Raw genomic sequence first — 72089 nt, 5'->3', positions numbered from 1 at the left:
GGCAATAATCTCATACCCCTCGATCTTTCAGAGATTAGTTTTCTCCCCAAAGGTTTAGTTAGAGGATCGGCCAAATTCACTTCTGACTTCACATAATCTATGGAAATAATTCCATATCTCAGCAGCTGCTTTATTACATTATGTCTCAATCGAATATGTCCACTCTTCCCATTAAAGGATTTATTTTTAGTGCTGGCTATTTTAGCTTGCAATCACCATGCATCGACACAGAAGGTGTCGGTTTTATTCCTAGTGGAATACTTGCCAAAAGGTTCTTTAACAACTCAGCCTCTGTCACGACCAGGATTTCCCACCCTCGGGAGTCGTGATGGCGCCTACTAATGTGATCTAGGCAAGCCAATCCTTTAACTACTTACTTCATTGTCCAATTATTTGTTTTTAGCAAATATAAGGCGATAGCGTATAAACAACGGAACTTTAAATTAAAGGGGAAGACATCAATAAAATATCTGAAATCTATGTCTATTACAATTACTCAAGACTTAATCACCCAAAACCTAGTGTCACGGTGTCACAGACGGTGTAAGATTTACTACATACAAATTTTGAAGAAAAGATCAATACACTATTTCAAAAGCGAAAAGATGAAACAGAAAACAAAAGATAGAGGAGACGTCGGGGCCTGCGGACGCCTGCAGGTCTACCTTGGATCTTCACGTGGACTGAAGGTAGCCTCCAACTACGGCCCAATAGCTGCTCTGGGATCTACACATAGTGCAGAGTGTAGTATCAGCACAACCAACCCCATGTGCTGGTAAGTGTCTAGCCTAACTTCGGCAAAGTAGTGACGAGGCTAGGACCAGACTACCAAATAAACCTGTGCAGTTATATAATATACAACGAAAAGTAAAGCAGGAATAAACAAGTAAAGATGGGAGGGGAAAACATGCTTCGGGGAAATAATAGGTAAAATTAGAATATCAAGAGAATTATAAAGGAATCAAAATCCAACCACTAACAAGAGTACGGAAAACAAAGGCATATTTCACTTTCTTTTCACATCTTGTTGCATGTGTGCCACCCACTCCCATTTCATGTATCTCGTGGCAGGCGTGCCACCTGCTCCCATTTCATTTATCTCGTGGAAGGCGTGCCACCCGCTCCCATTTCATTTATCTCCTGGCATGCGTGCCACCCACTCCCATTTCATTTATCTCGTGGCAGGCGTGCCACCCGCTCCCATTTCACTTATCTCGTGGTAGACGTACCACCTCTCCCATTTCATTTATCTTGTGGTAGGCGTACCACCCGCTCTCATTTCATTATATCTTGTGGTAGGCATGCCACCCGCTCCCATTTCATTATATCTTGTGGTAGGCGTACCACCCGCTCCTAGTTACAAGCCAATAATAATCACAAGGAATTCCGGCAAGGGAACAATAATATCAAACAAACATCCCGGCAAGGGAGCAATGATATCTCAACAATATCCCGGCAAGGGAACAATAATATCAAACAAACATCCCGGCAAGGGAACAATGATGATAATAACATGCAAGGCACAATAAACCACAACAGAGTCATAACAACTTATAACATAAGACTCACAGGCATGCTTGACACCGACGTATAGATACTCGTCACCATGCCAATACATCGTACTCCACAACTAACACATAGCAAATAGACACAACTCCTAATCCCTCAAGCTAAGGTTAGACCAAACACTTACCTCGATTCCACGAACACAACTCAAGTTTCAATTATAGCTTTACCCCTTGATTCCACCGCCAATTCGCTCGTATCTAGTCACTAATTACTTAATTACATCAATAAATGCTAAATGAATCAATTTGAATGCATGGAAATGAATTTCTCAAAGTTTTGACCAAAAAGTCAAAAATTACCCCCGGACCCACATGGTCGAAATCCGAGGTTCGAACCAAAACTCGATTACCCATTCCCCCACGAACCCAAATATATAATTTGTTTTGAATTTCGGACCTCAAATCGAGGTGCAAATCCCCAATTTTTGAAAAGCCTAGGTTCTACCCAAAACACCCAATTTTCCCCATGAAAATCATTGATTTTAAGTTGAAATCATGTTAAAAGATGTTAGTGATTGAAGAAAACTAGTTAAAAATGACTTACAATTGATTTGGAGAAGAAGAAGCCTTTGAAAAATCGCCCTAGTGTGTTTATGTTTTGAGAGGATATGAAAAATGGGTTTTAAATCGTCTAAGTATAAAAGTTGCAAGTCTCTGGTATGGGAATTGCGAACAGGGGTTCGCAATTGCGAACCCCGACCTCTGCTAAGCTGGGAAATGCGAAACAGGGCTTGCATTTGCGAACCCTTCAGAAATGCTAGACTTTCGCATTTGCGAAAACAATGTCGCATTTGCGACTTCGTATTTGCGGCGAAGGCATTGCATTTGCAGAAAGAACACTCGCATTTGCGAGACAAGGCAGGCCTGGGCTGGTTTTGCATTTGCGATCCAGCCTTCACATTTGCGAGCTCGCATTTGTGAGCCAGACTTTGCAAATGCGAAGCCAGCAGGCCTGGACACACCAGCAAAAATCTGCAACTTTCTAAGTTCAAAAATGCACACCGTGGCCTATCCAAAACTCACCCGAGCCCTCGGGGCTCCAAACCAAATGTACACACTACCTCAAAAACATCTCACGGACTTATTCGTGTACTTATATTACCAAAATAACATCAAAAAACGTCGAATTAAACCTCAATAGCAATGAAATTTCCTCAAAACTTCTTTAAATAACAAATTTTGCATTTAAGGTCCGAATCACGTCAAACAGATTCCATTTCTTACCAAACTTCACAGAATTATCTTAAATCACATATAAGACCTGTACCGGCTGCCGGAACTAAAATACTGGCCCGATACCAACATGTTCTAATCAAAATTCATTTCTAAACCCTTTAAACAATTTCAGAAAATAATTTTCTTTAAAAATTCATTTCTCGGGCTTGGGACCTCGGAATTTGATTCCGGCCATACGCCCAAGTCCTATATTTTCCTATGGACCGTCCGAGACCGTCCAATCACGGGTCCGGGTCCATTTGCCCAAAACATTGACCGAAGTCAAATTAATTCATTTGATAGTTAAAATTTATCATTTTCACTGATTTTCACATATAGGCTTTCCGGCTACGCGCCCGGACTGCGCACACAAATCGAGATGATGCTAAAAGAGGTTTTTAAAGCCTCGGAATGTAGAATTCCTTTTAAAAACAAGTGATGACCTCTTGGGTCATCACATTCTCCACCTCTAAAACAACCGTTCGTCCTCGAACGGACAGAAGAAGGAAGTACCTGAGTCGGGGAAATGATGGGGATAACAGATCCGCATATTAGACTCGGACTCCCAGGTTGATGCCTCAAGAGGCTGACCTTTCCACTGAACACGAACAGAAGGAAAACTCTTCGATCTCAACTGACGAACCTGCCGGTCTAGAATAGCTACCGGCTTCTCCTCATAAGACAAGTCCTTGTCCCATTGGACAATGCTGAAATATAACACGGGGATGGATCACCGTGATACTTCCGAAGCATGGACACATAAAACACTGGATGCACGGCTGATAAGCTCGGCGGTAATGCAAGTCTATAAGCCACCTCTCCCACTCGATCGAGAATCTCAAACGGGCCAATGAACCTAGGGCTAAGCTTGCCCTTCTTCCCAAATCTCATCACGCCTTCCATAGGCGACACTCGAAGCAATACCCGCTCACTAACCATGAATGCCAAATCACGAACCTTGCGGTCGGCTTAACTTTTTTCCCTGGTCTGAGCTGTACGAAGCTTATCCTAAATAATCCTAACCTTGTCTAAAACATCCTAAACCAGATCCGTACCCAACAACCGATCCTCTCCCGGCTCAAACCATCTAACCGGAGACCGACACTGCCTACCATATAAAGCCTCATAAGGAGCCATCTGGATACTCGACTGGTAGTTGTTGTTGTAGGCAAACTCTGATAAAGGCAAAAACTGATCCCGCGAGCCTCCAAAGTCAATGACACAAGCTCAGAGCATATCTTCCAAAATGTGAATGGTCCGCTCGGACTGCCCGTCCGTCTGAGGATGAAATATTGTTCTCAACTCAACCCGTGTGCCCAACTCTCGCTGAACTGCTCTCCAGAAGTGTGAGGTAAACTGCGTACCTTGGTCCGAAATGATATACACGGGCACACCATGAAGGCGAACAATCTCCCGGATATAGATCTCAGCTAACCTCTCAGAAGAATAGGAGACTGCCACAAATGTGCTGACTTGGTCAGCCTATCAACAATAACCCACACTACATCGAACTTCCTCTGAGTCCGTGGGAGTCCAACAACAAAGTCCATAGTGATATGCTCCCACTTCCACTCAGGAATCTCAATCCGCTGAAATAAACCATCGGGCCTCTAATGCTCGTACTTAACCTACTAACAATTCAAACACCGAGCCATATGTGCCACGATATCCTTCTTCATTCTTCTCCACCAATAATGTTGCCGCAAATCCTAATACATCTTCGCGGTGCTCGGATGAATAGAGTACCAGGAGCTATGGGCCTCCTCTAAAATCAACTCTCGAAGCCCATCCACATTAGGCACACAAACTCGACCCTGCAATCTCAAAACTCCATCATCACCTAAGGTAACCTGTTTGGCACCTCCGTGCCGCACCGTGTCTCTAAGGACACAAAAATGAGGATCATCATACTGCCGATCACGGATACATTCCAATAAAGAAGAATGAGCGACCGTGCAAGCTAACACACGTCTGGGCTCAGAAACATCCAACCTCACGAATTGATTGGCCAAAGCCTGAACATCCAAAGCAAGCAGTCTCTCACCAACCGGAATATAAGCAAGACTTCCCATACTAGCTGACTTCCTACTCAAAGCACAACCACCACATTGGCCTTTCCTGGATGATATAAGATGGTGATATCATAGTCTTTCAACAGATCCAACCACCTTCTCTGCCTCAAATTCAACTCTTTTTGCTTGAACAAATACTGCAGACTCTTATGATCCGTGAACACCTCACATGCCACGCCATATAGATAATGCCTCCAAATCTTCAACGCGTGAACAATGGCTGCCAACACCAAATCATGAACCAGATAGTTCTTTTTATTAATCTTCAACTACCGCAAAACATAGGCAATGACCTTGCCATCCTACACAAACACTGCACCAAGTCCAATACGAGATGCATCACAATAAACTATATAGGGCCCTAAACCATTGGGCAAAACCAACACCAGTGTCGTAGTTAGAGCTGTCTTGAGCTTCTGAAAACTCGCCTCACACTCGTCCGACCATCTAAACTGGGCACCCTTCTGGGTCAACCTGGTCATCGGGGCTGCGATGGATGAAAACCCCTCCACGAACCGACGATAGTAGCCTGCCAACCCTAAGAAACTCCGAATCTCTGTAGCTAATACTGGTCTAGGCCAGTTCTTGACTGCCTCAATCTTCTTCGGATCAACCTGAATACCCTCTGTTGATACAACATGACCCAGGAATGCAACTGAACCCAACCAGAACTCACACTTCGAGAACTTAGCATATAACTGACTATCCCTCAAGGTCTGAAGAACCACTCTAAGATGTTCTCGTGCTCCTCCCGACTGCAGGAATAGATTAAAATGTCATCAATGAAGACTATCACAAACGAATCCAAATAAGGCCTGAACACCCGGTTCATCAAATCCATAAAAGCTACTGGGCATTTGTCAACCCGAATGACATCACCAAGAACTTATAATGCCTGTATCGAGTGCGAAAAGTGGTCTTAGGGACATCGGATGCTCTAATCCTCAACTGATGGTAGCCAGATCTCAAGTCAATCTTCGAATATACCTTGGCACCCTGAAGCTGATCAAACAAATCATCAATCCTCGGTAATGGATACTTATTTTTAATTGTGACCTTGTTCAACTACCGGTAATCAATACACATTCTCATCGACCCGTCCTTCTTCTTAACAAACAACATCGACGCACCCCAAGGCGAAACTCGGCCTAATGAAACCCTTCTCAAGCAAGTCTTGCAACTGCTCCTTTAACTCTTTCAACTTAGGCGGGGCCATACGATACGACGGGATAGAAATGGGCTGAGTGCTAGGAGCCAAATCAATGCAAAAGTCAATATCCTTGTCGGGTGGCATACCCAACAGGTCTGAAGGGAAAACCTCAAGAAACTCACAAAGAACGGGCATAGAATCAATAGAAGGAACCTCAGCACTAGAATCACAAACATATGCCAAATAGGCCAAACACCCCTTCTCGACCATACGCTGAGCCTTCACATAAGAGATAACACTACGGGTAGAATGACCAGGAGTCCCTATACACTCTAAATGCGGTAAACTCGGTAAGACTAAGATCACAGTCTTGGCATGACAGTCCAAGATAGCGTGGTAAGGTGATAACCAGTCCATCCCTAATATGACATCAAAATCGACCATATCCAAAAGAAGCAAATCTACACGAGTCTCAAGTCCTCCAATCACAATTATACATGAATGATGGACTCAATTTACCACAATAGAATTACCCACCAATGTAGACACATAAATAGTATCACTTAAAGAATCACTAGGCATGACCAGATATGGTGCAAAATAAGAGGACACATACGAGTACGTAGACCCTGGATCAAATAATACCGAAGCATCCTATCATAAACCAGAACAGTACCTGTAATAACTGCATCAGAAACCTCAACCTCAAGCATGGCTGGAAGAGCATAACATCGGGGCTGCGCCCCACCACCCTGAACTACATCTCTAGGACGACCTACTGCTGGCTGACCTCCACTTCTAGCGGCTTGAGCCACCTCTAATACCTCTACCTCTATCTCTAGCACTTCTACCCCCACTTCTAGCTGGCTGGGCGGTTTGTGGAACACCTGGTGCCTGAACCATGGCACGGGAACCCTGATGCTGAGAGCTACTTGGTGCTCGAGGGCAATACCTAGCAATGTGCCTTGTGTTGCGACAAGTAAAACAAGCCATTGGTTGTTGGGACTGACGACCCTGAAAACTCTGAAGCGGTGGTGCACTGTTAGGAGCTGGTGGTGCACTATAGGACTGCTGATCAGAATACTACATCTGAGAACAACGGCCACCTGAAGCACCGTGAGAAACCTGAAGTGCTGACTGAAAAAGCCTAGGAGGATGGCCTCTACCATATGAATCCCTACCTCCAGACGAAGTACCACTAAATCTGCCTGAATGATGGGGCCTCTTGTTTGACCCATGACCACCTCCCTACGATAGAACCATCTCCACTCTCCTGGCCACATTGGCTGCCTCCTGAAAAGATATCTCACTCCCAGTCTCCCTAGCCATCTGAAGACGAATCAGCTGAATAAGTCCATCAATGAACCTCCTCACCCTCTCTCTCTCTCTCTCTCTCGGTGGGAAGTGTGACAAGAGCATGACGAGCCACGTCGATGAATCTGATCTCATACTGGGTAACAGTCATAGAACCCTGCTGGAGATGCTCAAACTGCCTCCGATAGGCCTCTCTCTAAATGATGGGGAGGAACTTCTCCAGAAATAGCTGAGTAAACTGCTCCCAAGTCAAAGCTGTTGATCCGGCTGGTCTAGCCAAGCAATAATCTCTCCACCAAGTCTTGGCGGATCCAGACAAGCGAAAAGTAGCAAAATCAATCCCATTGGTCTCAACTATCCCCATGTTCAACCTCGTGACAGCTTTCTAGATAATCCTGGGGATCCTCAGAAGATGTGCCGCTGAAAGTAGTAGTGAAGAGCTTGGTGAGCCTGTCCAATCTCCACAAAGCATTGGTAGAGATAGTTGCTCCATCACCAGTCTGAGCTACCACACCGGGCTGAACCGCTCCAACTGGCTGAGCTGCTGGAGTCTGAAACTGGGGAGCCATCTGCTCCGGAGTGCGACTAGCAGGAGTCTGGGCTCCTCCTCCAGCCTGAGAGACGGCTGGTGCTACAAGAAGCAAGCCTGCCCGGAGGACACTCTTCATAAGTCCCACTAGACGGACCAGAGCATCCTGGAGTATCGGGGTAGCAATAAACCCCTCTATGACTTGAGCTAGGCCTACCGGAACTGCTAGTGCCGGAACCTCATCATCAAAATCAACCTGAGGCTCCACCGCTGGTGTTGTTGCTCTGGGCTGAGCTTTGCCCCTACCTCGGCCTCTAGCACGGCCTAGGCCTCACCCTCTGCCCCTCGTGGGAGCTATTACTGGGGGCTCGAGCTGCTGATCGGTGGATGAGGAAATGCGTGTTCTTTAAATCTGCAAAAGAACAAAGTAGAAATTCAATTAGCATTGAGAAACCAAATCGCACGATAAGAAAGAACAAGTGTGAAGTTTTCCTAACTCTGTAGCCTCTGAGGGATAAATACGGACGTCTCCGTACCGATCCCTCAGACTCTACTAAGCTTGTCTGTGAATTGTGAGACCCATGTAACCTAGAGCTCTGATACCAACTTGTCACGACCCGGATTTCCCACCCTCGGGAGTCGTGATGACGCCTACTAATGTGAACTAGGCAAGCCAATCCTTTAACTACTTACTTCATTGTCCAATTATTTCTTTTTAACAAATATAAGGCGATAACGTATAAATAGCGAAACTTTAAATTAAAGAGGAAGACATTAATAAAATATCTAAAATCTATGTCTATTACAATTACTCAAGCTTTAATCAACCAAAACCTGGTGTCACAGTGTCACAGGTGGTCTAAGATTTAGTACATACAAAGTCTGAAGAAAAGATCAATACACTATTTCTGAAGCGAAAAGATGAAACAGAAAACAAAATATAGAGGAGACGCTGGGGCCTGCAGACGCCTGCAGGTCTACCTTGGATCCCCACGTGGACTGAAGGTAGCCTCCAACTACGGCCCAATAGCTGCTCCAGGATCTGCACATAGTGCAGAGTTTAGTATCAGCATAACCGACCCCATGTGATGATAAGTGTCTAGCCTTACCTCGGTGAAGTAGTGACGAGGCTAGGACCAGACTACCAAATAAACCTGTGCAATTATATAATATATAGTAGAAAGTAAATCAGGAATAAACAAGTAAAAACGGGAGGGGGAAAACATGCTTCGGGGAAATAACAGGTAAAAACAGAATATCAAGAGAATTATAAAGGAATCAAAATCCAACCTCTAACAAGAGTAAGGAAAACAAAGACAAATTTCACTTTCTTTTCACATCTTGTTGCAGGCGTGCAACCCGATCCCATTTCCTGTATCTCGTGGCAGGCGTGCCACCCGCTCCCTTTTCACGTATCTCATGGAAGGCGTGTCACCCACTCCCATTTCATTTATCACGTGGCAGGCGTGCTACCAGCTCCCATTTCGCTTATCTCGTGGTAGACGTACCACCAGCTCCCATTTCATTTATCTTGTGGTAGGCGTACCACCCGGTCCCATTTCATTTATCTTGTGGTAGGCGTACCACCCGCTCCCATTTCATTATATCTTGTGGAAGGCGTACCACCCGCTCCCAGTTACAAGCCAATAATAATCACAAGGAATCCCAGCAAGGGAACAATAATGTCAAACAAATATCCCAGCAAGGGAACAATGATATCTCAATAATAACCCGACAAGGGAACAATAACATCAAACAAACATCCCAGCAAGGGAACAATAATATCAAACAAACATCTCGGCAAGGGAACAATGATGATAATAACATGTGAAGCATAATAAACCACAATGAAGTCATAACAACTTATAACACAAGATGCACGAGCATGCTTGACACTGACGTATAGATACTCGTCACCATGCCTATATGTCGTACTCCACAATTAACACGTAGTAAATAGACACAACTCCTAATCCCTCAAGTTAAGGTTAGACCAAACACTTACCTCGATGCCACGAACACAACTCAAGTTTCAATTATATCTATATCCCTTGATTCCACTGCCAATTCGCTCGAATCTAGTCACCAATTACTTAATTACATCAATAAATGCTAAATGAATCAATTTGAATGCATGAAAATGAATTTTCCAAAGTTTTGCCCAAAAAGTCAAAAATCACCCCCGGGCCCACATAAAATCCGAGGTTCGAACCAAAACCCGATTACCCATTCCCCCACGAACCGAAATATATAATTTGTTTTGAAATCGGACCTCAAATCGAGGTTCAAATCCCCAATTTTTGAAAAACCTAGGGTCTACCCAAAACACCCAATTTCCCCCATGAAAATCATTGATTTTAAGTTGAAATCATGTTAAAAGATGTTAATGATTGAAGAAAACCAGTTAAAAATGACTTACAATTGATTTGGAGAAGATGAAGCCTTTGAAAAATTGCCCTAGTGTGTTTATGTTTTGAGAGGATATGAAAAATGGGTTTAAAATCGTCTAAATATAAAAGTTGCAGGTCTCAGGTATGGGAATTGCGAACAGGGGTTCGCAATTGCGAACTCCAACCTCTGCTAAGCTGGGAAATGCGAAACAAGGCTCGCATTTGCGAACCCTTCAGAAATGCTGGACTTTCGCATTTGCGAAAACAATGTCGCATTTGCGACTTCGCATTTGCGATACATATGTCGCATTTGCGAGACAAGGCAGGCCTGGACTGGTTTCGCATTTGCGATCCAGCCTTCATATTTGCGAGCTCACATTTGCGAGCCAGGCTTCACAAATGCGAAGCCTGTAGGCCTGGACACACTAGCTAAAATCTGCAACTTTCTAAGTTCAAAAATGCACTCTGTGGCCTATCCAAAACTCACCCGAGCCCTCGGGGCTCCAAACCAAATATACACACCACCTCAAAAATATCCCACACACTTATTCGTGTACTCATATCACCAAAATAACATCATAAAACGTCGAATTAAACCTCAATATCAATGAAATTTTCTCAAAACTTCTTTTAACACCAAATTTTGCATTTAAGGTCCGAATCACGTCAAACGGATTTGTTTCTTACCAAACTTCACAGAATTTCCTAAATCACATATAAGACCTGTACCGTGCACTGGAACCAAAATACGGGCCCGATACCAACATGTTCTAATCAAAATTCATTTCTAAATCCTTTAAACAATTTCAGAAAACAATTTTCTTTAAAAATTCATTTCTCGGGCTTGGGACCTCGGAATTCAATTACGGGTATACGCCCAAGTCCCATATTTTTCTACGGACCCTTCGAGACCGTCCAATTACGGGTCTGAGTGCGTTTACCCAAAACGTTGACCGAAGTCAAATTAATTCATTTTATAGTCAAAATTTATCATTTTTCATAGATTTTCACATACTCCCTCCGTTTCAATTTATGTGAACCCATTTGACTGGGCACGGAGTTTAAGAAAAGAGAGAAGACTTTTGAACTTGTGGTGTAAAATGAGGCACATATATTTTGTGTGGCTATAAATCATTGCATAAAGGTAAATTGTTTCCAAATAAGGAAATGGGTCATTCTTTTTGGCACGGACCAAAAAAGAAATAGGTTCACATAAATTGAAACGGAGGGAATATATATTTTCCGGCTATGCGCCCGAACTGCGCACACAAATCGAGGTAATGCTAAAGAGAGGGGCTTAAAGCCTTAGAATGCAGAATTCCTTTTAAAAACAAGTGATGACCTCTTGGGTCATCACAGCCTCATTGCCAACCAATTCTAATGCCACAAACTCAGCTTCTATGGTAGATCTAGCTATTATTGTTTGTTTAGCTGATTTTCATGCCACAGTACCCCCACCAAGGGTGAATACAAAATCACTAGTGGATTTTATCTCATCGGAATCAGAGATCTAGTTAGCATCACTGTATCCTTCTAATACAATAGGAAATTCACTATATTTAATACCATTGTTCATGGTACCTCTCAAATATTTCATTACTCTTACTAATGCATTCTAATGATCATGACTCAGGTTTTGAGTATATCTACTCAATCTACACACATCATATACAATATCAGGTCTAGTGAAATTCATCAAATGCATTAGACTACCAATAACTTGAGCATATTTATTTTGATCTATAGCATCTTTCTTATTCTTTTTTAATTGACTACTAGCATCATAAGGAGTGCTCACCGGTACCACATCAAAATTATCAAGTTTTTTAAGAATTCTTTCAACGTAATGTTCTTGAGTCAACATCAAACTATTGCCATCTCTTATAATTTTCATACCTAAAATAACACTAGTTTCTCCCATGTATTTCATCTCAAAATTAGAAGACAAGAAAATTTTGGTTTTATGTACCAAATCAAGACTAGAACTAAAAATAAGCATGTCATCCACATAAAGGCAAATAATAACACATGTACCATCTACATATATTGTATAAACACATTTATCTACTTCAATTGATAAAAAATCATCATTAATCAATACTTGATCAAATTTTTCATGCTACTATTTAGGTGATTGCTTTAGACCATACAAAGATTTTAGCAATTTAAATACTTTGTTTTCTTGGCCAGACACTATACAACCCTCAGGTTTCTCCATGCAAATTTTCTCTTCCAAATCACCATTTAAAAATGCAGTTTTAATATTCATTTGGTAAATAATTTTTTTTTAAATAGAAGCCAAGACAAGTAAAACACGAATTGAGGAAATTCTAGTTACAGGAGCATAAGTATCAAAATAATCAACATTTTGCTTTTGGGTAAAACCTTTTGCAACAAGTCTAGCTTTGTCTTTATCAATGGAACCATCTGGATTGAGTTTCTTCTTAAAAATCCATTTACAACCAATGGGTTTATCTCCCGAAGGTAAATCAACTAAAATCCAAGTTTTATTTTGTAAAATTAAATTTAATTCTACATCAATAGCTTCTTTCCAAAATGAGGCATCAGACGAATAAATAGCTTCAGAATATGATAAAAGATTATTATCCACAAGATAAGTATAAAAATCATTACCAAAAGATTTTTATTTCCTTGGTCTTTTGCTTCTTCTTAAGTCCTCACTTTCAAAATTATTTTGAATAATTGGAACATGTGAAATATTATTACTTGGAATAATAGGAGCATCGGAAATATTCTCAAATTTTAAAGGGAAAATATTTTCAAAAAAATCAGCATTTTTTTGTTTCAACACTAGTATTGTTCAAACACATCACTTTTGACTACTAAAAATTTGTATGCTGCACTATTTTCAGCATACCCAATAAATATACAATCAGATGTTTTAGATCCTATTTTTCTTTTTTTTTTAGGATCGGGTAACATAACTTTAGCAAGACACACCCACACTTTCAAATATTTCAAGTTAGGGGATAGCCTTTCCACATCTCATAAGGTGTTTTACCTGTTTTATTATAAGGAATCCTATTTTGTAAATGACAAGCAGATAAAATGGCTTCACCCCAAAGATTATCCGGGGCACCAGAACTAACAAGCATGTTATTCATTATTTCCTTTAAGGTCCTATTTTTCCTTTCTGCTACACTATTTGATTGTGGAGAATATGGCGGAGTTATCTCATATATTATACCTTATTTCTCACAATAATTATTCAACAAAATAAATTCACCACTTCTATCGGATCTAACTCTTTTGATTTTCTTATCTAATTGATTTTCTACTTCAAATTTATAAATTAAAAACTTATCAAAAGCTTCATCTTTTATTTCTCAATAAATAAACTTTTGTATATCTAGAAAAATCGTCTATAAAAGTTACATAATATTTTTTCCCTCCTCTAGTCATAGTTTGTTTCAAGTCTCCTAAATCAGTATGTATTAAACTTAACAATTCAGATTCTCTAAATACAAAAGCACATGATTTCTTTGTTTGTTTAGCTTCGGCACAAACTTCATACTTATCAATATTTGAATAACTAATATTTGAAATGAGACATTCGAAATGCATTTCTTAATATAAGATAAACTAATATGTCCTAATCTAGCATGCCATAAATTGAAAGAATCAATCAAGTAAGCAGAAGAACTAACATTTTCATTCATAATGTTGAGTACAGACAAGCCATGGTTACAATAACCCTTGCCAACAAAATTATTATTCTTGGTCAACATGAACTTATCAGATTCAAAAGAAACCTTCACCCCCACTTTTTCTAATAATCTCACAAAGACCAAATTGGCTCGAATACTAGGATCGTGCAACACATCATTCAATACCAAAGTTTTGCCAGATGTGAGTTTGAGAAGAACTTTGCCTTTTCCAAGAACTTGAGCAGTTCTTGAGTTACCAAGATAGACAACTTCTTCTCCCCCCTCAACTTGAGTGTAAGACACAAAGTCTTTTTTGTTAGCACATACGTGCCTAGTGACACCAGAATCTAACACCCAATCTTTCACATTGGCCACAAGGTTCGCTTAGGAAACAACCGTAATAATTATATCATCCACTTTGGCTTCAGTCATATTTACTTTAGCCTTAGTGGATTGTCATTCCCAACCCTTTTTCGGCATTGAGCAACACAATGGCCATGTTTTCCACACACAAAGTAGTTGCCTTTTTTCTTGAAGGTTTGATTGTTGGTTTTGGGCTTATAACCATTTCTTTTGTCATACATTTTACTTGATTTTCTCTGACATTTGTTGTCCTCTACAAGGTTGCTTCTAGTAGCAATTTTTTTTCCTTTGTCAACAATAGCTTGCTTGCGGTTAAAATTATCTCCAACAAAAACCACAATTTTTGAAACATCGGGAAAAGATTTGGCACATGTAATTAGCGATGGAACAACAAAAGAAACAATAGGCGCAGCGGTGTAGTAGCAACAACAATAATATTAGCAGTGTTATTCTCCATAATAACAACGTGTAAATATCCTTAAGATTGTTGAAATTTTTTTGATGAATATGAAGAATATGAATTTAGCTTGAGGCGTGTCAAAGATACTGTCCTTAAGGATATTTCGCCCATATCATAATAAATATTATTAGGCGTATCACTAGGATTCAACAAGCTCTTTGTGAGAAAGCACGGGAGAAAATATTATTGATATTATTCTCATATGTTAAACATGATACAATGAACCTTATATATACACATAACATGTCCTACTCCTAATACATATGGGATTAGGGTTATTTACTACTATTTAGTATTTACATAACTATTCTAACACTCCCCCTCAAGCTGGTGCATATAAATCATATGTACCGAGCTTGTTACATATGTAGTTAATACGAGGACCAGTGAGGGACTTGGTGAAAATATCTGCAAGCTGATCATTGGACTTCACAAACTTTGTAGCAATATCTCCCGGGAGTATCTTCTCTCTGACAAAGTGACAGTCAATCTCAATGTGTTTAGTTCTCTCATGGAACACTGGATTTGACGCAATATGAAGAGCAGCTTGATTATCGCACACAAGTCCCATCTGACTAATCTCACCAAATTTCAACTCCTTGAGCAACTGTTTGATCCAAATTAGCTCACATGTCGCCATAGCCATTGCTTGATATTCTGCTTCTGCACTAGATCGAGCAACTATATTCTGTTTCTTACTCTTCCAAAATACCAAATTTCCTCTTACTAAGACACAATATCCAGAAGTAGAACGTCTATCAGAAGGTGATCCTGCCCACTCAGCATCTGAGTATCCAACGATCTGCTCATAGCCTCAATCCTCAAACAATAAACCTTTGCCTGGGGCTGATTTTATATACCCAAGAATGCGAACAACTACATCCCAATGACTATCACACGGAGAATCCATAAACCGACTCACAACACTCACAGGAAAGAAAATGCCAGGTCTTGTCCCTGTAAGGTAATTTAGTTTACCAACCAACCGCCTATATCTTGTAGGATCGCTAAGAGGCTCTCCCTGTCCTGGCAGAAGTTTAGAATTCGGATCCATCGGAGTGTCAACTGGTCTACAACTTGTCATTCCTGTCTCCTCAAGAATATCTAAGGCATACTTCCGTTGTGAGATCACAATACCTGAGCTAGACTGAGCGACCTCAATACCCAGAAAATACTTTAGTTTGCCCAGATCCTTAGTCTAAAAGTGTTGAAAGAGATGTTGCTTCAATTTAGTAATACTATCCTGGTCATTGCAGGTAATAACAATGTCATCAACATAGACCACCAGATAAATACAAAGACTCAAAGCAGAATGCAGATAGAATACAGAGTGATCAACTTCACTCCGAGTCATGCCAAATTCCTGGATAACTGTGTTGAACTTACCAAACTAGGCTTAAGGAGACTGCTTTAGACCATAAAGTGATCGGCGCAAGCGACATACAAGGCCACGAGACTCCCCCTGAGCAACAAACCCAGGTGGTTGCTCTATATAAACTTCATCCTCAAGGTCACCGTGTAAAAAAGCATTCTTAATGTTCAGCTAATAGAGGGGCCAATGGCGAACAACAACCATGGATAGAAAAAGGTGGACTGATGCTATCTTAGCCACGGGAGAGAAGATATCACTGTAATCGAGCCCAAATATCTGAGTATTTCCCTTGGCAACAAGACGAGCCTTAAGACGATCAACCTTACCATCCGAACCAACCTTGATTGCATACATCCAACGACAACCAACAGTAGATTTACCTGAAGGAAGGGGATGAGCTCCCAAGTACCATTCGTATGTAAAGCAGACATCTCGTCAATCATAGCCTGTCGCCATCCTGGAAGAGACAATGCTTCAACTGTAGACTTAGGGATGGAAACATAGGATAAAGAAGATAGAAAAACATAATAGGGTGATGACAAACGATGATAACTTAAACCGACACAATGGGGATTAGGATTAAGGGTGGTCTGTATACCTTTCCGAAGTGCAATCGGTGTACTAGGAAGAGACAAGTCCGCAGTAGGAGCAGGGTCAGGTGCAGGACGTGAATCAGCTGGGCCTGATGCTGGGTGCGGATGACGATGATATGTCAAGAGTGGTGTTCCTGTGGCGGGGAGTCTAGGAGTAGCCACACTAGACTCCCCAACGGTTGGAATGGGTAAGACTTCTGTGGCGGAAGGTGAAGGAGAAGCTATAGTAGACTCCTTAAAGGTCGGTATAGGTAAGACCTCAGATATATCAAGGTGGTCAGAATGGTCAGAAGAGGTAAAGAAAGGTTTAAACTCAAAATATGTGATGTCAGAGGGCATAAAGTACCTACGAAGATCAGGTGAGTAACAACGATATCCCTTCTAAACACGAGAATAACCAAGGAAGACACACTTGAGAGCACGAAGAGCTAACTTATCTTTCCTAGGGGCTAAGTTATGAATGAAACAAGTGCTCCCAAAAATACGAGGGGGGAACAAAGTATAAGGGTGACTGGGGAAACAATACTACATACGGAATCTGATTCTGGATGGGAGATGAAGGAATCCAGTTAACCAAATAACAAGCTGTGAGAACTGCATCGCCCCAAAAACGCAATGGAACATGAGATTCAATGAGAAGTGTGCGAGCAGTCTCAATGATGTGCCTATTCTTTCTCTCTGCAACCACATTTTGCTGAGGGGTATAAGGATAAGAGGTCTGATGAATAATTCCTTGAGAAGTCATAAACTACTGAAATTGAGAGGATAAGTATTCTAAGGCATTATCATTGCGAAAAGAGCGAATGGAAACACCAAATTGATTTTTAATTCCAGCACAAAAATTCTGGAATATAGAAAACAACTTAGAACTATCTTTCATTAAGAAAATCCAAGTACATCTTGAATGATCATCAATGAAACTGTCACGACCCGGAATTCCCATCCTCGGGAGTCGTGATGACGCCTACTCATAGAAGCTAGGCAAGCAACAAACTTAGAAATCTTTAACTCTTCTGTTTTAATCCTTTTTTTTACAACTTATGTTAACAAGTGATAAACATCTAAATGACAGCGGAATATGAGATTTAAGCGGAAGTCTTAAATAAATATAAAACCAAAATGTTTCGAAAGTCAACACATGCCTCTACCCTGAAACTGGTGTCACAATATCCACGGAATACTAAGAGTACTACATACAACAGTTTGAAGGAAAAATAACACTATTTGTCTTGGATACATGAGATAACAGAACATAATAAAAGGTAAAGGAGACGCCGGGCCTGCGGACGCCTGCGGACGCCTGCAAGGCTACCTCGGTGTCTCAGTGGACTGAACGCTGGCTCCCCTAATGCTGGTGATCAAGTGCCGCTCTGGTATCTGCACAGAGTGCAGAGTGTAGTATCAGCACAACTGACCCCATGTGCTGGTAAGTGCCTAGCCTAACCCCGGTGAGATAGTGACGAGGCTAGGACCAGACTCCAGATAAACATGTGCAGTTATATAATATATGGCGAAAAATAAACAGGAATAAACAATTTAAAATGGGAGGGGGTACATGCTTCGGGGAAGCATATCAAGACCAACAGAAACTTAATAAAATATGAAAGGACAACTCAATATCTACAACAATACAATAACTATAATATTGCGACACGCAACCCGATCCCTTATCGTTTAACATTGTTGCGGCGTGCAGCCTAATCCACATATATATAACTGTTCCGGCGTGCAACCCGATCCGATATAATATCTGTTGCGGCGTGCAACACCATCCAATATAATATTTGTTGCGGCGTGCAACTCGATCCAATGTAATATCTGTTGCGGCGTGCAACCCGATCCGATATAATATCTGTTGCAGCGTGCAACCCGTTCCAACTATACAGTCAACAATAATCATAATTAACCGTCCTGGCAAGGGATCAACAATAGACTACACTATCCCTACAAGGGAACTCAGCAGTACAAGTATATACGTCCCGGAAAGGGAGAATCAGTTATAACCAATCTTAAATAAACTCCTACTCGTCTCAATTACCACCATTTCTCAATCATAAGTAGATTCCACGATAAACAAACTAAGTCTTTGCTCAATATCAAGGATTTACTCACTATTTCAACCATAGTAACATTCAAGAATACAACAAGTATCAATTTAAGACTCACGGTCATGCTTGACACCAATGTATAGATACTCGTCACCATGCCTATACGTCGTACTCAACAAGAAGCAAATAGCAAATAGGACTCAACTCCTAATCCCTCAAGCTAAGGTTAGACCGAACACTTACCTCGATGTCACGAATGCAATTCAAGACTTAACTATCGCTTTAACTCTTGATTCCACCACCAACTCGCTCGTATCTAGCCACAAGTTACTTAATTATATTAATAAATGCTAAATGAATCAATTTGAATGCATAAAAATGGAGTTTCCAAAGTTTTACCCAAAAGTCAAAATTCCCCCCGGGTCCACATGGTCAAAACCCGAGGTTCAAACCAAAATCCGTTCCCCCACGAACTCAAATATATAATTTATTTTGAAATCGGACCTCAAATCGAGGTCCAAATCCCCAATTTGAAAAACCTAGGTTCTACCCAAAACACCCAATTTCCCCCAAGAAAATCATTAATTTGAAGTTAAAATCATATTAAAAGATGTTAATGATTGAATAAAATTAGTTAAAAATGACTTAAATTTGATTTGGAGAAGAAAGGTTGTTTGAAAAATCGCCTCTTATGTTTTTGGGGTTTTGAAAAATGGAAAATGACTGAAGTCCGCACAAGGTCGACCGCGGACTGCACTGGTGGGTTCAGAGACCTGCAACTTCTGTTTTTAAGCCTAAAACATCCCGAAACCTACCCGAAACTCACTCGAGCCCTCGGAACTCCAAACCAAGTGTGCATACTAACTCAAAACATCATATGGACCTACTCGTGCGATCATATCATCAAAATAACATGTAAAATCATGAATTAAACCTCAAAACTTAACATTTTCATCAAGAACTCTCAAAGTCCATAACTCCTCAACCGGAAGTCCAATTCACGTCAAATAAACTCCGTTTTCACCAAATTTCATAAAAACATCTTAAATCATATATAAGACATATACCGAGTGTCAGAACCAAAATACGGGCCCGATACCATCATGTTCTAAGTAAATTTCATTTCAATTTTCCTTAAACAGTTTCAGAAAATAATTTCTTTTAAAAAATTCATTTCTCGGGCTTGGGACTGCGGAATTCGATTCCGGGCATACGCCTAACTCCCATATATTCCTACGGACCCTTCGGGACCGTCAAATCACGGGTCCGGACCCGTTTACCCAAAACGTTGACCGAAGTTAAATTAACTAATTTCATAACCAAATTTTATCATTTTTACAGAATTTCATATTTAAGCTTTCCGGCTATGTGCCTGGATTGTGCACGCAAATCGAGGTGACTCTAAATGAGGTTTTCAAGGCCTTAGAACACAGAATTTAATTTAAGGGTCATCACAGAAACTAACAAAATAATAAAATCCCAAGGTGAAATTGACTCTACTAGGACCCCATATATCAGAATGAAGTAAAGAAAAAACAGACTCTTCATGACTCTTAATACTACGAGGAAAGGAGGCTCGGGTATGTTTCCCGAGCTGACATGACTCACACTCTAATGTAGATAAACTAGACAAATTAGGCACCATATTCTAAAGCTTGGATAAGCTTGGATGTCCTAAACGTCTATGAATTAGGTCTGGAGGATCCGTAACTAGATATGCCTTGGAGGAAGTGAGTGAGTTAAGGTAGTAAAGGCCTTCTGATTTAAGTCCTGTTCCAATCGTCTGTCCCGTACTGCGGTCCTGCATAATAAAAGAATCATCAATAAAATATATACCACAATGGAGGGCACGAGTCAAATGACTCACATATGCAAGATTAAAAGGACAACCAGGGACATAAATAACGGAATCTAGAGTGACAGAGGGTAGGGGATTCGCTTGTCCAACTCCTTTTGCTTTAGTTTGAGACCCATTGACTAAAGTAATAGTGGGAAGAGACTGTGAATACGCAATATTTGACAAAAGTGATTTATTACCAGAGATATGATCAGAAGTGGCTGAGTCCACAACCCATTGTCCAAGAGTACTAGACTGGAAAACACAAGCAAAAGAATTACTAGCAACGGAAGTATCAGTCTGAGCAACAGAGGCTACTTGTGGAGATGTCTACTTACTTGCTCAATATTGAAGGAACTCATTATACTCCCCTTCAGATAAAGATAATCCGTGGTTACCTGTAGTCTCGGTCTGAGCAACATAAGCATTTTTGGGTGGGCGACCATGTAAAGAATAACATACGTCACGAGTGTGTCCAAGTTTATGACAATAAGAGCACTTAGGTCTGAATCTTCTAAAACGACCTCCTCCTCATTTATTCTCCATAGCTTGAGATGCCTGATTGTCCACTGACTGAGATACGAGGACAGATGAGTCAAGTGTCTGTGATGAGCTCACTGGGTGACTTGGTGCTGCAGCAAGGCGAAGTAATCGAGAGAATAATTCATCAACTGTGGGGACAGTCGGACTAGCCAAAATCTGTTCACGTACTGAATCAAGGTCATTAGGGAGTCCAACGAGTGTAAGAACTAGAAAAATCTTCTGTCGTTGCTCTTGTTCCTTCTCAATACTAGCAGAAACTGACATCAATGTCTCAAATTCTTCCATGACTGCCTGTACTTGTCCCAAGTAAGTATAATATCCAATTCCTGTTTCTTCAGGCTTGTCATTCGTGATAATACATCATAGAAACAAGATATGTCATTAGTGTATAAATTACGAACCTTTTCCCAAACTAAATAACATGTCTGGAATGGACGGAACAAGGGCATCAACTTGGAATCAATAGGTCACCACAGGATACTACATAACTGAACATCGACCTTCTCCCACAGTGTTTTGGCATTTTCACCTTCGCTAGCCTTTTTTGTTAAATGATCTTGAACTCCTTGACCTTTACACCACAACTCGACAGACGAAGCCCAAGCTAAGTAGTTTGAACCTCCCGTTAAAGGTTCTGAGGTAATCATAATACCGGAACTACCAGAACCCGGGTTTTTAGACCCGAAAGCATCGACTCCCAAAGACATCATTGGATTATCACCAAATAACGGAAAGAATCAACTGACAACTCGCTGAAACAGATAAAGGAAACATTGTTTTTGCCGGAAAACTACTGTAGCTGCCGAAAAAAATCAGTGTAGTCGCCGGAAAAATTCAAAGTGATCGGAATCAAACGAAAACAGTATGGGTGGGGTCGAAATTGGCACACGACCCAACTGTTCTAAAGAAAGTTTTTCAAAAAATGGCCGGAGGGTGCTGCACGCGCCGGCGCGTAAGCTCACGCGTGTGAGCTTCTGGTGGCGCGTGGGCGCATGTAGGGCTGCTGTACCGGAGATTTTTCTGGGGTTTGGTCGCCGGACAGTAGCGACTCTTGTGGTAGTGTTGGATTTTGCACAACACCGACAGAGACAACGCAGACGCAAACAACCTTGAAAAAGTCGCCGGAAAAAGGCTTCCGGTGACTGATTTCTCTTTCCGGAATCGGTGGAATTTATGCACAACGATAAATCTCTCACAATTGCTCTGATACCATGTGAGAAAGCATGGAAGAAAATATTATTGATATTATTCTCATATGTTAAACATGATACAATGAGCCCCATATATACACATAACATGTCCTACTCCTAATACATATGTGATTAGGGTTATTTACTACTATTTAGTATTTACATAACTATTCTAACACTCTTCTAGTATAACTAGGAGCAGAAACAACAAAGATTGTGTAAAAGCAAACCCAGCACAAAAGAAAAGGAGAAGTTTTTCACACACACTCAAATGAACACAAGAAGATATATTTATATATATTCCAAAAGTAATATGGTTCTGATGAAAGTTAAAGCCATTAAGGCTTAAGGCCAAAACGTTAAAGCCATAAATGTACAGATTTCAAAACGTAAAATCATTGAAAGCTATCAAATGCCAAAACGTTAAAATTATAATCGTAATTAACTTCAGTCATCAGTTTTAATGTTTTCAAATTTGTAATTGAAAAATATTCCATCAGTTACATTTGTATTAAGACCCATTAATATTATATTAAAATAATGAACCTAGACATAATTTTAAATATTCTTTTTGAGATATTAAATTTTTTTTCTTAACACATGATTATAATATTCAAAAAGATTGATCGGATCGTCACACCACCCTAATAATTATACATGCATGTAATTGCACATTCCTATGATTTGGACAATTTTCCTTTGTTCGAAATTTCTTTTTAGTTGTATCATTATTCTTCTTCGTCATATGGGGCAAAAGCGTGTTATTGGCGCACGTGGGAGGTAGAAACTCCCTGATAACACCACTTATATGACTACGGATCACGGGACATTTAGGCAGAAGCGGATTTATAATTTGAAGTTTGTGTTTTTTGGATTTTAGAAATCATAGCTTAATGAATTCTAGATAAATTATTTATTTATATTCGGTGAATTTCTTAACATGATTACTAGATTTTGGCCGAAATTAATTGATTATGTTGAACCCATTACTAGTACTCTAACTCAGTCTCTACATTCAGACGACTTAATTGACCATGGATTAGTGTAATGAAAAACTATGAGACATAGTAGCAAGTAGGTAAGGATTAAAAAAATATGGTAAAGACACACTATTATGAAAGAATTATAAAGACGAGGTTATAAACTTATAGTGGGGTCGATGAAGCAGACAAAGTCCCTTTTCTTAATAGTAATCGTAGAAAGAGGTGGAAATTTAGCAATAAAGTATCAATCCTTTGAAAGAAGAATCGCCAAATTTATTCATTTCTCTGTCTCCAACTACACGACCCAATCTTCTCTTTATCTCTAACTTCCAGGCCATTTTCTATTTTATATGATAAGTAATATATTAGTAGACTGTAAATAGTTAAGGAAACAGAGAAGTATTACCAGAAAACCACAGAGAGGAAGAGGAAGGAGAAGCAGAAGAAAGACTCCTCTCTGGAATTTAGATGCAATTCATCGGCTTAATTTTCCCATTTCTAAAATGGATCATCATTTTCTTGGTTAATTTTGGTTTATTCATCGATGCCGATCCTCGGATTTCAGAAGCAGGGTTCGTTTATGGCACGAACATGACATCGCCCTCCATAATCATTCCTCAGTACACTGAAGAAATGCATGTTATAACACAACTTGTGAAAAGACATGGATGGGGCAGCTACGCTGTTAATTCAACAATCAACAACTTATCCATATACGCTCTAGCAAACTGTTACGACGATCTTCCACACAACGACTGTGTTAAGTGCTACATCATAAGTTGTTCCAGACTCCCTCGTTGCCTTCCTTCTGTCTCTGGTCGTGTATATCTCGATGGATGTTTTCTTCGATACGATTACTACAACTTCTTCAATGAAACAACTGATGCTGTTGAAGATAGAGTGAACTGTAGCAGCTCCCTTGGAAAGGCTCAAGAATTAAAGGCCGCAGCTGAAGATTTGATCGAAAATGTGACGAAAGCAGCTGTTGACAATGGTGGATATGCAGTGGCAAATTTGAATGGAGTCTATGGAACAAAGAGGGATGCTAGAGCTTTGATTGCTGGTTGTTATTTGAGATATTCCACCCAAGATTTCCTCAATCATCCGTCTCAGGGTACTAGCGGTAGAGGTAAATATCACAATACCGACTCTAATTTTTCTTTTAATCAATAGATTTTTGGTGAAATTAATTACTCCTACTAGAATGCCCAAAATTATTGAACATATATTTTTCTTCTTCTTTATTACGTATATCAATTTGCTTTCACTTCGAAAAGAGTTTAATCAGAAAAAAGTTGCCATTACTCGGACTTGTTATTCTGCGTTTTCTTGTATTTCATTGATCAATTTTCAATGGCCTCTGGCACAACACTATAGCCACTTTGCTTTTGTTTGTTTAGCGGATTACACTTTCCCATTGCTTTGTGTCACAGGGCCGGCTGGAGCCTAAGGTTACTGAGGCAAAGGCAGTGGCCTTAGTCCCCCAAAATACTTGGGGCCCCAAAATATATAAATAAGGGAAATTACCAGCTATATTAATTTATAAGTAGCTCATTACAAAAATTGGTCAATTGATAAAATATTACTAATAGTAGCCAATTAGGTATTTGTAGCAAAAAAATATCAAATTTTTGCTTTGTTTTGAGTGTGTGTTATTAGAATAGATTGGGCACAACTTAAGGAGCTTGTTTTGGGATGATTTGGTGAAGTTTTGAGGTGGTTTGAATTGAAAATTCGAAGTAAAAGCTGAACATGAAAAAAAAATGATGTGTATCACACTGTGTATCATTTGTGTATCACATATGTGTCATATTTGTATCAATTGTGTATCACATGTATATCCATGTATACCCGTGTGTGAGATACATGCGCGATACATGTTTGATACATGTGTCGCAGAAGACTTTTTTGAACTCGATTTAATTATGAATTTTGATACAAAACCAGTCCAAATCACCTCCAATCTGCCTCAAATTTGGTATATTGACTTATCTATATATTTTCAATAAATTTCAACTATACCCATTGAAAAAGTTCTTTTTTTGTTTAGATTTTTGGAATATTGTATAGATTTTTGTATTTCATCACCTTATTTGCTACCCCGTCCATGAAATTTCCTTTCTGTCTTGTATCTAATGTTGCTAATCACGCTTAAAATATGAAAGGTAATTTTTGCATGTGATTCTTTGATAGAAAGAACCCTATTATTTGGTTTTTCAATTTTTGTTGGCTAGTTTTGGTAAGTCTATGACTAATGGCTAGAGGTTGGTAAGTTGAAATTTATTTAGGACATTTGTGTAAGTTTCCCTATAAATAATATATGTATAATATTTAATAATTATGCATTATTGATAGAATTTTTAAATTATTTGGTTAAAGTAGTTACTGCTAAAAGTTTTACATATCTTAAATTGTACTCCAGTTACTAGTTGTTTCTCTTTTTAATTCATCCCAACTTAAAACGATCTCCTTATAGTGTTAGTTTAGAACAACTTTTCTTAATTTTTTGAGTGCCTTTGTAGACATTTTTCAAGCTACTTTCATAAGTAACTATTAAAATTCGTCCTTAACATTGAATGATTATAGTAGTTACTATTATTTGTTTCAACTTGTATTTAGAATTTAAAGTATAAATTCTTCCTTAACTTGTATTTGATAGTACTTTTTGCAATCTTATCGTGTTTGACCAATCTTTCCAAAAATTACTTTTAAGTATCAAATTACGGAAAAGAACAGTAAAGGTTTAGTTTGCAATTAGTATTATTTATAAAACATAAATATTTATTATATAAGAATTAATAAACATATAAAACATAAAGTAAAAATACAAAAGATTTTTTTTAATAAATATAAAATATAGTTATTCCAAAGCAATAACATTGAGTATCTAATATTACTTATTGTTTACATGATAATTCAAATATATCAAAATATTTTATTCAATAGAAATTAAAATATACTCTTAGAAATAGGAGAAAGGGAATAAAAATATGATTGAAGTAAAATAAAGAAGAAATATATGGTAGAAATGAAAAGGAAAAATAGGAATTTATTATGAGGTTAATTTTGTCTTGAAGAAATTAGAGTTTATTTGGCCAAGCTATCAAAAACTACTTATTTTGAAAAGTACTTTTGTTCAAAAGTGCTTTTCAAAAGAGTACGTTTGGAGATTAGCAGTTTGTGTTTGACCAATTCGTTTGAGAAATACTTTTTAAGATATTTGATAAATAAATTATGTTTGGAGAATCTTTCCAAAAAGTACTTTTGAGTGTTAATTACAAAAAGGACTGTAAAAGTTTAGTTTACAATTAGCATTACCTAAAAAAGAGAAATTTAAAAAAATTATTATAAAAAAATTAATTAAATTTTATCTTTATTTAATTAAGTATACAATATAAATATATTTAAATTTTTAATTAATTTAAAATATAAGTATATAAAAGAAACAATAAGGAAGATATGTGATCACGCCCAACTATGCCTTATAAAAGGACAATGCGAACGTTGCAAATATAACCTGAGTATTTATGTCCAGAGTCGAATCCACAGAGAATTAACCTATCAATTACTTTCGTTGGACTTACTAAATTCTTTAGAATCAACTTCTCCAAACGTTGTGAATAACAGTTGATGGTATATTTAATAACTAAGATTGAAAGTCAATAAACAGTTGTAAACTAAATATGCTTAAGTTGTGAACAATAATAAGAAGGTTCTAAGGTAGTGATTTCCCCTATTGATGGAATCCCTTCTGTTTATGTTTCATATAGATTTACCAACACATTTCTATCAATCATGAACACTCTTTTTACCGTGAATCTCTCCCGAGTAATCACAATAATTTACTAGACGCACTCTCCCGAGATACGCTAGCTGGCTTTGTTTATTACAGTTCACTTTAGATTGCACCCAAGACTTCGTTATCCCTAATCCCGCCTTTAAACCCGCAGTTATAGATCCCTCTTATACTTTGGGAGTGATGTTGTTCAACAATTACCTAAATATGCACTCTCTCCCGAGTTATGCACACTAATTAGGCACAGCTAATTGAGGATCCTGTCAATTAACTACAACAAACACGTAGTTGAACAAATAGAGATTAAACTGGAAAACTATATTAACATAATCAAGAAGTTCATCCTTCAATAGGTTCCATCAAAACCCTAGACAAAGGATTTAGCTACTCATGACAATGGGTAAATAAACTATGAAAACAGTCATGATTAAAATTGCCAGAAAAATAAAGAGAAGAAGAAAATATGATGTTTTGGGTGATCTCTCACACTTGTTTTTCTTGCCAAAGTACTCTCTAAAACATTACATGCCTCCCTTGGACGAGTTCTATCGTTTAATATAGGGTTTTGGGCTAAAAATCCCGTGTTTTGCACTTTAGTCCCTTAATTTTTCGCTTCCTATTGCGGTCCTACCGCGGTTACGCCAGGACCGCGGCCAACTAGCCTCTCAGAATCCGCAACAGCCTTCTACCGCGGTCAGACCGCGGTTACACCGGGACCGCGACAGTCCATCTCCAGTTCTGGTTTTGCTGCCTTGGCGTGGTGCACTTAGCGGATATTGTAGGATTGACCTCCTTTTCTCCGTAATTGATCCCAAAAGTACTCCATAGACTTCTTTTATTGTATATAGCCTGCAAAGCATGAAAAGTACTAATAAGAGCATTTTGTCATCACTTTTTATCATAAAAACTATACAAGAAGGTGGTTCTTTAGGGTCTAATTATAGTCCAATTCACCTATTATCAACACCCCACACTTAAGTCTTTGTTCGTCCTCGAGCAAGTTGAACCACACTTCTAGGCCTAATCGTTCGATGCATTACCCAGTTTGTGTCACACCCGGCATTATGAAAGAACGGCCTAAGCAGTGCAACAACCACACCTCAGATGAAGACTCTAATGCCATGCCACACTCGTGCTTACTCTAGTTACTCTAAACAGAGGTAAAAACTTGCTTTTTCTTCCTGAGTCATATGCCCTCACATCACATTTCTGAGAGAAGTTCCACACACATAAAATCAAGCAACAAGGAACTATAGATAGAACGAATCCACTCACTCTCAGCAAAGAACATTCACATGCCACACAGATACACCATAAGCTTGCCCTTAGTGTAATACTCTACTAATCGAGTTGTTCAGTCCAAGATCAAAAGGGTCTTTATTTGGTTATAATGTAGGCTAAGGGGCAGATAGGATATATTTGGATATAATGACTAACCTCCCTAAGCACTTTTAATACAATCGTTTCCTTTATTCCAATTTCCATGTTTAACCCAATCATTCTTCCACACTTGTTTCATAGGCTACCCCCACTTTTCTTTAGGTACAACTGGCCTCTTTTTTTTTTTTAACAGCCATTGCACCATTCAAGTATTTTCCTGATTTTTCTTTTCCCACTCCATTACTGCCCCACACTTTGACTTTTATATGCTCTTTAACGATTCAAGTGCTTCTAGGAGGTACAGGTTCAAACAATCAAACTATTCAAACACAGGGATGTAGGTTATTGTAAGGTTATCAAAGAACTGGCTTCAGGATCGAAAGGGTTAACTATGGCAATATGTACGGGTGGATTCATAATTATACAGGCTACACAAGGAACTGCCTCAATCATCTCTAAGTCCAAACAACTTCTATTTCGCTTTGCAAACACACAGGGCAAGTTCTAGGTACCGCATGCAAGCACAGAATACAAGTATTATCTCACACACCCTTGGCATGTAAATCATTCCGAATTAGTTTGTCAACACACTCATGTGAGCGTTCAAGAAAGACAAGGTGTGCAAAATTAAGGTATAAAATTACGAGTCTACAAATGAGCCTAGACGTCGCACCCTCAAGTTCGTTTTAGTTATTTGCAGGTGTGTACATTACGGGTTGCATTCTTGCCTTCACCTATCTTGGTCCAATAGAGTCCTAAGGGTCCTAAAAATATTAAAGAAAAATCTACCTAACCCGGTTCAAGAAAAGCCCTTGGAAAAGAACCGTGGTCAAAAGAAAAACTAAGGAGGAATTACTACACTACCTAAAAAGAAAAATAAAATAAAAAAATCTAAACGGACTACTTCCCTCAAGAGTACTGTCCAAGTGGTCCGTCCTCAGGAAGAGTCTCCTACATTTATTTATTTTACAACCAATGTATATGTACACTAACCATACACCACTAAAGCAAGTCTCCCACCCCACACAAAAAGAATATGGCATGTCCCCATGTCATAACACAAATAAAGTGCAGAAGGGTAAGTAGACTTCCCTGAGCATCACTCGGAGTTGGAGACAGTGCTGGGATCCACATGACAAGCCCTCCCCAAAGCACGAAACCAAGCTATCATCCGGCTCTCAGACCTGGCCTGCTGCTGAGACATGGCATCCATACGCACATGCAGGCCATCCACCGAGGAGCGAAGATCTGCCACCTCTTCCTCCAAAGAATGCAACATGGGTCGGCTGGACTGTGATCTAGAGAACCCTGCCCCAGTATGGGGTCGCCGAGAGGATCCGACTCCATCATAGGTTCTCCTGGATGGTGCCATGGGTGCTGGGGCGTCATCCTCATCATCAAGCTCAATGGTTGTGGGTGCATCTCTGCCCACTGTGATCTTTGAAGCTCTGAATGCCGCTTTTGCGGGCAAAACTCCATCTGTAGGACTGGTGGGGACACCATCCAGCAGACACAACCTCGTCACAAGTGAGGGGAAGTAAAACCCCTTAGATAGCAGAGGTGACCGAAGGATCATTTCATCTCCAATAATTCTCGCCACATCAAAGTCTTTCTTGGTGACGAAGCACCACACCAATAGAGCCCGTAGGTGTTTCACATCTGTCGTGTTGCCCGTGGGCAATAACCGGCTGCAAATAATGGTGAACCAACACTTAGCCTCATGTGTGAACGACTTGGAGTTAAGGGTAATGTTTTCCTGTAGCCAGATTGGTCGACCCCCTACACAGATTTTCTCAATCATAGTGTCCCAAGTGAGCCCTTGGGCGTCGTGGTAATGATCAATGTCACCAGTGAACTGGGGCAGCTGCAAGACCTGGCGAATCTTCAGAATTGAGGCATCTACCACCCTGCCCCACACAATCACAGACCGACACAAATGTTCTAGGCAGTTCGCGTAGAACTCCCAGACTATTATTGGGTTTGCCGCCTCAGGTTCATCAAACAAGAACTCCATCTCCCTCCGTCTGATTTCCTCATACATGTCTGCTTTTTCCATACGGAGGGTAGCCCTGTCAACAGGAATCTCAGGGATAAAGCTTTTGGTGGCCTTAGCATGAAAAGTGTCCTCTGCCTCCTGTGACTGGAACCGGGTGGCATCATATATTGGCATTTGGGAAGTGCTTGCCGAGATCTTTCGCCTTTTTTGGGCCATATTACCTGCAGACAATTCAGGGTAACAATCAGATGCATCCTAACATGTGCCAGTCGGATGGGTACTCAGACTTCGCCACCCGATGGCACCAAACAGTTTCCTTTTGTCAATCATTGCCAGTATACCCAATTAGTAAGGTGCCCAAAGTTGACAAACTCCACTATTGCATTCATACCACTATTAATTCTACAATTCCGCCATATAATACCCCACACAATCTCCCACAAGGGAATCATGTCAAATGCTACCACCACCACAAACTAAGAAGGGCACAAAGTGCTCCAAAATTTTACAACACACCCCAATTTTCGGCCATTTAGGCCCCTCCACCAAGATTCACCCTAAAAAATTTGTTTAGGCCTCCAAACATTCTAAAAATCACCCCCAAGGTAAGCACAATGAAAACCCAACCATTTAAGCATCAATCATGGCCAAAAAAGCAAATAATGGAGAAAAGGAAAGAAAAGAAAGAAAAAAAATAAAAAAAATTTACACTAAAACACTACCTAGGGTTTAATTAAAAGTAATTTAGACTACTCATTACACTCAGTTATGGAAAAGAAAGAGAAAAGAATAGAGAAGCTTACCTTGAGGATGAATGGAAGGGATAGGTTGTGGAGAGAGAGAGATGGAGAAGAAAGGAGGGGCAACAATGGGGGTTTGAGGGATAGGAGATGGTGTGAAAGAGAGAAGAGAAGAGAGAAGGGGATGGGGGTTGCGGGTGGTTTGAAGAAAAGAAGGGTTTGGGGGAATAGTGGGGGGGGGTTTTAGGTTTATTAAAGGGGGGAGGGGAAAGGAAAAAAAATAAAAATTCTGCAACTTACCTGGCCCGCGCTAGTCTGCCGCGATCCTACCGCAGTTACGCTGAGACCGCGGTAGACCTCTTTCAGAGGGGGTATTTCACCGTGGTCCTACCGCGGTTACGCTGGGACCGTGGTAGACTTCTTTCAGAGGAGGTCCTTGACCGCGGTTACGCTGGGACCGCGATCTGGGCGTGTTCCTGCTACTTTTTTTTTTCATGAAGTTATGCATTACACTTACAACACATTCGTGGGTTGCCTCCCACGCAGCGCCTGTTTTAATGTCGTGACATGATGCAGATGAGCGCATTTAAGGCTCGCTCGACCTCTGTGGTTCAGTCAGGTGTAGCTCAGACACTTCCTTTGGTTCGCTCATGCCCACATATAGTTTCAATCTCTGCCCATTGACTCTAAATGTACGAGAGTCTTTCTCTGTGGCGATCTCGACAGGATCTGAAGGGAAAACTTCGACCACTCTAAATGGTCCAGACCATCGTGACCTGAGTTTACCCGGAAATAGCCTTAATCGTGAGTTATAAAGCAACACCATATCTCCAGGATTGAAATTTCGCTCCACAATGTTCTTGTCGTGCAACCTCTTCATTCTTTCCTTGTACAACCTGTGCTCTCAAAAGCAAGATGTCTGAACTCATCGAGCTCATGTAATTCTGTGATTCTCGTTGTGCCCGCAACCTCGATGTCTAGATTTAGCTGTTTCAGTGCCCACCACGCTCTATGTTCAAGTTCTACTGGCAAATGGCATGCCTTCCTGAACACCAACTTATATGGTGACATGCCAATCAGTGTTTTAAAAGCAGTTCTATAGGCCTAGAGTGCATCATCTAACTTTTTCGCCCAATCAGTTCTTGTGGCGTTCACAGTCTTGGTTAGCACGCTCTTTATCTCTCTGTTGGACACTTCAACCTACCCACTAGTTTGCGGGTGATAAGGGGTAGCTACTTTGTGGCGTACATCATACTTTGCAAGAAACTTCTCGAAAGCTCTATCACAGAAGTGAGTGAATCCGTCACTGATAATCGCTCTTGGTGTCCCAAATCTGGTGAATATGTTCTTCTTCCAAAACCCCACCACCACTCTTGCATCATTAGTGGGCAACGCTGCAGCTTCTACCCATTTGGACACGTAATCCACAACAACAAGTATGTACTTATTGCCATAGGAGGTGACGAAGGGACCCATGAAGTCAATCCCCCAGACATCAAACACTTCCACCTCTTGAATTGGGTTCATGGGCATCTCATGGCGACGGGAAATGTTCCCGGTCCACTGACATTCATTGTAGCCCTTCACCCATTGGTGCGCATATTTAAACACTGTTGGCCAAAAGAATCCGGCCTCAAGCACTTTCGCAGCTGTCCTGACCCCTCCAAAATGTCCTCCATAAGCCGATGCGTGACAAGCCTGCAAAACAGAAGATTGTTCTATCTCGGGGACACACCTCCGGATCATATTGTCAACAGAAATTCTAAATAGGTAAGGCTCATCCCAATAATACATGCGGCAGTCACGATAAATTTTTTTCTTTTATATAGATGAAAGGTCATAGGGAACTATACCGCATGCCAGGTAATTTGCCAAGTCTGCATACCATGGCGCTTCCTCAAGATTAGTAGCGAGCAGCTGCTCGTCTGGAAAGGTTTCCAGAATATCTTCAACCTCAACTGCTTTTTTAGCTCCCTCAAGTCGTGATAGATGATCAGCGACTTGGTTCTTTGTTCCTTTACGGTCACGAATTTCAAGGTCGAATTCTTGCAGCAGCAACACCCAACGAATCAGGCGCGGCTTAGACTCCTTCTTCTCAATCAAGTACCTGAGAGCTGCATGATCAGTGTATATAATTACCTTAGAACCAATCAGATATGATCTGAACTTGTCGAAAGCAAACACCACAGCCAATATCTCCTTCTCAGTCACAGTATAGTTCAGCTGGGCTCCACTCAGCGTTCTACTAGCATAGTAGATTGGATGCATCAGCTTGTCCTTCCGTTGTCCCAGCACTGCCCCCACTGCGTAGTCACTGGCATCACACATGAGTTCGAATGGTTGCTCCCAGTTGGGGGCAACAATGATAGGTGCTGTGACCAGTCTCTTTTTCAGCTCATCGAATGCTACCCTACAATCATCAGAAAAAAAGAAAGGGTGATCTTTTTCTAACAACTTACAGAGCGGGTTGGTAATTTTTGAGAAGTCTTTTATGAATCTCCGGTAGAAATCGGCATGCCTAAGGAAGCTTCTGATTGCTTTGACTGAAGTTGGAGGAGGTAGCTTTTCTATTACATCCACTTTAGCACGATCCACCTCAATTCCTTTTCTTGACACCCGGTGCCCCAAGACTATGCCTTCTTGTACCATGAAGTGGCACTTCTCCCAGTTTAGAACCAAGTTAGTCTCGATACACCGTTTCAGCACACGCGTCAGATTTATCAGGCACTCATCAAATGAATTCCCCACCACTGAGAAGTCATACATGAACACCTCCATTATGTCCTCTACCATGTTAGTGAATATGGCCATTATGCACTGTTGGAATGTGGCGGGTGCGTTGCATAGGCCAAATGGCATCCTCCGAAAGGCATAAATGCCATAAGGGCAAGTGAAAAAGGTCTTCTCTCTGTCCTCCGGTGCAATGGAGATCTGGTTGTATCCTGAGTGCCCATCCAGAAAATAGAAGTGTGACCTCCCTGCCAGTCTGTCTAACATCTGATCAATGAAAGAAAGTGGGAAGTGGTCTTTCCGGGTGGCTAGATTTAGCTTTCTATAATCCATGCAAATTCTCCAGCCCGTGAGTGTTCTTGTAGAGATCAATTCATTGTTATCATTCTTAACTACCGTCATGCCACCCTTTTTAGGTACACATTGAACTGGGCTAACCCAGCTGCTGTCAGAGATTGGGAAGATAATTCCCGCGTCTAATCACTTTATTACTTCCTTCTTCACCACTTCCTTCATGTTAGGGTTCAGCCTTCTTTGGTGTTCCTTGGAAGGTTTGTGTCCCTCTTCCAGTAGAATTTTGTGCATATAGTAGGCGGGGCTGATCCCCTTTATGTCTGCCATGGTCCACCCAATGGTAGTCTTGCACTCCTTAAGTACCTGCAAGAGTTGTTGCGCCTACACATCTAACAAACTAGATGAGATAATAACAGGTAATGTGGAGTTAGGTCCAAGGAATTCATACCTGAGATGGTTGGGCAATGACTTTAACTCCAGCTTTGGTGGTTCTTCGATAGATGGCTTGGCTGGAGGAGTCTCTCGATTTTCCAAGTGCAAGGGCTCAAATTCTAGAGTTCTATCCTAGAACCCTCTACCCTCTGATGCCAACACCCATTCCGCCAGTTCCTCTCCATTCACCTCATCCAAATTCATTAAACATGCAGCAAGGGGGTCCTCAATAGTTAGCACCTCATCATCAGTCTCTACGATTACATCCACGGCATCAATAAGAGAATAATTGGCGAATTCACTTGGTTGCCTCATAGATTTCCGCACATTGAATGTTATCTCCTCATCTCAATCTCATCTTGAGCTCCCCGGTTTCACAATCAATGAGAGCTCTCCCTGTGGCCAAGAATGGTCTTCCCAAAATTATGGGAATCTCTTCATCCACTCTATAGTCTAAGATCACAAAATCTGCAAGGAACACAAATTTCCCTACCTGAATTAGCACATCATCCAGTATACTAGAGGGTCATTTCACTGTCTTGTCAGCCAGCTGCAACAACATAGAGGTGGGTCTAGCTCTTCCAATGCCCAGCCTCTTGTAAATCGCCAGAGGCATAAGATTGATGTTGGCCCCTAGATCACACAGTGCTTTAGCAAAAACAAAATTACCAATAGTGCATGGAATTGTAAAGCTCCCTGGGTCAGACAGCTTTTCTGCAATTGGTCTAGTCACCACTGCACTACATGTCTGAGTAAGAGTAACTGTGGCCAAGTCTTGGAAATCAAACTTTCGGGACATCAAGTCCTTCATCATTTTTGCATACCCAGGCATCTCTTTCAAAGCTTCAATCAATGGTATGCTTACCTGGATTTGTTTCAGCATTTCGAAGAACTTCTTGTATTGTTTCTCCTTTTGGTACTTAGCCAACCTCTGAGGGAAAGGTGCAGGAGGTCTCTTCTTCCCAATCAACTGGGATTGATCCTTATCAGCTACTACATCAACTACTGGTTCCTGGACTGTCTCAGCTTCTTTCTCGGTCGCACTCTGAATGCTATTTTCTTCCTGGGCAGGCTGGACTGGCACCTCCGTCAGTTTCGTTGACTCATCCAGCTCAATGGGCACTGGTATAAGTGTCTCAACCTGTCTAGTTTCTCGAGCCCTCTCTTGCTCTACATCCAGATCTCTGCCATTACGTAGACTTACCGCCATCAGCTGCTTTGGGCCTTGATCTTTTGGATTTATCTAGGTGTCTGCAAGTAGTGTCTCATGAGGACGATTGTTCAGAGACAGAGAAATTTGGCCCACCTGCACTTCAATATTCTTGATTGCTGCATCATGTGCATCCACTCTCTCATTAATCTTTGCATTATACCCAATAACCTGCTGCATCATTGCCTCAAGTCTAGCAAACCCATCTTCCTGCCTTCCACCATGCTGCTGCTGAGGAGGGTGATACCCCTGCTGCTGATTCTGATTATTATATCCTTGTGGCCTTGGGTAAGGTGCCATATTGTTAGGGGGTCTCATACCTCCCATGTTTCCATTATTGAACTGTGGATGGACTGGCCTGTATTGCTGATTTTGCTGGCCCCAATTCTGACCACCTTGTCTCTGGCCTCCATAATGAGACACATAATTCATGTCTTCAGGGTAGTGGTGAAGATCATGTTCTACATTCCATTGGTTACCAATTGGCTGACTAATGCAAGATGCGCACAAGCCCCCATTGGTAGTATCTACGATGTGTACCTGTTGCTTCTGCCCTGACTCTTCCACCTTTTTGGTGAGTATACTCATCTGTGTCAATAAGGTGGACATATTTTCAGCCATAGAGTTGGATGGATCTAAGGGCACTGAGTGAACCACTGGAGTGATAGGTGCATTCCTGGTTGTCCATCCCGAATTTTGTGCCATCTTGTCAAGTAGACTCTGGCCTTCTCTCCATGTTTTGCTCAAAAATGCTCCACCAGCTGAAGCATCAACAATGTTCTTCACGCTATCTGACAATCCCATGTAAAACCGCAACCCCAACATCAGATCTGGAATACCATGGTGCGGGCATATAACCAGCATCCCTTTAAAGCGCTCCCATGTTTCATGCAGTGTCTCCATTGGTCTCTGTTTAAAACTCAAAATTTCATCAATTTGTTGAGCAGTCTTATTGGGTGGGTGGAACTTGTTATGGAATTGCCTGACTAACTCATCCCAAGTTGTTATAGAATTTATGGGAAGTGAGTTTAGCCAAGTCTGGGCAGCTCCTGTCACTGAGAATGGAAACAATAACAGCTTGATTACTTCAGGAGTTACGTTAGGCTGCCTTTGGGTTTTGCAGATAGAGAGGAAGTTCTTCAAGTGCTGCTGAGGATCTTCGACTTGTGACCCCGAAAATAGTCCCTTATTCTGCAACAAGTGCAACATGTTATTCGTAATTTGGAATGACTCAGCTTGTATCTGCGGAACTACAATGGTTGTGGACAGATTTTCAGCTGTGGGTTGTGCCTAGTCATAGAGAGCAGCCTCTGGCACTATTGGTACCGCTGGGTTTTCCTCGTGATCCTGACTGTTTCGAATTGTGTAGTTGTTGGTTGTTGTTTGTTTTTCCGATTAGCCAGATTCAAGGCCTTGAAAACTTTCTCGGGATCTGATAATGCTTCAAATACTTCACAAGATCTCGATGAGTTTCTAGGCATGCACTTCTTTCAATTGTAATTGATAACACCGTTAATTCCCCGGCAACGGCGCCAAAATTTGATCACGCCCAACTATGCCTTATAAAAGGACAATGCGGACGTTGCAAATATAACCTGAGTATTTATGCCCAGAGTCGAATCCACAGAGAATTAACCTATCAATTACTTTCGTTGGACTTACTAAATTCTTTAGAATCAACTTCCCCAAACGTTGTGAATAACAGTTGATGGTATATTTAATAACTAACATTGAAAGTCAATAAGCAGTTGTAAACTAAATACGCTTAAGTTGTGAACAATAATAAGAAGGTTCTAAGGTAGTGATTTCCCCTATTGATGGAATCCCTTATGTTTATGTTTCATATAGATTTACCAACACATCTCTATCAATCATGAACACTCTTTTTATCGTGAATCTCTCCCGAGTAATCATGATAATTTACTAGACGCACTCTCCCGAGATACGCTAGCTGGCTTTGTTTATTACAGTTCACTTTAGATTGCACCCAAGACTTCTTTATCCCTAATCCCACCTTTAAACCCGCAGTTATAGATCCCTCTTATACTTTGGGAGTGATGTTGTTCAACAATTACCTAAATATGCACTCTCTCCCGAGTTATGCACACTAATTAGGCACAGCTAATTGAGGATCCTGTTAATTAACTACAAGAAACACGTAGTTGAACAAATAGAGATTAATATAGGGTTTTGGGTTAAAAATCCCGTGTTTTGCACTTAAGTCCCTCAATTTTCCGCTTCATATCGCGGTCCTACCGCAGTTACGCCAGGACCGCGGCCAACTAGCCTCTCAGAATTCGCAACAGCCTTCTGCCGCGGTCCGACCGCGGTTACGCCGGGACCGCGACATTCCATCTCCAGTTCTGGTTTTGCTGCCTTCGCGTGGTGCACTTAGCGGATATTGTAAGATTGGCCTCTTTTTCTCCGTAATTGATCCCAAAAGTACTCCATAGACTTCTTTTATTGTATATAGCGTGCAAAGCATGAAAAATACTAATCAGAGCATTTTGTCATCACTTTTTATCATAAAAACTATACAAGAAGGTGGTTCTTAAGGGCCTAATTATAGTCCAATTCACCTATTTTCAATATGTGATTTACATGTAAGGAAAACACTACTTATTCTTGAGAAAATAACAAACTAGGTAGTAGTTCATTATGTCAACTATATTATATGCATGCACGCAAAAAATATAAATAGTACTACAAACTCGAGATCATATATTATTAGTAGAAAATTATTTCAAAGAGGAATAAGAGAAGAATAAAGATACGTTAAAATAATAATGAGATGAAAATGATGATGGAGAAAAAAGTAAAAGTTAAACTAATGTGGGATAATTTAGAAAATAAAAATTTATGGTAAGGATATTTTTGTATTGAAAAAAAATTAATTTTCTACTTCTGCTTCTTGGAAGAAGCTAGAATTTGTAGCTTCTTCCCAAACGCAGAAAAACACTTCATATTTTCAAATAAGTATTTTTTTGGGCAAAAAAAATAATACTTTTGATCTTTCAGAAGCTTGGCCAAATAGGCTCTCTAGAATTTGTAGCTTCTCTCGAAAAGTAGAAAAATTGCTTCTATCGCTGTTCAAAAGTACCTTTTTTTTAATCTTGGCCAGAAGCTTGGCCAAACAGGCTCTAACAAAAGTGCTACTTAATAAACTAACCTTACTTAGTCCGAAGATGACTTACGACCTTAACAACTTGTTTGGATGGTTGTTACCTATTGTATTGTATCGTATTGTTACTTTAAATATAATGTTCATTTTATTGTTACTTAAATTTTATTATGGTGGCGTTGTTACCTTATTTTTTTTTCTCATTTTGCCCTTCTTTATTATTAAATAATCATATTTTATCTTTTACCCTACTTTTTAATATAGTAATTCTACTTCATATTCTATTTTTTCTTAGTAATAATATAAGTTTATTCTTCATATTTTTGGTGTGTCATATCATAAAACGACGGAAAACAGTACAATCAATCCAAATATTGTATTCATCAAACAATATAATACAATACAATACGATATATTATGAAATGACATGTAACAACCATCCAAACAAGCTGTAAGAGAGCTGTCCAAGATGCTACTTCATCTGTCCCAAATTATATGTTGCTTTTCATTTCTTGAGATTCAAATTATGTGTACTTTAATCAATATTTTTGAAGTGTTTTTCATCATGTCGACATGCGAAGAATTACAATTTGTAGTACTTTTTGTATAGTTTTTGAATATTAGAATTTTAATTTTAAAATATTGAGTTGATATAATTGAATTTAGCTATGAAGATTAGTCAAATTGACTTTTGAAAAAAAATGATAACTAAAAAGAGACGAAGGGAGTATTTTTTTTCATTGACTATGTTTAATCAAACAAGGTAGGCTACACTCACCTGAGTGATATTAATTGGTTATTCTTAGCCCCCACTAAGATGATTAACTAATTAGTTAATTAATACAAGAAAAATATGAGACAACACGTAATAATAAATACACTACTAAAGCACTATAGAACTGTCAGCTGAATCTAGTCTCTATACGGATTGACAGAAACGTTTTACTGGTAGGGCTGGCAAGTGGTCGGGCCCGATCCTAAGCGGTCCTAAGTGGGCCGGTCCTAAGTGGTCCCGGGTTTTTTGTAGGAACCAGCCTGAGACCGGGACCACAAACTAATGGTCCCGGGCTAAGTAAGCCCAAGTGGGCCTAAGTGGGCCCAACGGAAAAACTTTCTATTTTTTTAAAATTTTATACAAGTTAGAAAAAAATGGTAATAAAAATATCTAAGGTAATGCATTATAATTTTTATTATAACATTAACAAAACATGGCAATATCTTTCTTAATCTTCCTCCATCCTATGGAATGAGCACAACAAGGTGCTAATACCACTATTGTGAAGAAAAAGAAACTAATCAAGATGTGCCAAAATACAAGTTACATATTAATTTACATGGTATCTCTTACAAACTTCATAATCCATTAAGGTCGGGAGGAATTTTCGTTGGCGGTGGCGGAAAAGAACCTTGGTCATCACCGCTTCCGGGCGAAGCAGAATCCTCTGCAAGTTCAGCTAGCATTTCTTCGTAAGCTTCGTCTACCTCTGGTTGTGATTTAGCAAGTCTAAAATCTCTTCTTTTCGAACGGATCCAATCTCTGAAAAGTACTGATTTCTAAGCTCTCCCTCATGGACGCTCTACAATCATCGAGTTGAAGTCTTGCTTGATTGAAAGCGCTTTCCGATGCTACTGTTGAAGCTTGAATAGTTAAAATGTCTCGTTCCATCCTTGAAAGAATCGGAAAGTGTTTTCTTTGTCCTTCCACCATTCTAAAATATTAAATGAGCCGTCGGGATTCACTTCCTCAATTACCTGTGACAAATAAATTTCAAGCTCATTAGTTGTGAGAAATCACTAGTACTAGAACCTTAAGAACCCTTGAAACCGGCCAAAACACTAAGTTCTCTTACTCCCACAGTTCTTTTAGATAATTGAGAGTCAGAAGAAGAAGAAGTTAGAACATTTGGTCTAGCCTGATCTAATGCAACTTGATAAGCATTATAAATAGTTTGAGCATTTATTTTAATTGAGGCTATTATTTTTGGAAGTTTAGACAACTCCTCTTCTTCAAGTGCTAAACCATAATAAACAGTTTCATATAAAAAATTGAGGATCTCCTAATTTCATAGTAGGATTTAACAAGACAACAACACCACAAATAAGGGAATAGGAAAAAATATTTTTAAAACTTTTTTCACATATAAGTAGGATTCCAAAATTTTCTAATATAATGCACAAAGTGTGGGTCAGAACGAAAACTATAGGGTACGCACATAGCAGTAACTATTTTTGCCAATTCTTTACGATCTTTTTTTGGATCATAATATAAAATACCACTGGTAACAGTGTTAATCACAGTTGACATTGATTAGACCCGATACTAGGGTCAACCTGACTAGGAGTAGGTACACTTGTCCCCTCGGTCAAGGCTTTCATATGATAATATTTGGCTTTATCTTGAGGGTATATCAATATGTGTCTTTTCAAAGTTCCCGTCTGTAACGACCCAGCCGGTCGTTACGAGAATTTAAGCTCTGTTCGGCGGTGCACGATCTTGAACAGCTTCATAATATGAGTATCGACTTGCGTGCATGGTTGAATTCAGTTAATGGATGATTCAGAGTCAAATTGGAAGAAGAAATCTAGTTTTGGAAGTTTGAACGGTGAGAATATGATCGGAATTGGAGTTTTGAGTAAATGGCCTCAGAATAAATTTTTGATGATTCTAACAGCTTTGTATGGTGATTTTGGACTTAGGCGCGTGTCTGGATTTAGATTTGGAGGTCCACAGGGTAAATTGAGGCATTTCGGCGAAAGTTGGAAAAGTTGAAGTTTGGAAAACGGAGAAGTTTGACCCATAGTTGACTTTTGTGATATCGAGGTCGGAATGTGATTCCGAGAGTTAGAGTAGCTCCGTTATGTCATTTTGGACTTGTCTGCAAAATTTGGCGTTATTACGAGTTGAATTGATAGGTTTCGGCATGAGATTTGATATTTGAAGAATTGGAAATTCATAAGTTTGATTTTTGGTTTGATTCGTTGTTTGGGTATTGTTTATGTGATTTGAAATTTCGAGCGAGTCCGTGTTAGGTTATATGACTTGTTTGTGTGATTAGACGAGGTCCCGGGAGCCTCGGGTGTGTTTCGGATGGGCTACGGGTTATTTTTCCCTATGTTTGAACTGCTGTTTTGCTATCTGGTATTTCCTTCTTTGAGATCGCATAGGAGTAGCCGTGATCGCGTAGTACAATATTAACCTGCCATATTTTCCTTCTATGTGATCGCATTGATTCGTTCGCGATCGCATAACACAAATTTGGACAACATCATTTTCCTTCTATGCGATTGCATTGATTTGTTCGCGATAGCATAACACAAATTTGGACAACAAATTTTTCTTCTATGCGATTGCATTGATTTGCCCGCGATTGCATACGACATTTTGGGCCAGTAGCTATTTTCTTCTATGCGATTGCATCACTTCTCCCGCGATCGCAATGAACAAACACCTGGGCAGACAGAATATATTCCAAAATCGAGGGTTACACTATTTTCATCATATTTTGACTTCTAGATCTCGGTTCTTGGCGATTTTTGGTGGGTTTTTCAGGAAATTCGATTGGGTAAGTATTCTTCAACTAGAATTGAATATATTCCATGAATTTGTCTTTATTTTTATCATTTAAATTGTGTTTTGGGTTGGGGAAAGCGTTGGTTTTTGAAGAAAATTTTCAAAATGAAAAATCATGATTTGAGGGACCAAATGGTATCAGAATTGGATAAATTTGTATGGTTGAACTCATTTTGGAATGGGTGATCAGATATTGTAAAATTTGATGGGTTCCGAGGTGCGGGCCCGGGTGTCAACTTTTGGATCGATTTTTATATTTTTGTAAAGATTGAAACTTTATTATTCGGAATAGTTCCTTATTCGATTTATGTGCATTTTGGAGTTGTTATTGTTGGATTTGAGCTGTCCGGAGGTCTTTTCACCTGAGAAGTCCATTTTAGAGTATCGAGTTGTTGTCTTTGAGGTAAGTATCTTGCCTAACCTTATGTGAGGGACTTCCCCTTAGGATTGAGTCTTCTATGTTGTTTGTAATCCGTGTACGCAAGGTGACGAGTGCATACTCGAACTTAATTGTGGATAGTTGGCCTTTTAAGGTTCTTAGGTTCTTATATTCACTACGTATGGAGTTATTCTTGATATGACTGAGTTCCTGCTTATTAGTTTCGTCTCTACATGCTTAGTTGGAATTATTTGCTTCATGATTTACTCTTATTGCCTAATTATCATCCTATTTGATTTAACTGAAGAACTTCGTCTCTCTTATCATCATGCTACCTTTTCATAATCGCCTGTGTTATTGAGGGTTATTGTCATCCCTCCTATAATCGCCTAGTCTTAAGTGCAGCTAAGATCACCTTCCCTTAATTGAATTTATCGAATATTCTCGTAACTTCCCAACCTTAAACGGAGTTTAGATGACCTATATCCTTGTCGACTTGTTTTTATTTGGGACTACTAGACTCGTGTTGTCTTCCTTGTACTAATTTGTTTATTTTGGGATCGTCACTACATGTTAGTTTGCTCTTTCGTTGAACTGTTCCCTTTATGCCTTTCATTTTTCTTACTGTGGCTATTCTTGTGAACTGGTTATACCGATTCCTTGCAATTTGAAGTTTTGGAGTGGATTCACTCGTTATATTTTGTATTACTGCCACTATTGTTGTTGTGCTGGTTGTGTTGGTGCACGAGGTCTCTGTTGTCCGATTGTGTTGTGTTGTGCATGAGGTCTCTGCCGTGCAATTGTGTTGTGTTGTGCATGAGGTCTCTACCATGCAGATTTTTGTTGAGGGGTTGCACGAGGTTTTTGCCATGCTATTGTTACTATTGATATATTGCACATGCAGCGTGACAAGGTAGGATATGTATATATGCTTATATGTGGGTTGTGCATGTGGCGAGGCAAGGTGAAAACATTATGGTACACGTGTGGCGAAACAACCCGGGAACTTATTATGTTATTATTTTCACATGTGACGAGACAAGGTGGGAACATTATGATACACGTGTGGCGAAACAAGGCAGACACTTATTATGTTATTATTTGCACATGTGGCGAGACAAAGTGGGTTATGTCAGGGATTGATTGTGAGGATTTGTGATGGCCTGGGGGCATTATTGTTGTTTAATATTGTGTTGTGGTACGCTTACCTGTATGAGCTTTACCTCGTGGAAGTTGTGAGGAAACATCTTACGTGCTGTCTGTTCTTTTCCTTATGCTTATTAGCTGGTAGGAACTATGTTAAAGCACTTGCACAAGCATACACGTAGTTGAACACTCCTATTTGATGTGGTCCTCCTGATTTTGCTGAGTATAGATGTACACCCTCGTTTACTTATTATATATGTGAGAGTGGCCCTAGTTAACAAGTGAGTTGTCAGCATGACCATGGGATTGATGGGGGCACAAGATGCAGTGTTAGATTTTAGGTACTGGGACTCGTGAGCTGTAATTTGTCCGAGATTCGGTACTTCATGGAAATTGTTGGATAAGGCCTGATGTGAACACTGTCGTAGGATCTGAGTTATTGATTACCTTTAATGTATTGTGACTTTAGGATTTGGGTTGTGTTTTTGCTCGCTCTTCTATGTCATTATTCTTAGTATTTTCGTTGTTACTTGCTGTTTTCTTACCTTATTGTGATTGTAGTATTGTTAGCCATTTCATGTAGTCCTTATATATACATCATGTCCCGTTGTTCCTATATTTGTATAGTTTTATTGGGTCGGTAGGTGTCTTGACTGTTCCTCGTCACTACTCTACCGAGGTTAGTTTTGATAATTAGTGGGCACCGCTGTGGTGTACTTATGCTACTCTTCTGCACATTTTTGTTGTGCACATCTAGGTACTTCCACTACGTCTTATCATCCTTGCGGTGAGGCACTTCCGTAGAGACTTCAAGGTATATCTGCGGCTTCCGCAGATCGAGGAGTCCCTTTCTATCTTTCTATGAAAAGTATAGCCCTTCAGTAATTTTCCTTTGTTTAGACATTTCCGGAGTTAGAGCTTCTTATGTATCTCTTAGCTTGTGATTCATGAGATTCCGGGTTTTGGGAATCATTGTTAGCTTCGAGAGTTGTTATTGTATGTGCCGATCGACACCTTAAACACTGTTTCATTTTACTATTTCGGTTTTTAATTATTTCTTTTGCAATTATTGTTTATATTCCGCATTGTTAGGCTTACCTAGTCATAGAAACTATCTGCCATCACGATGGTTCACGGAGGGTGAACCAGGGTCGTGACAAGTTGGTATCAGAGCTCTAGGTTCATAGGAGTCATGAATCACAAGCCAGTTTATTAGAGTCTCACGGATCGGTACGGAGACGTCTCTACTTATCTGCGAGAGGCTATGTAGCCGTTAGAAAAATTCCACTTCATTTGATTTCCCTACCGTGTGATATTTTTGACATCATAATCCTAAACCTCTATCTTCTATTCTCTCACAGATGGTGAGGACACGTGCTACCCGAGATAATCAGGCACCCGCACCCCCCTACTGTAGCCTTCAGAGGCCGGGGCTGGGGTAGAGACCGAGGACGCACACGTGGTGCAGCCAGAGCACCCGCACGAGCTGCCACCGAGGTACCACCAGTAGTTCCAGCCGGAATCCAGGCACCTGATGCGCCTACTGCTACTACTACTCTAGCTCTTCAGGAGACTCTTGTGCAGTTCATGAGCATGTACACCACTTTGGCTCAGGCAGGGTTTCTTCCCCTTGCTGCAGCCACATCTCAGGCCGGAGAAGGAGCACAGGCTCCCGCCGCCCGCACTCCTCAGCAGCGAGTACATGTTGATCAGGTTCCAGAGATTATTCCTGTACATCCTTTAGTCCTAGGTCAACCTGAGGACAGGGCAGTAGCTTCAGAGGATGAGCAACAGAGACTTGAGAGGTTCAAGAAGTATGATCCTCCTGTATTCAGTGGGTTAGCATCAGATGATGCCTTGGGATTTCTGGAGGAGTGTCACCATATCCTCCGCACTATGGGTATATCAGGATAGAGTGGGGTTTTTTTCACTGCCTTCCAGCTTCGAGGTGCCGCATATGAGTGGTGGCGCACCTATGAGTTAGACAGTCCGGATGAGGCAACTTCACTGACTTGGACCCATTTTTTAGATATGTTCCTGAAAGAGTTTGTTACTCAAAGCCTCAGGGATGCATGGCGCGCAGAGTTTGAGCATTTGCGTCAGGGTACTATGACTGCCTCAGAGTATGTTGTCCGTTACACTAGCTTGGCTAGACATGCCCCAGACTTGGTTTCTACTGTTCGTGAGAGGGTTCGCTGGTTTATTGAGGGGATTATTCCCAGCATCAGGTCTAGCATGGCTCGTAAGTTGGAGATGGATATTTCTTATTAGCAGGTGGTGAGCATTGCAAAGAGGATAGAGGGTATGCATGCTAGGGAGAGAGAGAGGACAGGCGGGGCCATGAGAGAAAGGGCAGACGAGATCAGGAGAAAGAGTTTGAGGAGATGAGGAGGCCTCGTAGACCGGGGAGATCTACTGGTCCTTATTTTGGAGGCAGGGTGCGTCATGGTAGAGGTTTTGTGGGTCCGCCAGTTCAGTTCGCGCTTTAGGCTTTGCATAGTGACTCAGGTGTTCATAGGTCTTGGGGTACCCGTACCGCACAGTTCCCACAACCTCATTAGCAGAGAGGGTGCTTTGAGTATGGAGATACTAGCCATATGGTGAGAGATTGTCCCAGACTTCGGGTCGATGTGTCACAACGAGGTATTGAGGCGAGTAGAGGGTGCCCAAGAAGGGGAGGCCCGGCTTGTTGATGTGTTTCATATAGTAGGCTTGAGGCCGTCGCGCCAGCTAAATGTCATTTAGGTATGATTTTGGCTTGTTATAGAGGAGCACCATCCGTAGTTCATTACAGTTCTGCTTATCGGTGTGAGTTCCCCTATTTGTTGCTCCATTTATGGGTGCGTTTCATGATTAGCACTTTGTTTATGTGATTACCATGTTGGGAGGTTCTATGAGTGATAGCCGTGTCTATCGTCTGTTTCTAGTCATTGTCGGGAATTATGAGACTAGTAGTAAATTCCTATTGTCCATTTCAGTAGGTTTGATGTGATTTCTGAGTATTTTTGGCTACGAGTTGTGATTTTTATGTTCCACCAGTGTGGGAGCCAGTACGTGTTATAATCTTGTTGACGGAACTGATCTAGTGAAAGGTTTTAGCTGCTTTGCTGTACACCCTATTTGTGATTCAGAGTGCAGGGCGGGACCCTCGTGATTTCATGTGTTTTGATGTGTTGAAACCGGGTTGTGTACCGCGATGGGAGTTATATCAGTATGAGATCCTTGTGATTCTTTTATATGCTTTAATTCTTTCTTGTTAGATAGTTTTGTAGATTAGTGTTGATAGAAAATTTGTTCTTATCGGGCTTGTTTGATAGTTCCCTTATGTGTTTCCCTTTCCATATTCAGTCATTTTCGTTCTGTGCTTCTTGTGCTTTAGCTTGTGGGGTGTGTTCCCATTGGTATTAGCTGAGATTTGGTGATTTGGGTGTTCAGTTATATGGATTTCGTGGTTATTGTATCATCGCCAGTGTTGTGGAGGTTTGAAATGGGTTCCTATTGAATATGAGTCTTACGGCCTGTGCTAAATTTGACTTCGGGCGAATATTGTGATCAGAATTATTACTGTGGGCCTATATGTGATGTGTCATGTTGTAAGGTTGTACTATATGGGCATTGGTATGAATTGATGCAGCTGGTTGAGACTGATACCGGGTATGGATTTAGAATCAGGTCTTTTGAAAATGGATGAGAGATGAGAATTCTGGTTCTAAGCCTTATTGGTATTGCTAGAAAGGCTAAATTTCAGTTGAGATGGTGTCGTCAGGCTTATGTGGATTGGGGTGACGTGGGATCACCCGCGAGTGTATGTTGGAAGTGCGCATTCAGTGACTTGAGGACTCGGAGCAAATCTTGGCACGTTCGAGGACGAACGTTAGTTTTAAGAGGGGGGGATGTAACAGCCCAACCTGTCGTTACAAGAATATAAGCTTCGTTCGGTGGTGCACGGTCCTGAACAACTTCATAATATGAGTATCGACTTGCGTGCATGGTTGAATTCAGTTAATGGATGATTCAGAGTCAAATTGGAAGAAGGAATCTAGTTTTGGAAGTTCGAACGGTGAGAATTTGACCGGAATTGGACTTTTGAGTAAACAGCGCCAGAATAAATTTTTGATGATTTCAACAACTTTGTATAGTGATTTTGGACCTAGGCGCGTGTCCGGATTCAGATTTGGAGGTCCGTAGGGTAAATTGAGGCATTTCGGCGAAAGTTGGAAAAGTTGAAGTTTGGAAAACGGAGAAGTTTGACCCATAGTTGACTTTTGTGATATCAGGGTCGGAATGCGATTTCGAGAGTTGGAGCAGCTCAGTTATGTCATTTTGGACTTGTCTACAAAATTTGGCGTTATTCCGAGTTGAATTGATAAGTTTCGGCATGAGATTTGATATTTGAAGATTTGAAAATTCATAAGTTTGATTTTTGGTTTGATTCGTTGTTTGGGTGTTATTTTATGTGATTTGAAATCTTGAGCGAGTCCGTGTTAGGTTATATGACTTGTTTGTGTGATTAGACGGGGTCCTAGGAGCCTCAGGTGTGTTTCAGATGGGCTACGAGTCATTTTTCCCAATATTTGAACTACTGTTGTGCTATCTGGTATTTCCTTCTATGCGATTGCATAGGCGTAGCCGCGATTGCGTAGTACAATATTAACCTTGCCATATTTTCCTTCTATGCGATTGCATTGATTAGTTCGTGATCACATAGCACAATTTTGGACAACAACATTTTTCTTCTATGCGATTGTATTGATTTGCCCGCGATAACATGGCACATTTTGGGCCAGTAGCTATTTTCTTCTATGTGATTGCATCACTTCTCCCGCGATCGTAATGAACAAACACCTGGGTAGACAGAATATATTCCAAAATCGAGGGTTACACCATTTTCATCATATTTTGACTTCTAGAGCTCGGTTCTTGGCGATTTTTGGTGGGTTTTTCACGAAATTCGATTGGATAAATATTCTTCAACTAGAATTAAATATATTCCATGAATTTATCTTTATTTTTATCATTTAAATTGTGTTTTGGGTTGGGGAAAGAGTTGGTTTTTGAAGAGAAATTTCAAAATGAAAAATCATGATTTGAGGGACCAAATGGTATCCGAATTGGATAAATTTTGTATGGTTGAATTCATTTTGGAATGGGTGATCGGATTTTGTAATTTTATGGGTTCCGAGGTGCGGGCCCGGGGGTCGACTTTTGAGTCGATTTTTATATTTTTGTAGGAGGGATGACAATAACCCTCAATAACATAGGCAGTTATGAAAAGGTAGCATGATGATAAGAGAGACAAAGTTCTTCAGTTAAATCAAATAGGATGACAATTAGGCAATTAGAGTAAATCATGAAGCAAATAATTCCAACTAAGCATGTAGAGACGAAACTAATAAGCAGGAACTCGGTCATATCAAGAATAACTCCATACGTAGTGAATATAAGAACCTAAGAACCCTAAAAGGCCAACTATCCACAATTAAGTCCGAGTACGCACACGTCACCTCGCGTACACGGATTACAATCAACATAGAAGACTCAATCCTAAGAGGAAGTCCCCCACACAAGGTTAGGCAAGATACTTACCTCAAAGACGACAACTCGGTACTCTAAAATGGACTTCTCGGGTGAAAAGACCTCCGGACAGCTCAAATCTTACTATAACAACTCCAAAACACACATAAATCGAATAAGGAACTATTCCGAATAATAAAGTTTCAATCGCTTAGTCTTAAGTGCAGCTAAGATCACCTTCCCTTAATTGAAATTATTGAATATTCTCATAACTTCCCAACCTTAAACGGAGTTTAGATGACCTATGTCCTTGTCGACTTGCTTTTATTTGGGACTACTAGACTCGTGTTGTCTTCCTTGTACTGATTTGTTTATTTTGGGATCGTCACTACATGTTAGTTTTCCCTTTCGTTGGACTATTCCCTTTATGCCTTTCATTTTTCTTACTGTGGCTATTCTTGTGAACTGGTTATACCGATTCCTTGCGATTTGAAGTTTTGAAGTGGATTCACTCGCTATATTTTGTATTACTATCACTATTGTTGTTGTGCTTGTTGTGTTGGTGCACGAGGTCTCTGCCGTGCGATTGTGTTGTCTTGTGCACGAGGTCTCTGCTGTGCGGATTGTTGTTAAGGGGTTGCACGAGGTTTTTGCCGTGCTATTGTAACTATTAATATATTGAACATACGGCGTGACAAGGCGGGATATGTATATATGCTTATATGTGGGTTGCGCATGTGGCGAGACAAGGTGGGAACATTATGATGCACGTGTGGTGAAACAAGGCGAGCATTTATTATGTTATTATTTGCACATGTGGAGAGACAAGGTGGAAACATTATGATGCACGTGTGGCGAAACAAGGCGAGCACGTATTATGTTATTATTTGCACACATGGCGAGACAAGGTGGGCTATGTCAGTGATTGATTGTGAGGATTTGTGATGGCCTAGGGGCATTCTTGTTATTTAATATTGTGTTGTGGTACGCTTTCCTGTATGAGCTTTACTTCGTGGAAGTTGTAAGGAAATATTTTATGTGTTGTCCGTTCTTTTCCTTACGCTTATTAGCTGGTAGGAACTATGTTAAAGCACTTGCACAAACATACACGTAGTTGAACATTCCTATTAGATGTGAAGTCCTCCTGATTTTGCTGAGTATAGATGTACACCCTCGTTTACTTATTATATATGTGAGAGTGGCCCTAGTTAGCAAGTGAGTTGTCAGCATGACCATGAGGTTGATGGGGGCACAAGATGCCAAGTGTTAGATTTCAGGTACTGGGACTCGTGAGCTATAATTTGTCCGAGATTTGGTACTTCGTGGAAATTGTTGGATAAGGCCTGATGTGGACACTGTCGTAGGATCTGAGTTATTGCTTACCTTTACTGTATTGTGACTTTAGGATTTGGGTTGTGTTTTTGCTCGCTCTTCTATGTCATTATTCTTAGTATTTTCGTTGTTACTTGCTGTTTTCTTCCCTTATTGTGATTGTAGTATTGTTAGCCATTTCGTGTAGTTTTTATATATACATCATGTCCCGTTGTTCCTATATTTGTACAGTTTTATTGGACCAGTAGGTGTCTTGACTATTCCTCGTCACTACTCCTCCGAGGTTAGTCTTGATACTTACTGGGCACCGCTGTGGTGTGCTCATGCTACTCTTCTGCACATTTTTGTTGTGCAAATCCAGGTACTTCCACTCAGTCTTATCATCCTTGCGGCGAGGCAGTTCTGTAGAGACTTCGAGGTATATCTGTTGCGTCCGCAGACCGAGGAGTCCCTTTCTATCTTTCTGTAAAAAGTATAGCCCTTCAGTAATTTTCCTTTGTTTAGACATTTCCGGAGTTAGAGCTTCTTATGTATCTCTTAGCTTGTGATTCATGAGATTCCGGGTTTTGGGAATCGTTGTTAGCTTCGAGAGTTGTTATTGTATGTGCCGAGCGGCACCTTAAACACTGTTTAATTTTACTATTTCGGTTTTTAATTATTTCTTCCGCAATTATTGTTTGTATTCCGCATTGTTAGGCTTACCTAGTCGTAGAGACTAGGTGCCGTCAGGATGGTTCACGGAGGGCGAACCGGGGTCGTGACACCGTCTCCCCTCCCCCAACCGCCTAAATATTTAAAAGCTAACTCCTTGCCACAAGTTTTACATTTAGCCTTTTTTGTGGAATTAGTTGAGTAAAAAAAGGCCAAACAATAGATGTTTCTGACCGTTTGGGATGTTGTCTAGAAAAAGTAGGGGTAGCAACATGAGGGTCAGACGGGACATCATTTGGATTGTCATTAGCTGGGTTAACTTCAGGAGCAAGACTAGTGGGTGTATCGTCATCCGGTTGCGTTTCATCTAAATCTATTTCCTCCTCATCATCTTCATCAATAGTTGGATTAGAATAAAGAGCATTCATTAATTTATGGTTTAATTGTTCACCAATCCCAACATTATGACAAAATTGACTCTTAGTTAATTGTAATAAACTATTATCGCTATCAAGAATTGCAGGTGTAGGACAAATATGAGGTTTGGGTCGGGGAGCCGAGGCAGTGGAGGAGGAATAGATTGGCCACTAGATTCGCCACTCTTGGATTTTCCTTTATTTTTACCAAAAGGTTAATTTTAAGGAAGCCATCGTAATTAATCAAATAATAGAAAATAAATAAAACAAACAAAACTATAATATTATAAATTCTGAGTTGGAACGAGTTTACCGAATTGACGAACAACTTGTTGAAAATTGATTATCGTTGAAGACTTGAAGACTTCAATTCACCAACTTTAAAATTTTTCACAAATTGTAACAATAAAGTAAACAATTATAGAAGAAAATTAGAGAGAGATTGATGATTTTGTGAGAAAAATGAAAGAATGAGGGGGTATTTATAGTTGAAAATAGGGAAAACGTATAATTATAAAAAGTTTGGAGGATTAAATGGCTATTTTTCTTTTGGGGGGGGGGGGGAGAGGGGAGATTAAATGACTATTTTGTAAATAGCCAACGACTATTTTGGCAGAGACGACTACATTTTAAATGCCCTAACGAGCAATTTTTTTTTAAAAATAAGGGTTGTTGAGCCCGTATAGGACCGCTTGAACCGGCCCACTTCCCAACCGGTCCCGATTTCGCGGGCCTCGCGCACAGGACCGACCCACTAACCAGCCCACCTCCCCACGGTTCCGGTCTTATACGGTTAGGATCGTTTAGGCCCACAACCCATATGGGTCACGGTCCCGCGCCGGTCCCGGTCCTGGACCGGCCCACTTGCCAGCCCTATTTACTGGTCTGCAGAATAATCTTTTTCATTTGTTTCTATATTTGTGCCTTTCCTGAAAAAGACGGGGACTAGAGTAGAACCAGCTCAATTAATAGTAATGTATAAAAATATAAAATAAACAAATTTATAATTATGACTTTTACTTGTCTCTAATTATTTGATTTGAAGTGGACTTGATATTTTTTTATAAATGATATTGATGGTGATGTTTTCAGGGGTAAGCAAAGGGGTGATCGTAGCTATCATTCTTGGAGTGACAGCTTTCTCCATGATGGCTCTCTTCGTTGCTTACGGAGCTCGTAAAAGGTCATTAAACAGAAAGCAAGGTATCATCAAAGAAACTAATAAATGAAGAGAAGCATTTTTAGTCCTGTCGTAAACTTAATTTTTTGGTTGCAGAACGCATTAATCTAGGCAAACTATCGAGTTCCTACAAGAGGTCCAACTTTAACTTTAAATATGAAAATCTTGAGAAAGCAACAAACTATTTTGATCCATCAACAAAATTAGGGCAAGGAGGAAATGGTTCTGTATACAAAGGGACTCTGCCTAATGGGAAGGTTGTTGCAGTTAAGAGACTGTTTTTCAGTACAAGACAATGGGTTGATGAGTTCTTCAATGAGGTTAACCTCATCCATGGAATTGAACACAAAAATCTTGTCAAGTTGTTGGGTTGCAGCATTGAAGGCCCCGAGAGCCTGCTCGTCTACGAGTTTGTGCCCAATAAGAGCCTAGACAAATACCTCCTTGGTAATTTATTATTTATCCATCTAGGAATACACGCTGCATTATCTTACTTCTCCAAATAATTATGTAATGAAATTTTTTCTGATTGAGTTCTTGAATTTATGGTGTTCTAGATAAGAACAAGATAAAGATTCTAAGTTGGGAAGAACGTTTACGTATTATTGTTGGAACAACACAAGGCATTGAGTTCCTCCATGGGGGTTCAGAGATGAGAATTATTCACAGGGACATCAAGAGCTCTAATGTACTTGTCGATAAAAATTTTAATGCCAAAATTGCTGATTTTGGACTTGCTCGGTGTCTTGTAGCCGATAAAAGTCATATTAGCACTGGAATTGCTGGCACATTGTAAGATACTTGTCGTCATAATTGTGTTATATTAACTACTTGATGGGTGATTTTAAGGTTGTTTATACAGAGGATATATGGCTCCTGAGTACCTCGTAAAAGGACAGCTCACAGAAAAGGCTGATGTGTATAGCTATGGAGTGCTTGTTCTTGAAATTGTTTGTGGCAAAACAAACATTTCCTTGGTAGAGGATGACTCTGGCTCTCTACTGCAATCTGTAAGAATTAATGCTGTAAATTTATCAATACAGTAGTCCTGTCAGTAAATAAATATTTGAACTTTTCTTTTTGGTTTCAGGTGTGGAAATTCTATACAACAAATCAGGTGACTGAAGCATGACCCTACCTTGAAAGGCGATTTTCCGCAAGAAGAGGCATTAAAAGTCCTCAAAGTGGGGCTTTTGTGCGCTCAGGCTTCTGTCGATTTAAGACCATCAATGTCTGAGGTTCTCCAAATGCTAACAACCTTTGGACAACAAATTCTGGAACCATGCCAGCCATCCTTGTTAAATTCAAACAACACAAGGAAAAGCTTAGTCTCCAATGCACTCTTTAAACTAGCTGAATCTTATACTTCCACCACAGCTAACTCGCAAAGCTCATCGGATGGACCACACAAAAGTGATCAAGAATTCCTTTTAAAATCTGAAAAAATAGAAAATTTAAAAAGTGGAGTTTGATTTGTAAGTGAAGATCTTGCACAACATTTTTGTACTGTTAGAACTAGTAGTGATGATAGAGGAAAATATGTTGCATATTTATGATTTGTTTGCTGAGTAATGATACAAAAAATGTATACAGAAGCAGAGGGACATACATAGTCTTCATAAAGTTGTGCGTATTGCTAATAGCTGATTCCTTGTCGTCCCTTTTGTCAAATGTCACTACAACAAAAGTGATATTTAGCTACATATTAGCTATGATCAAAAAATTCATCACTAATTATTTACATTTTGTGACAAAAATTATATTTCGTATTTAAATATACGAGTTATATACTTTTACTGACGAAACACAAAATTTTGTCCACTAAAATTTTCCACCAAAAATTGAGTTGCCGCCAGATATTAAGTAAAAATAGCCACGAATATGAAGTTATCAACGACATATTTTTTTTGTCACTAATGATGTACCCAATTAGTGACAAAGCATTATTTGTCTTAAAATTAATTAAATTTTGGATACCAGAAAGTTTCGTCACAAAATATTATATTGTTACAATAATGACGAATTAGAATTTGTAGTTAAACAAGGTAAACTTTAGCCATAAAATTTTATATTTATTTTTTACCTTTTTTTATCACTAATAGTGCAAATAATTAGTGACACTGATTTAATTGTCTCTATTGAACCTACAATTTAGTCACATAAATTTTTTATCACAAAAATACCATTTTTTAATTGCTACGACTAAAGTTTTGTAACTGAATTGTGAGGTTATTGGCTATAAAAAAGATTTTAGTTAAAAACTAAAAGATCATACTTCATAGTTAATTATGATTCTAAAGTTTTGTTCATGCAACATACATATAATTACTTTAAGACTATCAATTTTTCCTACATAAGAATTCTCTCTCTAAAAAAGAAATTCTCCGCCTTCTCTCTAAGCTTAATCCTAATCTATCACGACTGCCCATGGACACTCAAATTTCCAAAGGCAGATCCACACCAATCCCTGCAAAACCACCAGATATTAACAAGCCCAATAACATAACATCAACATCGCCAATATTAACCTCCTCAGTAGAATCCCAAATCAGTTTCAAAGAAAAACTCTTGCAAGTGAACAAATAATTGACTTTGACATGGACCACCCGAAAGAGGAAGCCGCACATGAGTATAAAGAAATGACATGCTTCGAAGAAGATGTGAATCATCTACCCAGCGGAGTAAGGGTTATCCAGCTCTTTGACAAGGAAAAAGAAAGGCTTTACTCCTTATGAAAGTTCTCCCTGATCAGTAAACTCTTTGGGAAAAGAATTGTTCACCATTATTTAAAAGCCACAATTCAAGAATTATAGAAGCCCACAGAGCAACTCCCACTTATTGATCTAGGATTAGACTATTTCATAGTAAAGTTTATGAAAGAGAAAAATATGAATAATGTCCTTAGGAACGGACCTTGGTTTATGAAAGGCCATTTCCTCTCTATGAAGAAGTGGGAATCCAACTTCGTCACTGCAGAAGCAAAACAAACATATGCAACCATGTGGGTACGTCTATCACAGCTACAAACGGAGTACTATGAAGGAACCCTACTCAAGCTAATAGGAAACTCGATAGGCACTCTATTGAAAATTGATGCTTGCACTAGCTTCACTTTAAGAGGAAGATTATTTACCGTGAAAATGGTAATAACAATTAAATTTGATTTAGTGGTTCTAAAAATACGTGATCTATTTTTATGCTAGTTGTTAGGCAGTTGATACTATGTGAAATACTTAGAATCGAAATAAGAGCTTAAGAATAAGGTGTTAATCAAACTGAATCACTGTCAATCGGGGCCTCGAGCTTGCCTATTCGAGGGCCTCGGGGTCGAGTCTGAATCTCGGCTGGGAGCCATCGGAGGCAGTCGATGGTGAATAATAGTTATAAATAGATCAAAGACGGTTCTTTATGGCCAATAATAAGCAATAAATAATGAACAATAAGTAGAACACAATAAATATGGGCGATAAATAAGATAATGAAACCAAGAGCATGTGTTAAAGAGAAGAGAGAATGTTCTAGTATATTTAGTATAGAGCAACAGAACTTTACAAAATGACAAGGATCCCCTTTATATAGCAGGGGAAATCCCAACATAGTACAAATACATTAATTACAAAGATATGGGCTGGTACGACCATTTAATGCCTTGATTCGCTTTTCCGACTAGACCACTAGACCTAGCCAGCTATATGTACGTGCCTTGGGAACTTCACCCTGATCCACCGAGACTATTAATTTCATTGCCTCGAGGCCGGTCATTACTCATACTGTCTCGTAATGGAAATGTCGAGAATTCTCAGAGTCGATTACTGGAGACCCTCAAGATGCCATGAAATCAAGCCGTCAATTTCCACTATATACAGATAGTCCCCGCATTTCCTAGAACAAAGTGATAGGAAACGATCATGAGCCCCCACTCTGTAAGCATTATCGCTATGATGTTAGTCCATCCGAGCATTAAATGCCATACTCAAAAACCCTTGCAAGGGTCGCCGTCAAACACGACTATCGAGAATTCCACGAACTGCTATTGGTTCGTCCTTTCCGCTACCCACACGATTTCTATAAATGCATCAACTGTTTGATAATCCATACTTTCATGATATCTTCAAATTTTCAAGGCTAAATCCATTCCCTTTAGCACTTTTTCTTCCTCCATTCTTGATCCTTTGCCTGCTTTCTCAGAAAAGTTTTGCCACTATCATGGCTAGAACTTCTAAGACAGTTCCTCAGAAAGACGAGGTTGCATCTTCATCCCGAACATCCAAAGGAAAGCCCAAAGTGATACCTACCATTGAACAATGTACTCCCATCGAGTTCGACACGACGAAGGATTTTACCATCGACAAACCTTCATCTACACTAGGCCAGTGTGAACACGTGTCCCGATATATAAGCGTTGTGACTGACATAGAGAAGGTGAAAAAAGACTGCCGATGGGAGGAGGCAACGCTGGTTGAGATTCCCCATTTTAACGAGAGCATAACAGATCACAAAGCTGGTTTCCTTTATGTATATACTTACATGTTCACTCTGGGTCCGGTCGATTCCTCTAACTCCTCTTCCTCGGAGATAGATCCAATTATTCTTGATTTTTGTGATAAGTACCAAGTGACGCTTGGTCAAATCTATATGTCTTTCTGGAGGATAGTCTGCATGCTCTGTTATTTTTTTGATGGGGTCGAGGGCAAGACCTTTACACTCGATTATCTGATCAGATTATATAGCCCTCGATTTTATTGATGTTTGATTAAGCTTTACCATCGGTCCAAAAAATCATTTTTCTCAAGAACCGATGAGGACAAAGATCGAGGGTAGATGAGCAGGTTCGTCCGAGTGAGGACCTCGGACATCATCCCGGCCGGAAGGATGCCATTCCCGGAGAAGTGGAATACACAGTGTAAGTATTTTTCCTTCGGACACGCTCTGTGATCCTCTTACCCCTCTTCCAAAAAATGATTTTCCCTTGGTCTTTGCAGCTGGATCTTTGTACCCCGAAGCAGTTCATGATATGCCAAGACGGATCGGACGGTTGGATACTTCATTCCCGTATCTCGTCCGATCTTGGCCCGACCTGGCTAAAACGCGGTGGGTGGGAAAGAATCATGGTAAAGTTCTTCTTAACACTTGTATCTTAACCTTATGCTTCTCCCCGGTATCCTTTGTGCTAATAAACTTTGGACGCTGTGTTTGTGCAGGCCTTGGCAAAGGTGTGCGGATGAGACCACCTCCTGGTGGCGAGGTGGAGATTTCGAAGCCCGCTAAGGTCAAGAAAAGGAAGAATAAGACGGCTGCTAATTCCCCTGAGGCAAAGAAACCTAAATCACGCAGGCCTCGAGCTTCCCCCGGGACCTCGGCTTCAGCTTTCGGAGCAAGTCCCGACACTAGGGATGAAGATGATGATGAGGGTCAGTACCGTTTGGTACAGAGAACAAGGTCAGGTGCGGGAGTCTCGCAGGTGCCCCAATCAGAGACCACTAAATCAGGAACGGCCGATTCGGATTGATCCCATGAGGTGGAGACCCTGGAGGAGGGTGTGAATGTGGTCCCTAATCCCGTGACCGAATATGGTACAACCTCTGCTGGGGAGACAACTACGGCTGGTCCCAAAGGGTCCAGTCCCGAAGCTTTCTGGGGGCAGGAGTTGCCCCTTGGCGAAATTGATTCCTTGGTTGGTATTAATTTGGGCCCTCAGTTCTCCTCTAGGGAGTTAAGGGATGCTCAACTGAGGTCGAGAAGGCCCGAGAATCGGAGGAAAACTGGGAGCTCTTAGTCGCTTTGGATGAAGTTCCTGGAGATGGTTCAGAAGGTAGTGGTCTTAAATATTTGACGCTAGTCCCTGAGTGTTCGGGACGTTTTTGGCTCTGGAGCCACTTTGTAATCGTGATGTTGCCTCATTGAGGGCTTACGAGTTAGGAGCTCCGACCCGGAGGTCGCATTGTTTTAAGTAGTTGACGTCAGTCCCCGAGTGTTTGGGGTGCCTTTCGGCTTTGGGGCCATTTTTTGCAAAGATGTCGAGCTTCCATGAAATGCAAAATCCTTTTAGGAAGTATTCTTTGATTACTTGGGACAAGTATACATGTTTTTGCTGTTGCAGGCTCGGTTGTTCTATGTGGACACGGTTTGTTCGCTCGTTTGGCCCGTGACATTACTTTCCTGTTGGGCCCCCGTTTGGCATATCTTGGCTTCTCCGAGTAGATGACCTTCTGGGGGGATGACCCCTAGTATTTGAGGCTGGTTGCAAAAGAAACCTTGAATACTTGTTGGATCTTCCTTTGGTAGCATATAGATTTTGCCTCGTTAAAAACCTTGCCGGTAAAACCCTTCTTGGGATAAAAATTCGATCCAAGGAAAAGAGTGCAACGGATGCTTTAAAACCTTAAGGTCTTCGAGCTGGGTTAGCGCTCCTGTTGTCTCAATCGGGCACCTACATAAAGGTGGGTACGAGATGTAACATGAAAAGGGATATGGTTGTACCTTAGTGGCGATGACGCTTTGAACCTCAGTAGGCCTTCGGCTATCTGCTCGAAGGGTGCGATACGACCCTTTATTTGTTCATTCGAAAACAGCCGAGAATACGCCTTGTGAATGCCATGTTGAATTCATTGGGGGTTCGGGGGGCGGGTATAGTTTGGTCAAGCAGTCCAAGCTGTTTTGTTGCCTTTGACCTGATAATATTGGCCGATCTACCTGGACCCACAAACACATCGTTTATTTGAAATGTATCCACAAGAAACAAAGTTACCAGTGCATTGTTATGGGGCTGAGATAGAGCCTCGAGTTTGCCTCTTTCTGGTGAGGGATGTTTTCGTTCTCTTGACCGTGGGTTCCTACAGGGCACCGATGCTTTAAAAGATCGTATAGGTGACATGTTGCGACTCATTTTCTTCATTCTTTTTGGTCACCTCTCTTTCCTGGAACTGATTTTTGGCTCGATTGCTGAGGAATTCTCGGAGGTGACCTTTGTTGAGTAGTCGGGATACCTCTTCCTGGAGTTGTCAGCAATCTTCGGTCTTCTGACCGTACGTGTTATGAAATTCACATACTAAGTTTTGGTTCCTTTGTGAAGGATCTGATTGTACGGGCCTTGGCCATCTGGTGTCTCTGATTTTACTGATGGCGAACACGATGTCCGATACATCGACGTTGAAGTTGTATTCTGACAAGTGAGGTGCCTCCATCGGCCCTGTGTACCTATCGAAGCCAACTTTGATGAGTCCCCAAGGATTCTGGCCTCGGTCCATCCTTCAATCGTTGTGGGGTATGTTGTGCCTTGGGGTGTTCCTCTTGTCTTCGGGGTATGGCTGGTACCTTTCTTTGCTTGGCTTTGGCTCCTTCGCCAGTAGCATGTTTGGGTATACCGAGCCCGAGGGGGCTCCTAGTTGGTCATCCTCGATCCTGATTTTTGATTGATATCGATTGTGAACGTCTGACCAGGTCACGATGGGATATTCGACTAGATTCTCTTTCAGCTGCTTTGAAGCCGCTGAGCTTCGTTCGTTCAGACCTTGAGTGAAGGCATGTACTGCCCAGTCGTCGGAGACTGGTGGTAGTTCCATTTGTAATTGAGATACGAACTCTCGCAACATCTCATTCTCCCTCTACTTGATCTTGAAGACGTCAGACTTTCTTGTTGCTACTCTGATGGCACTGGCATGCGCCTTTATGAAGGAATCTGCCAGCATGGCAAATGAGTCTATGGAGTTAGGAGCTAGGAGCTAGGTTGTGATACCACATCATGGTCCCCTTCGAGAGTGTTTCCCCGAACTTATTTAGCTCGATCTCGTCATCCTTTAGGTTGTTGCCCTCACTATGCAAGTATAAGCAGTAACGTGCTCATTGGGGTCTGAGTTCCCATTGTATTTTGGAAGGTCTGGCATTCTGAACTTCTTTGGAATGGGGTTTGGAGCCGCTTCCTCAAGGAACGACCTTTGTATAAACTTCTTCGAATCCACGCCTTTCAGGATCGGGGGCGCACCCGGAATTTGGTCGACCCTAGAGTTGTAGGTCTCGACCTTTTTGTCGTTGGATTCTATCTTCTTCTCGCCTAATTTGATCCTCTTTGTGAGGTCCTCGAGCATCTTTACGATGGCAAGGTCAGCTACCAACCCGTTGTTGCTTGACCTCTCCGGTACCTGCTTGACCGGGGGAGCCGTCCCAGGCGCAATTGTGCTGGGAGTTTTCTGGTGACTTTGCACCTGGGCAATCGCTAGCTTTTGTGCCTGCAACATTTTAAAAATAACGTGAAGGCTAACCTCCCATTCTTCCCTAACCGGGGTTTCCTGAGCTTCTTGTCGGTCTCCTTGGTGCACGCTCATGTTAGTGTGGGAGCTTACATCGACGTGTTGAGCGTCGAGTAAGACCACGTCCACAGGAATCGGTTCTGGTACGTTCTCAGGGTTTCATGGCGGTAAACCAGCACCTGGAACATCTACACCATTTTCTCCGTGGTTCTCAAGGTTGTTGTTCACCGAGTTAGACATTTTGACATGAAATCAGAGACCTTGGGCGAGAAAAAGTGTGAAAGATAACTTGCGTTACGTAGTCAAACCAGCAAGAAAATAATCACTATTATTTAGCCCCACGGTGGGAGCCAAACTGTTTACTGTGAAAATGGTAATAATAATTAAATATGATTTAGTGGTTCTAAAAATACGTGATCTATTTTTATGCTAGTTGTTAGGCAGTTGATGCTATGTGAAAGACTTAGAATTGAAATAAGAGCTTAAGAACAAGGTGTTAATCAAATCGAATTGCTGCCAATTGGGGCCTCGAGCTTGCCTATTTGAGGGCCTCGGGGTCGAGTCTGAAGCTCGGCTGGGAGATATTGGAGGCAATCAATGGAGAATAACAGTTATAAATAGATCAAAGATGGCTCTTTATGGCCAATAATAAGCAATAAATAATGAACAATAAGTAGAACACAATAAATATGGGCGATAAATAAGATAACGAAACCAAGAGAATGTGTTAAAGAGCAGAGAGAATGTTATAGTATATTTAGTATGGAGCAACAGAACTTTACAAAATGACAAGGATCCCCTTTATATAGGAGGGAAAATTCCAACATAGTACAAATATATTAATTACAAATATATCGGCTGGTACAACCATTTAATGCCTTGATTCGCTTTTCCGACTAGACCACTAGACCTAGCCAGCTATATGTACGTGCCTTGGGAACTTCACCCTGATCTGCCGAGACCATTAATTTCATTGCCCCACCAGTAAAAAAAAAGAGAGCATGGTATTCTAATCAATTTGCACCCCTCCCTCCTCCCGAAATGGATTTGGAGACGGCAAAAAACCCTAGTGCCCTAAACCATTCAACTGTCGCCGCCCCTAACCCTGCCATGCACTCCTCATCCCCATCGATACAAACAATGGAAATTACAACATATGGGATGACACATGGACAAGTAATACAATTGTCACTACTCATCCAAATAATCACACATCATTAAGAATTAACCAACATGAAAGCTCCAAATTAGATAAACACCACCCTAAGAACAAAATTACCCCTTCCCTCACACTTGGCAAAGAACCACAACCAAGGGGACATGCAAATTGATATGGTGAATTCAAAACCCCCCTCTCACACGCCAAGTTCCACCAATACCATGCATAATAAATCCCACACAAAGGATTTGCAATCATTACCTCCTTCCAATTACTCTTATACCTCATCTTATATTAACCAACCTGCTCCACTCCACAATGCCAAGGCAGTTACTCCCCTTACACACAAGATCACCTGTACTTCTTCACCCGCACCCTTTCAGACTTGCAATCACTCCCATGAACAACCTACCACCTCAACTGGTGCACCACCAGTTGGTGTATGCAACTCAACCACTACCTCTATTTCACCAACCCCAGTCCTGGATCGAACAAGAAATCCAGGGACAAGCCGTCTTCTTCACAATGATCATCAATGGAACAGAGATCTTAATAATCATACAAAATCTCAACTTCATAGAACAACTAATAACGGAAGGAATGAGACTGTCCATGGACAACTACATGAATCACATGCGATTGGCTAATGTGTTGGATCCTCTGGACCTAGTAGTTACACTGGCCCTGTACTACAATATGCACCAACATTGGAATCTTCCACCACACTTCAACCCCTTTCTCAATATGAATCAAATATATGAGCTACCATTCTTTCCACCCCAGGAGATGATCAATGTAAAACCAATATTTTTCCCATGGCAACCCCAAAAAGTCCAAGTCTATGCAGCCCCACAACAGAACCCCATGGACATGAATGCACCACCCCTCCCCCTCCTCAGGAACAAGAAGTGATAAATATGGTAAAGGAGATCGAGGAGATTCGCCCACACATGGGCTCATTCATAGAAATATCAAGTCTCAAAGACGCAAGCCTTATGATATTCCTAGAGAGAGAGGATAAAAAATATATCCTCAACTGCCTAGTTGCACTGATGAAATTCTCCTTCGACCTTCGTCCTACAATAAATAGGGCTCTAGCGAAGTATGCAGTTGTGATGACCCCAAATCTAAGAGAAAGTTAATTTCCTATCAAAGAGAGTCAAGTAATTCTACACCCTCTCAACCAGAATATCCCCATGAATAGGACCACTAGTTTTGTAGTTTGAAACATAAGGGGACTAGTAACGATACATTCAAAAGAAATTGTAGAGAACTAGTAGCTACCCACAATCCTTGTATGGTAGCCCTGCTTGAAACAAGGATGGAGAACCATGTGGGACTTCGAGATGAATTCAACTTCGATAACTTCCTAGAGGTGCCTGCCCAGGGTAGAGTAGGAGGGATTGTATTCATGTGGCTTACTAGTACAGTCACAGTCGCTCGCATTAGTCAATCTGAGCAAGAACCGCATTCTATAACACATGTATGCCCTAGTCATGTTTCCTGGATTTTTAGTGCCATTTATGCAAGTACTAAGATAGATAAACGTTGATTATTATGGGATATCCTAGAGTCCATATCAACCATGCATAGGGATCCTTAGTTAATCACTGGGAATTTTAATGATATCCCTAATCAAGATGAAACATGGGGTGGGAGGTCGATGAGCCAGGCTAGATCATCAAGATTTTGGACATGCATTAATAATTGTAACCTACTAGACCTAGGTTTCAAGGGGTGCCGTTATACATGGTCTAACCACCATAGAAGGCATAAAGGTTTAGTCCATGAATGACTTGATAAATACTTCGTTAATGAAGAATGGCCTCAAAACTACCCTGAAGCCTCAATTACACACTTCCCAAAAACTTATTCCGACCATAATCATCTTTTAATTAATACAAGCAGTAACATCACTAGACCTAGTAACAAGCCCTTTTGACTTGAATCCTTTTGGTGCTCACATCGTGAGTTTCATAATATCATTCGTCAAAGATGGCAGCAAAATGATCTCACTCAAGCCACTAGCCTTCTCCAACATAATGTTACCTCCTGGATTAAGGCTACCTTTGGTAACATCTTCCACAAGAAAAGAAGGATTTTAGCTCGTTGAGATGGCACATAAAACTCTAGCTCATACCCTACTAGCCATTTTCTCCAAAGCCTAGAAAAAGAGCTTATTACTGACCAAAATAAAATTTTACAATTGGAGGAGGATTTATGGAAGATTAGGTACTGTATTAAATAGCTTAATGAAGGCGATGCAAATACAAATTTTTTCACTTATATGTTATTAATAGAATAAGAAGAAGAAATAGGGTCTCTTACTTCAAAGATGAGCAAGGGAATTGGATCACATACCACAATATTTTAATTCAACACACCCTCCAATACTTTCAAACAATTTTCACATCGGAGCACACTAATACTGTGATGACCCAAAAAGTCATCACTTATTTTAAAAGTAAATTTTGCATTCCGAGGCCTTAAAAACCACTTTAGGCATCACCTCAATTTATGTGCTCAGTCCGGGCACGTAGCCAGAAAGCTATTATGTGAAATCTGTGAAAAATGATGAATTTTACATTTAAAATGAGTTTAAGTTGACTTCGGTCAATATTTTAGGTAAACGGACCCAGACCCATGATTGGATGGTCCCAGAGGGTCTCTACGAAAATATGGGACTTGGGCGTATGCCCGGAATCGAATTCCGAGGTCCCAAGCCCGAGAAAGAATTTTTAAAGAAAATTATTTTCTGAAATTGTTTATGAGTTTTGGAAATGAATAATGATAAAAACTTGATGGTATCGGGCCCGTATTTTGGTTCTGGCACCCGATACAGGTCTTATATGTGATTTAAGGTAAGTCTGTAAAATTTGGTAAGAAATGGATTTGAAACGACGTGAATCGAATTGTTTTTGAGAAAATTAGAAATTTGAAGTTCTTAAGAAAATTTCAATATTTTGATGCTAAATTCATAGTTGTTGATGTTATTTTAGTGATTTTAATACATGAGCGAGTCCGTATGATATTTTTAGGTTGTGTGCATGTTTGGTTTGGAGCCCCGAGGGCTCATGTGAGTTTTGGATAGGCCACGGGGTGGATTTTGAACTTGGTGAATTACAGGTTTTTAGCTGGTGTGATCAGGCTAGCAGGCTTCGCATTTGCGAAGCTTGGCTCGCAAATGCGAAGGCTGAGTCGCAAATGCGAAATAGCCCAGGCCAACTCTTCCTCGCAAATGCGAGATTTCCTTCGCAAATGCCATACACCCCTTTTTGGCCTGTTATTGCAAATGCGATCCTTTGTTCGCATTTCCCAACTCGCAAATGCGATAACCCTTCGCAAATCCGAACATAGCAGAGGTCGGGGTTCGCAATTGTGAACCCTGGTCGCAATTCCCATATCTACAACCTGCAATTTTATAACTTAGCTGAAAATCTCTCATTTTCACACTCTTTCAAAACCAAAAAACCTCTTGGGCGATTTTCCAAAGACAACTCTTCCTCCAAATGGATTGTATGTCAATTTTAACTCGTTTCCTTCAATCATTAACATCTTTTCACATGATTTTAACTCAAAATCAATGATTTTCATGGGGAAATTGGGTGTTTTGGGTAGAACCTAGGTTTTTCAAAAATTATGGATTTGGACCTCGATTTCAGGTCCGATTTCAAAACAAATTATATATTTGGGTTCGTGGAGGAATGGGTAATCGGGTTTTGGTTCGAACCTCGAGTTTTGATCATGTGGGCCCGGGGGCGATTTTTGACTTTTTGGGTAAAACTTTAGAAAACTCATTTTCATGCATTAGAATTGATTCATTTAGCATTTATTGATGTAATTAAGTAACTTGTGGCTAGATACGAGCGAATTGGTGGTGGAATCAAGAGGTAAAGCGATAGTAGAGACTTGAATTGTGTTCGAGGTATCGAGGTAAGTGTTTGGTCTAACCTTAGCTTGAGGGATTAGGAGTCGAGTCCTATTTTCTATGTGGTATTTGCGAGTACAACGTATAAGCATGGTGACGAGTATCTATACGTTGGTATCAAGCATGCCCGTAAGTCTTATATTGTGACTATTATGGTTCCGTTGTATTATTTCATGCTTTGATGATGATTTCTATTGTTGGGCAAAGTTTGTGGAAGTAATTGTGACATTTGAACATTGAGGAGCATTGGCTCGAGTTGTACAATAAAATGTGAAAGTATAAGTGGAAATTGAACCTTTTAGAGCACTGGCTCAAAGTGGTGAAGTGTGTTGTGAAGTAAAAGTGAAAAAGAGAAGAGAATCATTATATTATCTCCCTTACCGGGATATTGTTGCTTTTAATGTTATCTCCCTTGCCGGGATGTTGATATTTCTTTTGATGTTGTTCCTTTGCCGGGACTTGATTGTTGAACTATTATTCCCTTGTCGAGATTCTTATCGTAATATCATTTATTCCCTTGCCCTATTGTTTGTGATTGTTGTTTGGGTGAGGAAGAATGTTAAAGCACGAAGGGTGATGCCGTGTATTGTTTTGGTAAGAGAGTGTTAAAGCACGAAGGGTGATGCCATGTATGATTTGTGAGGAAAGAGTGTAAAAGCACAAAGGGTGATGTCGTGCCGCACGATGTACCATTCTGTGCCGATTATATGGTGAGGACGAGAGTAAAAGCACGAAGGGTTATGCCGTGCACATTTTCATTGTTTGATTGCTTTGGTGAGGACGAGAGTAAAAGCACAAAGGGTGATGCCGTGCACTTATTGATACCCCTCCCATACTTGACTGTATATTACTGTTCTTCTTTTCCGCTGTATATAGTTGAATTGCACAAGTTTATTGTTAGTCTGGTCCTAGCCTCGTCACTACTTCGTCGAGGTTAGGATAGACACTTACTAGCATATGGGGTCAGTTGTGTTGATACTACACTCTGCACTATGTGCAGATCCCGGAGCAGCAGCATTTGGACTGTAGATTGGGTGGCTGCCTTCAGTTCACGCGGTGATCCAAGGTAGACCTGCAGGTGTCCGGAGGCCCTGGCGTCTCCCTCTATCCCTTTATTCCTGTTTCATTTCCTTAATCCAAAAATAGTGTATTGTTTATTTTTGGACTTTGTATGTAGCATTCTTAGATCGTCTGTAGTACTGTGACACCTGTTCTGGGTTGTAGAGGTTCAAACAATTGTATTAGATTCATGTTCAGATAGTTTATTGCATTTTCTTCCGCTTATGTTAAATTTCACTGTTTAAATGTTATTGCTTCATAATTATTAAGGAATATAAAATGGGTAAAAAGGTAATTTGTTCAATAGTCGTCTTGCCTAGCTCACAATAGTAGGCGCCATCACGACTCCCGAGGGTGGGAAATCCGGGTCGTGACAAGTTGGTATCAGAGCTCTAGGTTACATTGGTCTCACAGTTCACAAACAAGCTTAGTAGAGTCTGAAGGATCGGTGCGGAGACGTCTGTATTTATCCCCAGAGGCTATAGAGTTAGGAAAAACTTCACATTTATTCCTTCTTGTCATGCGGTTTGGTTTCTCAATGCTAATTGAATTTCTACTCTATTCTTTCGCAGATGGCGAGAACACGCGCTTCCTCATCCCCAGCAGCAACTCCCACGAGGGGCAGAGGGCGAGGCCGAGGTAGGGGAAGAGCTCAGTCCAGAGCAGCAGCACTAGCGGCAGAGCCTCAGGTTGACTTTGATGATGAGGTTCCGGCCCCAGCAATTCTGGTGGTCCCAGCTCAGGTCCCAGAGGGGTTTATTGCTACCCCAGTACTGTAGGATACTCTGGTCTGTCTAGTGGGCCTATTGGAGAGTGTCACCCGGGCAGGCTTGCTTCCTGTAGCACCAGCCGTCTCTCAGGATAGAGGAGGAGCCCAGACTCCTGCCATTCGCACTCCGGAGCAGGTAGCTTCCCAGTTCTAGACTCCATCAGTTCAGCCAGTTGGAACAGTTCAGCCGGGTGTGGTAGCTCAAACCGGTGATGGAGCAGCTATGTCTGCCGATGCTTTGTGGAGGTTGGACAGGTTCACCAAGCTCTTCACTACTACTTTCAATGGTGCATCTTCTGAGGACCCCTAGGATTATCTAGACAACTGTCATGAGGTTCTAAGGAACATGAGGATCGTGGAGACCAATGAGGTCGATTTTGCTACTTTTCGCTTGTCTAGATCCGCCAAGACTTGGTGGAGAGATTATTACTTAGATAGACCAGTCGGATCACCATCCTTGACTTGGGAGCAGTTTACTCAGTTATTTGTGGAGAAGTTTCTCCTCATCACTCAGAGAGAGATCTACCGGAGGTAGTTTGAGCATCTCCAGCAGGGTTCTATGACTGTTACTTAGTATGAGACCCGATTCATCGACTTGGCTCGTCGTGATCTTATCATACTTCCCACCGAGAGAGAGAGATAGGGTAAGGTTCATTGAGGGACTTATTCAGCCGATTCGACTTCAGATGACCAAAGAGACCGGGAGTGACATTTTTTTCCAGGAGGCGGCCAATGTGGCAAGGAGAGTTGATATTGTTCTATCACAGGGAGGTGGTCAGGGGTCTGACAAGAGACCTCGTCATTCAGGCCAATTCAGTGGTACCTCGTCTAGAGGCAGAGATTCGTATGGTAGAGGCCATCTTCCTAGGCCTTTCCAATCAGCACTTGAGGTTTCTCACGGTGCTTCAGGTGGTCGTGGTTCCCATATACAGTATTTTGATCAGTAGTCCTACCGTGCACCACCAGCTCCTATCAGTGCACTACTGCTTTAGAGTTTTCAGGGTGGTCATTCAGGTTGTCAGGGTCAGCAGTCACAACAGCCGAGGGCTTGTTACACTTGTGGTGATATGGGTCATATTACTAGGTTTTGCCCTCGAGTATCAAGCAACTCTCAGCATCAGGGTTCCCGTACCATGGTTCAGGTACCGAGTGTTCTGCAGCCCGCCCAGCCAGCTAGAGGTGGGGGTAGAGGTCTTAGAGGTGGAGGTAGAGGTATTAGAGGTAGAACTCAGGCCACTAGAGGTGGAGGCCAGCCAGCAGCAGGCCGTCCCAGAGATGTAGTTCAGGGTGGTGGGGCCCATCCCCAATGCTATTCCCTTCCAACCAAGCCCAAACCTGAGGCTTCCGATGCAGTTATCACAAGTACTGTTCTGATTTGTAGCAGAGATGCTTTAGTTTTATTTGATCCGGGATCTACGTACTCCTATGTGTCATCTTATTTTGCACCGTATCTGGTCATGCCCAGTGATTCTTTGAGTGCTCATGTTTATGTTTCTACACCAGTGAGTGATTCTATTGTGGTAGATCGAATCCATCGTTCTTGTATAGTTGTGATTGGGGGTCTTGAGACTCGTGTAGATTTGCTTCTTCTGGACATGGTTGATTTCGATGTCATATTGGGGATGGACTGGTTATCACCTTATCACGCTATCTTGGACTGTCATGCCAAGACTATAACCTTAGCCTTACCGGGATTACCTCTTTTAGAGTGGAGAGGGACTCCTACTCATCCTACCCGCAATGTTATCTCTTATATGAAGGCTCGACGTATGGTCGAGAAAGGGTGTTTGGCCTATTTGGCCTATGTTCTTGATTTTAGTGCAGAGGTTCCTTCTATTGATTCTGTGCCCGTTGTTCGTGAGTTTCTTGAGGTATTTCCTTCGGACCTGCCGGGTATGCCGCCCGACAGGGATATAGACTTTTGCATTGATTTGGCTCCGGGCACTCGGCCCATTTCTATCCCGCCGTATCGTATGGCCCCGCTTGAGTTGAAAGAGTTAAAGGAGCAGTTGCAAGACTTGCTTGAGAAAGGTTTCATTAGACCTAGTATTTCGCCTTGGGGTGCGCCGGTGTTGTTTGTTAAGAAGAAGGACGGATCGATGAGAATGTGTATTGATTACCGGCAGTTGAACAATGTTACAATCAAGAGTAAGTATCCATTGCCGAGGATTGATGATTTGTTTAATCCTCTTCAGGGTGCCAACATATTCTCGAAGATTGACTTGAGATCTGGCTACCATCAGTTGAGGATTAGGGCATCCGATGTTCCTAAGACAGCTTTCCGCACTTGGTACATGCATTATGAGTTCTTGGTGATGTCATTCGGGTTGACAAATGCCCCAACAACTTTTATGGAGTTGATAAATCGAGTGTTAAGGCCTTACTTGGATTTGTTCGTGATAGTCTTCATTGATGATATTTTGATCTATTCCCGTAGCCGGGAGGAGCACAAGCAACATCTTAGAGTGGTTCTTCAGACTTTGAGGGATAGTCAGTTGTATGCCAAGTTTTCGAAATGTGAGTTCTGGTTGAGTTCAGTTCCATTCCCGGGTGATGTTGTATCCGCAGAGTGTATTCATGTTGTTCCGAAGAAGATTGAGGCAGTCAAGAACTGGCCTAGACCAGCATCAGCTACAGAGATTCGAAGTTTCTTGGGATTGGAAGGCTACTATCGTTAGTTTGTGGAGAGGTTTTCATCTATCGCGGCCCCGATGACCAGGCTGACCCAGAAGGGTGCCCAACTCAGATGGTTGGACAAGTGTTAGGCGAGCTTTCAGAAGCTCAAGACAGCTCTTACTACGGTACCAGTGTTGGTATTGCCCACAGGTTCAGGGCCTTATACAATTTATTGTGATGCATCTCGTATTGGACTTGGTGTAGTGTTGATGTAGTATGGCAAGTTCATTGCCTATGCTTCACGGCAGTTGAAGATTCATGAGAAGAACTATTCAGTTTATGATTTGGAGTTAGCAGTCATCATTCACACATTAAAGATTTGGAGGGATTATCTGTATGGCATGGCATGTGAGGTGTTCACGGATAACAAGAGTTTGCAGCATTTGTTCAAGCAGAAGGAGCTAAATTTGAGGCAGAGAAAGTGGTTGGAGCTATTAAAGGACTATGATATCACCATCTTATATCATTCAGGAAAGGCTAATGTGGTGGTCGACACTTTGAGTAGGAAGTCAGCCAGCATGGGCAGTCTTGCTTATATTCCGGTCGGTGAGAGACCGCTTGCCTTGGATGTTCAAAATTTGGCCAATCAGTTCGTGAGGTTCGACGTTTCTGAGCCCAGCCATGTGTTAGCTTGCACAGTCGCTCGTTCTTCCTTATTGGAGCGTATCCATGATCAGCAGTATGATGATCCCCATTTGTGTGTCCTTAGAGATATGGTGCAGCACGGAGGTGCCAAGCAGGTTACATTAGGTAATGATGGAGTTTTGAGATTGCAGGGTCAAATTTGTGTGCCTAATATGGATGGACTCCGAGAGTTGATTTTAGAGGAGGCCCATAGTTCCCGGTACTCTATTCACCCGGGCGCCGCTAAGATGTACCAGGATTTGAAGTAGCATTATTGGTGGCGGAGGATGAAAAAGGACATTATCGCATATGTGGCGCGGTGTTTGAACTGTCAGCAAGTTAAGTACGAGCATTAGAGGCCTGGTGGTTTGTTTTAGAGGATTGAGCTTCCCGAGTGGAAGTGGGAGCGGATCACTATGGACTTCGTTGTTGGACTCCCACGGAC

At 40.9% G+C, this 72089-nt stretch overlaps 1 non-coding gene and 1 pseudogene across 1 annotated transcript; both read left to right on the top strand.

Annotated features, from left to right (window-relative positions):
• Positions 1-23547: 23547 nt before the first annotated feature.
• LOC104213733 (cysteine-rich receptor-like protein kinase 42) lies at positions 23548-54828 on the top strand (annotated as a pseudogene).
• Positions 36709-36815, top strand: LOC138869820 (small nucleolar RNA R71). Its single transcript, XR_011400072.1, has one exon. It is a non-coding gene; the product is annotated as a small nucleolar RNA R71 (small nucleolar RNA).
• Positions 54829-72089: the final 17261 nt, after the last annotated feature.

The sequence above is a fragment of the Nicotiana sylvestris genome, chromosome 5, assembly GCF_000393655.2.
Source record: "Nicotiana sylvestris chromosome 5, ASM39365v2, whole genome shotgun sequence".
NCBI lineage: Eukaryota > Viridiplantae > Streptophyta > Magnoliopsida > Solanales > Solanaceae > Nicotiana > Nicotiana sylvestris.
The sequence above is the reverse complement of the archived record's forward strand: the minus strand, read 5'-3'. Positions and strand labels throughout refer to the sequence as shown.